Here is a 72,089-nt window from a genome sequence, read left to right as displayed (position 1 = left end):
TGGTGTGAATATGCATCCTTTGGCTCCTTTAAAAAAAAAAAAATCTAACTTTGTTTGATCAGGTCAGAACTGCAACCCACAAAATCTGTAATAAAGTTGTCTAACAGTTTATTCTCATGCATTTTCATAAAGTAATATACTTTTATCAAAGCTGTCATAAACCCCCGACACACACTTTTAGCATTTTGTTTTTTATATTTGTTCCATTTAATTTGTACTTTTCGCTTCGCTGCACCAGGTGTGGTGAAAATTCAGCTCCACAGCTCAGCCATGCCTTACAGGAATATTCAGCCCTACTCTCCAAACCGGAACCATGAAGCCGGGCTTTACCGGGCAAAACTGCTGTTTGGTACCTTCTACACTTTCTATGCAGCCACAGCTTCACCTTTATGAATAATTTGACATTTAAACCATGTTTAGCCTGCAGTGTTAGATTCTGACCTCATCAAGTATTCAGAAATATTTTGGTTTAAACTACTTACATGCCTGCAGTTTCTGTTCCACATCTAGAGTTTATGCATCAAAATGAGAACTTTCACTCAGTGTTTCCTCTGATACTAAAAGACTTACAATTTTCACTTCACCCAACATCTGTTTTAATCCTGAAATATATATATATATTCTTTTAAATTGAGCATCGTTTGCTTCTCAGCTCTCCACATAAAATACTGTGCAGCCATGATAACGTCCAGCTTCCAGGGGTTCAGATCACATTTTGAGTTGTTTCTGTCTCCCTGCCTTCCTCTGAGTATAAAACATAAATATTCTTCACAGTAAGAGGCTAGCTCAGATATGTTTAAGTCTTTAAAATTAAACACGTTCCTAATAATTGTGTTTAATCTCTGCCTTGCGGTAAAATCGCACATCCTGCAGTTCAGTATCACCATCAAATGTCTTCAAGAAGCTTTTCCTGATTAGAACTTTCTCTCCACCAAGTCCTGAAACGCAGAGACCATCTTAGCTTTTGGCTTCAACACCAGAACTGATTTTTTCCAACATTTGCAACATTTCTCCATCTTCAGCATCTTCTTCTCTCACACCAACTACCTTCATATCCATTTAACTCCATCCAAAAATCTTCTCTCTAGTCTTTCTCCAGACCAGAGGGGTCCAAACTTTTCGGTACATTGGGCCAAAATTGTCAAGCCAAAGGAACTCAAAGGCCAAAAAATCCCAATTTTCTTTAAACCAAAAAATGTGTGTTAATTTTTTTACCTGCTCTACAAAATATCATCATTTTAAATAAATAAATTAGTCAGATTTTTTTGTAGGAAATTAATCTGTAAATTATTGTAGCTCTAAAAGGGTTTCTCCCATTTGTTGTATTCATCCAGTTTGCAAATTATTTTGAATGATTTAATTTGACTTTTTAACAACAATAAACTGTTTTTGGTCCAACAGTATAAGAACAGTATTTGGGTCAGTTGGTCTTTGTAATCAGCCAATTTTAATAACTGAATTCAAAGCAGATTTAATGCACCAAAGTCTGCATTTGAGTACTGAAATATCACTGAGCAGATGTTACTATGAAATTAAAAAAATGTTTTTATTCATCAGCCACCTGTGCTGGTTGACCATGCCTCCTCTGAACTTGACCATGTCAGTCTGGCCTCTCTGGCTTTATCTCCATGTTGATGAACTCTTCCTCCTCATCACTCCTAGAGAGAACCTCCTCATCTTCATCTCTGCCACCTCCGCCTCCGCACCACCGTCTCCAAACCAGAGACATCATCTCTGGTCTCACCGTCAACGTATAAACATCTCCAAATGTTCCCCAAATATCTGAGGAAACACCCAAAAGGTGCTGAGAGCAAACGAATGAGCAACAGTTGTGCCTTTAGCCCACAGCTGATGCATTGTTTTAAAAATCTTCCCGTTCAGCTCAACCTGACAAAGCGCCGTGCCGTTAAAGTCTCGCCTCCCACGCAGCAGCTGAGAGGGGCTGGCAGGAGAACTCAGGGAAGCGGGTGGGTGGGGAAGTTAACCTCGCATAAAATATTCAACCTGCTGCACATGATCCTCGCCGTGAAACTCAGCATAATGTGGAAAACATCTGCGATAACACATAATTCTCCTAGTTTATGCCTGAAAATGGTAATTAATGTCACAAGCCCATGGCTAGACAACGTCTTAAAGGCTCGTTTAACCTTAATGAATTTGACTGTTGCTCTGCAGGCTGTGGTTTGCAAAGGTACTTTACTTCACACCGTTTCCATCCTTCACCACAGCCACAAGCGTACATGCATCTTATTAGAGTTTAACGTGACAGAGCAACACAAACTGGTGCAAACTGGTGCAAACTGGTGCAGGCGAAGGACACATGGTTTGTGCATTTTATAAATAAGCTCTATTAAAAGTCAGGTTTTCAGTCCCCATAAGTAAAAGCAGTCATTCTGACTTTGCTGCAGGTCATCTGAGGCTAAATGGGAAATTAACTGGATTTCTAAAGCATTTTTTCTAATCATAACAATTAGGCGCTTTACACTATAGCAGGGGTGTCCAACGTGTGGCCCTTGGATTGATTTTGTGCGGCCCCCCCAACTGTAACTAAAGATTGATTATTTATTACTTATAAATAGGGCCAAATTATTACAGACAAGTTCAAATTCTCACAATTGAAAATGTCACGTCCAACATAAAGTGTATGTCTTTTAATACCCATTCTCCAACTTTTACTCAAATGCAGACTTTGGTGCATTAAAACCTGCATTGAACTACAATTTATAAAAATTGGCTGAATACAGGAAGTGTTTTTTTTAAAGACTGACCAAAATTCTGTTTTTATTGCTGAAAATAGACTATTTTTGAAAAAAACAAACCGAATGACCATCTTTTTAAGTTTACAATAACTTACACAACCCCTTTCAACAGAAAACTTGACTAATTTGTTTAATTAAAATATTGCATGCCCATATTTTGTGGAGCGTGTTAAAAACAATTTTAAATCTCAACACACTGTTTGGGTAATTTTAGTTCGTTTTTGAAGCACAATTTTGGCCCTCCAGTATTTTTGACTTAACAATTTTGGCCCACGTGAAGAAAAGTTTGCACACCCCTGCACCAGAGCCACATTCACCCTGGCATTAAGTGCCAAGCCTCGGGGTACACCAGTAGGGAAGCTGGAATCGAACCCACAACCAATGACGACCCGCTGATCCACAGTCGCCTCATGTGGACGCTGCAGACGACTCGGACTCAAATGTTTCAGTCCTCCATGAAAACCACATCTGTTTGGTGAACAACTGGATTTACTGCATCTAAACAGAAATGCACACTTCCTTTAGTTTTCTTTGTCTCCTGTTGGTCTGTCACAAAAAAAAAGTTCTCTGTGTAGTTGTGACCTGACTAAATGTGATAAAGGTTTCAGCGGCATAAACACATATTTTAAGGAGATTTCAACCCGCTGTGTTTTTACTCCATATTTAGGCCTAAAGACGGAGAAGATAAAACACTTACACAGAGTAAATGTTCAAGGAGTTTAATCTAGAAAAGAAACACGACCCTGTGATTCTTTGTCCTTAAGGTGACGTAAATCACTTCACGGGGGGAATTTATAATACAGCACCAATATTCCAAAAAAAGGTAAAAAAAAAAAAAAAAAACAAAGCAACTGGACTTGTTTTCCGTAGTTGAAGACATTTCGCTTCCTCTCCAGGAAGCTTTCTATTTTGAGTAATGTGGAGTAACAAGCTTTATACAACTGGCAAACAAATTACTCCAGACTTTTTGAATTCAGAAAGCTTCCTGGAGAGGAAGCGAAACGTCTTCAACTACGGAAAACAAGTCCAGTTGCTTTGTTTTTTATTTTTTTTTGGAATGACCATGACCTGATGACTGAGAACCTTCACCAGCACAGCAACAATATGTTTGCACTCCTTACGCTAATACTGTCCTGGAAGCGCCTTCATTTAAAAAAAAAACACCAAAAGCAGGTTGGACGGACAGAAAGGGTGAACCTTTGCTCAGAAAAGTCATGTGATAAAGTGGCAGAGCACGGAGAGACATGGCGAGCTGCAGTTTCTCTCAGCTCAGCGTTAATTACACGGATTACTCTTCTCCTTATTGGCCCTCTGAGCTCCGTGGAGCCACACAGGAGCGCAGACAGTAAATCAGGCGGCTAACGCTGCGGCCGAGAGGGCTCAGGAAGTGTCTGGCTGAGGGAAACGTGTTCAGGTGGGGTCAGGTGGGGTCAGGTGGATTCCTGCAGCGGGGGGTCCCTGCGTGCACAAACAACATCTGCAAGGTCTGGTTACCAGCAAGTCAAACACCAAAGGTCTCTGTGTGACAGGTTCCTGCGTGGTTTTGGTTGAATTAGCCTCAAATAATTAAAAACGTCCCATCAGGGTGGAGGGAAGCTGATGGGGAATCCTGATATGAATAAATGCTTTTTTTTTAAACGCGACTCCAGATGTGAAACGGTCAACGTCTGACACAACGGACAGGAGCGATGTCGGTAGTTCCTCACTGTTGGAGAAAAATATAGATTTAACGTTTAATTGGTTTACTGGAGAGCCTGTAAACAGATTTATTTGTCTGCACAGCAAAAAAGACGAGTTTGTTAAACTAATCTTTGTTGTTTTGCATTGAATCACTCATAAGAAGAAATGTTGTTAACATCTAAAGTTCATTCTTTACTAAAATTATTCATTTTCTGCTGAAAGCATCAAAGCTTTTATGGCTTTTATGTGTGATGATTTTTTAAATGGTATTTTTTTTAAACTAGTAGAAAAAGTTTGATTTTTATACTGAATGCAAAATATAGTAATGCAATATTACTTGCAAAGTTTAGAGAAAATGAAAAAAACATGTTTTAATTATTTTGAAATAATGAAAATCTAACCTCAGGTGTATAAAAACTGACAAAATGATTATTAATTTCACACATGTAGAATTTTGTGTGGAATTAGTTATCTTTTTTTTAAATTTAATAGATAATGAAATGTGTCATTTTTGTGTGTTTTGCATACTTGAGGTTAGATTTTCAATATTTGTGAACTATTTTAAAAATGTTGGCCATTTCTTTAAACCCTGTAAGTGGTTGCATATTTTGCATTCAGTATAAAAATCAAAGTTAAGGTCATTTTGGGGGCTTTAGTTTCTTGTCAGAATGACTAAAGGTGACAAGGAAGTATGATGAATGTGTACACACCCCAAATAAAATAACTAAATCTTTGTGAAACATATATAAGAGCATTATAAATAATTTCAAGACTTTCTTTCACCTTTAATGTAACCAGTATCCTGTTCAGTTCAGCTGAAAAACAAAGAGAACTGATAGAGTAAAGAAAAGGTGCAATGGATGGTTTTAAGTTAAAACATGACATCGATTGTAGTAAAACCATAGTTTGCACAGAGGCTCCTTTGCACACATGTATCAGTCAGGAGAAAAGAACAAAAACATTGAGAAAAGTCGATGGACAATAGCAGTTGTTGCAGAAACTCCTAAATGTCTGAAAAGATGAGACAGAAACTGGTCGCAGAGGCAGACAGCAACGCTGGAGCAGCTGCAGGAGTTTGTGCCAAGCGCTGCTTCTCTTCTACATTTCCCAAAAATCTCCTGATTTCTCCTCATGTCAGGATAAAGGAGTAAGGATGTAGAACATGAGGATTTTTTTACAAAGAGAACGTCCTCAGCTGGAGAAGATCTGTGAAAACCTCGTAGGACAATGTGTGACGGTCTGATGAAAACAAAGTGGAGCTTTGGGACATAATCGCAAAAATGTCAATTTGACACAAAATCAACACTGAATGCTGATGATGGATGGATGGATGGACGGATGGACGGATGGATGGATGGATGGATGGATGGATGGATGGATGGATGGATGGATGGATGGATGGATGGATGGATGGATGGATGGATGGATGGATGGATGGATGGATGGATGGATGGATGGAGGGAGGGACGGACAGACGGACGGACGGACGGACGGACGGAGGGATGGATGGATGGATGGATGGATGGATGGATGGATGGATGGATGGATAAACGGATGGATGGATGGATGGATGGATGGATGGATGGATGGATGGATGGATGGATCAAAGGATGGATGGATGGATGGATGGAGGGAGGGACGGACAGACGGACGGACGGACGGACGGACGGATGGATGGATGGATGGATGGATAAACGGATGGATGGATGGATGGATGGATGGATGGATGGATGGATGGATGGATGGATGGATGGAAGGATGGATGGATGGATGGATGGATGGAAGGATGGATGGATGGATGAATGGATGGATGGATGGATGGATGGATGGATCAAAGGATGGATGGATGGATGGATGGATGGATGGATGGATGGATGGATGGATGGATGGATGGATGGAGGGAGGGACGGACAGACGGACGGACGGACGGACGGACGGACGGACGGACGGACGGACGGACGGACGGACGGACGGACGGACGGACGGAGGGATGGATGGATGGATGGATGGATGGATGGATGGATGGATGGATAAACGGATGGATGGATGGATGGATGGATGGATGGATGGATGGATGGATGGATCAAAGGATGGATGGATGGATGGATGGAGGGAGGGACGGACAGACGGACGGACGGACGGACGGACGGATGGATGGATGGATGGATGGATAAACGGATGGATGGATGGATGGATGGATGGATGGATGGATGGATGGATGGATGGATGGATAAACAGATGGATGAACTAATTGATGGATGGACTAATGGATGGATGGAAGGATAAACAGATGGATGATAGATGGATGGATGGATGGATGGATGGATGGATGGATGGATGGATGGATGGATGGATGGATGGATGGATGGATGGATGGATGGATGGATGAAAGGATGGATGGATGGATGGATGGATGGAGGGAGGGACAGACAGACAGACGGACGGAGGGATGGATGGATGGATGGATGGATGGATGGATGGATGGATGGATGGATGGATGGATGGATGGATGGATGGATGGATGGATGGATAAACAGATGGATGGACTAATGGATGGATGGAAGGATAAACAGATGGATGATAGATGGATGGATGGATGGATGGATGGATGGATTTTATTGTGTGAACACTTTAAATCTGGACTTCCTCCGTTTTTATCCTAACTCATCGTCACTCTGGACGTTTTGTTTCACACTAGTTGAAAACACACATTTTGGTCCACCCTGACATCTGGTGTTGCTTCACTTATATCATCAGGACTAATTTAAAACTTTTAGCTCATAAACCAATCAGAGAAGACAGTTTATCGTCATGGGACCCAACCTGTAGATTATTTTTTTAAAATAACACGTTTATTAAGGTCGTGGCCGTGTTTGCCCTGCGTGTCTCTGTTTCTCTGCGTCGTCTTTCATTGTGAGCGCGGCTCACTGTGTGCATGGCGTCTCTTTGCTGGCTGCTCTTCTGAGGCTCCACGCAGACAGACGGGCTCTTTGACTGCAGCAGCGATGCTATCGCCGCTCGCTGCACAGACTTGGCTTTGTCTTCTTCCCCGTCTCTCCTTCGCTTTGGCTGCCTTCACTCTCTAGGTTTCCCGTTGCTCGTGGAATTTCTGAGGCACGGCACGATGAGAGGTGTAAACCAAGACGGAGAAAATCAACAGTTTTCAGAAACTCTCTGGGGAAGTCTCAGAATATAGACCACGAGACAACGGCGCTCTTTTCAACTTGTTTGCTCTGAGTTAGACTTGGGAACTTCTGGAAAAGTCAAATAAGCTTCTAACAGTTCACGGCGGGACACCTTACAGGAACTTTGTTCTTCGGTTATGCCGTCACCGCGATGGAACTGGTTGCTCCTCTCAGGAGAAGGTTTTCGTTATATAAAGCCACTCTGCTCCAAATATCCATCTCACAGATCAAACTGCAAAAAGTGTCTCCAAATATGCGGCTTACGTGCTCGCAGACTTGGAGAACGGAGGAAAGAAGCAGGAGGGTGGGAAATTATTTAAGACATGAAACTCCTCTTTCCTGTACTGGACTTCCTTTTGTACTATCTGGCTTTCCATTTGGGCTTTTAGAAAACAATAAAAACAATAAATAAATGTTTTGTTGGCGCCTGGAAAAACGAGCCGTTTCAAACAGCAGCCGATTATTACATCACAGAATGAGAACCGCCCCTCATCTGGCAACCTAAGCTTCACACACGGCAGGATTTGCCAAAAGACTTTGACTTAATTAAAGTTATGACCCTGCTGTTTGCTGCAAAGCTGCAGAAGAAGGAGATGGCAGTACTTAAAGATGTCTCTTAGGTGTTTGTTGTTGCTGTTCAGCATGAACATGATTGGTCCTTTAGAACAAGCTAATGCTAACGCTAACTTATAGCCATGTGTCCATTTAGAAACATAAACTTACTGGTTGTGCAGGAGGCTCCACTTCACTACAGACTGTTTTACTTTTGTGCATCTTTTTGCAGCCATTTTTAAAGTGCAAGTGTAAACATTGAGTTGAGGGGCATGAACAGCTAAAGCTTATTAGCATAACGGTGGTAGAGTCTAAAACAGCTCAAAGAAGCTCAAAATAATAACTGGGGAGTTGGAATCTCATTATCTATTTTGTTTAAAACATGTATTTTGTGTAGCCCATAGACCTATCCTAGCTTGTTTAAAAGGAAGCATAATTTGTCCCCCTTAACATCACAAAGATGTTGCATAGATTGATTTAAAATAATACACACAAACTACTTGGTATCAAAAATGCAGTATTCATGGCTTTGTATAGAACTAATACAGCTATAAATATTAACTAATGTTGCTCCGTAACTGTTGGTTTGTTCTCCTCCGTCCACATAATGTTAGCTGCTCTTATCTGTGGCACATTATTTCCAGTAATTTAACATTTTGTGTCAACATCAGTGACTTCATCTATTGGTCTTCTTCCTGCCGTGGTGAGGTACCACACGGCTCCACTCTGGGATCTCTGGTCTTCACATTTAAATTCCTGCCTCTTAGATGCCTGGATTTTCCAGAAACATCCTGTTGAACGTTTTTTTGGGTGAAAATTTGTCTAAACAATGTTTAAACGGTTTATTGAGCAGAAAAACAAGGCTTACAGGCAGACAGGGAAACAGGAACCAGGAACACGGCCCAAAAGAAGACGGAGAACCTGACAATGTGTATATAGGAGGGGAACCAGGAGCAGTATTAGGAACGAATTACACAGTACGATCTAATTAACTGATGGAAAGGAGGGCAGAGAACTGGCAGGAGCAGAGGGAGAACTGAATCTAACAGGGAAGCATGAGAATGGCCAGATCTGAGGGGAAAAACTAACTAAACTAAGGAAGAGCAGAACTAACAGAACTACTACAGGTAACTAAAACAAGAACTGATTCTAACAATCACAAGAATGCATCATAAACATTAATACTGAACAGAAACTAAACTAAAGAGAGGCAAGCATAAAATAACAGAACTACTAAAATAATAAAGGACACAAGCTAACTGGACAGAAACTGAATCTAATTGATATCAGGATATATTATTAACATAAACACTGAACAGAAAATTAAACAGATGCCATAAATAATCAGACCCCTGAGGATCCTGGCAGAGAGTCCATGCCTGTTTGAAAATCGTGATTCTGTCAGTTTTCCCTTTATGAAAATCATCTGAATGTCGTCTCTGGTGACATTGAGGAAATAGAGCAAAGGCTGCACAGCTCCAAAGGCGAATAACACTTTAGATTGAAATGTGTGTTGTTTCCAGACACCATTGCAGTACAGATATTATTATACTTACCCTATTTTCTCCAATTCTTCTCTTAAATAACCAAAACTGGAGAATATTTTCCATACATTAATATTATCACCACAATAATTTAACAAAAGGAAGGGCAAAATTTGGTCTCAAAGAATCAAATGAGGCTTTCTTTACAGTTTTCATTTATGTTGTCTAGCATTTTTACATGATTTACAGACTTTTTTGTTCAACTTGTGAATTTTTAAACTCTGTCTTTGATCACTTTAAGTAGAGACATTTTTTTCAATTAAACATATAGTTGCAAACCTCAGCTGTGAATCCACATTTCTCTGACTGGTGTCTAAAAGACACATAACATTGAAATCAGATTTCTGCAACGTTTGTTTTCCTCTGCAGCACTTTAGCGAAAGTGTCCAGCTTCTGTCTGGCTTTTTGTTGACTGCATTGTTGCCATCAGGTAATGGATGATGCTAAAATGGTAGAATTTCCATGAGAAAAACAGGCCATTTTTGTTTAGACCCATCACTACCGGCTGCATTGATCGTTGCACCCTGGCCCCGTATCAGAAGACCATTATCACAGATTCAGATGTGAAAATGGATCCTGACCGACACGGTGCTCTAATCTTGCTTTTTCCAGCAAAATAAAGCCTTTTTTTCACCTGAAAGCACCCCTTGAGAAAGCAGTAAATGCTTTTATCCTCTTGTCTGCATTACTTTATGAAATTAGTCGGGCTTATTCGCCACGCCTGAGCCCTCACATATCTGTTTGAAAAGCGAAATGTTAACCGAGTTATGATGCCGAGCCGAGTTCAGAGACGTTTCCCCGTCCGTCATCCGTCTCCTTCGACTCTCTGGACCCGTGCCGTCCTCTAATTGGCCGATTCAAAAGCCGTTGCGGTTTTCCTGGAAGACGACTGAACTCCACATCTTTGGCCTCCAGGGTGTGGCGCTTTGGAGGAGTCAAAACAAACTCCATCATCTCTGGTATAAGATCAGTGGTTTCTCTCCAGATGACTCTCAGGGGAGCTGTTTAACATTTTATCTCTTAGTTCCAGCACAGATGAACTCCAGATCCTGTTTACCGTCCAGGATTCATGTTTTAAGGCCAGTTTCAGACTGAATTAATGGGACTGTAAGGCTGCGCACACACAGGAGGATTTTCTTTGGATTCTGAATTATTGGACTGACTAGTAAACACAAAAATCTGGATCGTATTAAACCAGTTTCTATGTTTTTAGATTCCTGATATTTTCTTAAAACTTTACCCGCCTTCCCACCCCCTCGTTGTCCTGCGAACAGTCCCGCTTTATTCTCTGATCCTCCAAACGTCTGTCGCCATGCCCGTAGATATCGCCGCTTCCCGCCTCCTCATCGTCACCCAATCACACGGATCAATGGAGATCATCCGCAGAAGGAGGTGGGCTGAAAACAAGGAGCTTTTGTTTGTGGACTTCCTGTTTTGTTTCTGCGCCACAATGGACCGAAGCCGCCACTGATGATTTCCCCTTTCAGCCAGCAGCTAATTCAGCCATTTATATTTATGTATGCTAAACCCGCTGTCACTCCGCCTCGAAAACAATGCAAATCACACCGACTTCCTTTGTGAAGATTTATGCTAATTTTCCAAGAGAAAAATTAACAGAGACAAAAACTTGGACTGGAAAGTACGGACTGCAGAAGTTTGTACCGTACAGATGTACCGCTGAACATCTGGAATCAAGGTGAGGAAATTGTTCCCTCAGCAGCGAACGGTTCTGTGGCGCCAAGATCCTGCCATGGTTCCGATGAAGCTGGGTTACAACTGTGGCTCCATAGTTCAAGGAAATGACGCTTTATTGTAAATTCAATCAGTGGGTCACCATGGAGGGTGGAGGGGAATGGTTGCTGCTGTGATGCAGGCTTTTATAGGTTATCAATGAGTTTGATTGATAGATATTGTAGACATGGCTGCAGTGCAGCTCAGTACTGATTGATTGATTGATTGATTGATTGATTGATTGATTGATTGATTGATTGATTGATTGATTGATTGATTGATTGATTGATTGATTGATTGATTGATTGATTGATTGATTGATAAAGTTGCAGCCTAGTCAAACCAATTCACACTTGATAAAGATGTTAAAAAAAATCCACCAGAGCTTTGAGGGACTTTGAAAACGTCTTTAGGTCTTCGGGCTCCTAAATGTGCTGCTAGCTTGATGAGAGCTCCACGGTTGCTCAGGAGTGGAGATGCTATCGATTCACATGTTAGGTTCTTATTGCTACCTTCCTGTCACAGCAAAACTAAATACCAAGTTCTTGGCTTCAAGTCTTTTCCCTTTCTGGGGGTCGCCACAGAGAGTCATCTGTCTCCATCTATAACTATCTTCTGCATCTTCATCTCTTACAACAGCTACCTTCATGTCCTTCTAACTACATCCATACTCCAACTCCAGCACTGAAAGAGCGTAGAGCCACAGTGGACAGTCGTCTGCATTGTTGATGGCTTTGCAGCAATCCCTCATACTGAGCATGCATGAAGCGACAGTGGAGAGGAAAACTCCCCTTTAACAGGGAGGAGAACCTCCAGCAGAACCAGAACCAGGCTCAGTGTGAACGCTCATCTGCCTCCACCCACTGGGGCTTAGAGAAGACAGAGCAGAGACACAGAAAGCTCAGAAGCTCACATTGACCCAGGAGTACTTTCTATGTTAGAGAAGACAGAGCAGAGACACAGAAAGCACAGAAGCTCACATTGACCCAGGAGTACTTTCTATGTTAGAGAAGACAGAGCAGAGACACAGAAAGCTCAGAAGCTCACATTGACCTAGGAGTACTTTCTATGTTAGATGGTAATAGCAGATGATCTGCCTCCCCTGATGATGTCACAGCTAACAGAACACCAGACCAGGTGGACCTTCTATGAAGAGAAAAATGACAGAGAACAAAAAGTTAAAAGCTGAAATAACAACAAATAATGCAGATTGGGGAGCAGTAGGAGAACTCAGCAGAGAGAGAGAAATAGACCCTGATGTCCTCCAGCAGCCTAAGCCTATAGCAGCATAACTATAGAGATAGCTCAGGGTAACATGAGCCACTCTGACTAGAAGCTTTGTCACAAAGGAAAGTTTAAGATTAGTCTCAAAAGTAGACGGGGTGTCTGCCTCACGGACCAAAACTGGGAGTTGGTTCCACAGGAGAGGAGCCTGATAGCTAACAAATTTCCTTTCATTTTCGCTGAAACTCTTTTATCACACAACTCACCTGACTCTTTACTCAGCCTCCTCCAACCTGCCCGGACACGTTTCTTCTTTTCCACCTTCACCGTTGCTCTGGACTCCCTGTAACCTCACGGCTCTACTGGGGTTCCTCTCATTCGCACACATGGATTCTGTCTTCACTCCTCTCCTTTCCAGGGCAAACCTCCGTCTCTCTAGATTTTCTCCACCTGTTTATTTTCTAGACACCATTTGATCATGTTTCAAAAATCTGAAATACTTTGTCAAATCTGACACGCAGACTGGAAAGCATGTTGGCAGTTTCATTTCTGGGTGTTGAAATCCAGACTAAATCTGTCAGATCTCTGCGGCCTTTACCTCCTTGGTGAAGGTAGCTGGAGGGTTTGAAATTAGAGCTGAAAGAGAAACAATTTGTCTGCAGGACCAACAGATCCAAATCCTGTGAAGATGCAAAGTTTAAACAAACAATATGATTTTCAGCTGCTAAGTTGAAATTTTTAAATCGGCTCTGGGCTGATTGAACCTCTGCGGCTTTGCGGACTGATTATTAATATTTGTGGGGTGGCTAAAGTCCCATAAAACTGATTCAAGAATAACAAAATGAAAAAATATTGTACTGACCGCGTTCACTGATTCACTGATTTTTTTTCATCAATTCATCTGATTTCTGATCTGAACGTCTGAACCTTTTAAAATAAACTGTAGCAGTCATGGCTTTGGTGTCTCGTATTGTTTTGGTTTCTTATTTTTTCTTATTTATTTCATTATTGGAGGTTTTAATTCTGGTTTGCGTTGTCACCATCACTTTATCGCTTCTTCCGGGGCCACACCTCCAAGGGACGTACATTTATACTGTATTATAGCATATTTCCCAGTTTTAACCCATACATACTCTCCTTTTAAAAATGTGCAAATAGATTTAAAGTAATTTGAAGCAACCCACCCAACTGAAACAAAGACGTCTTTAATGTGACGTGTAATATCCTAAAGGTCCATTTTAATAATGCATTGGATTTGTAATGCGCTTTATATTAATACAAATCCCAAAGTGCTACATAGTACAACAGGTAAGTGTTAAATAAAAACACATGGAGAGCAAAAGATCAAATAAACAAAGACCATAAGTTAACACACACACACCTAAGGGCAATTTATGGTGACCAGTTAACCGAATAGTCGTGAAATGTTTTTATTTTGTTATGCATCCACCTGTTGAAGACAAATCCCAGCTTTATCGCGGATTTAACGGCTATCTAAAGAAGGACGGACAGTACTTAATAATAGGGCTGGACCATATAGAAAAAAACATATCTTTAAAATAGAAATTATATTGATTGATGTCGATAATCATCAACTAATTCAAAACATATATTTTTAGATACAGAACACACTTAATTCAAACTGAACCTTTTTTTCAACCAACTTTTTACCAAAACTGCAAGTTTTAAAAAAAAAAAAAAAAAAATGTGTGCTCGCTGAACTCTTTGAAGGGGGCGGAGCTTAGTTCCTGGGTGTGCGTTGTGATTGGTTGGGAGGATGTAATGATTTAATAGGTTAGAATGCATAAAGAAGGAAAACTGTTATTCTATTGAACTTTTTATTGACCTTTTTTCTATCATTGATATATGTCTATCATCGACATATATTGTTATTGAATTATGGTCCAGCACTACTTAATAAAACATTAACCTGTAACCCAGAGTTATCGCCCTAACAAAAACAATCCCTTTAGTGTCTTGACTGTTTGCTCACTCTTAGTTACAGTAATGAGTGACACACCGAAAAATAAATGTCTTTGTTCTTTAATAATGGAAATTAAGCAGAATCACGGTAAAGCCGGTTGGATTAAATACTTTTGAAGCTGATACATTTGTTCCTTTTATTTTCCCTCTTCATCAAAGGAAAGGCGTGGAGATGCCTCCAGAGCGAAGAGGTGAATCGTCTCTCTGTGAGCAACACATCAGCAGCGTGTTTATGTGTTGTTGGGCCGCGGCGTAACGAGCCGAAGGTGTTGGCTGCCTTCACATTCCTCCGTAGGATGGCGACACCCAAACGTCCGCGTGTTAGAACGGATCTCAGCTTCAGGAGGCTCCGACTGAAACTGATTCATAAGCACGGATTAATGAGAGCCACCTGCTTGGCATCTGAACCTTCAGGTTTTTACCTCATATTTCTTCTTTTTTTTGACCATCAACAACAGATGAGTGTGTTGGTTTGGCTGGAGCTGATGAGGAATGTGTCACATTAATACACTAAAGCTAGTCGTAGAAAAATCTCAGGGAGAGAAATTAATTGCTTCAGAAATTTTACGGCTTTCTCAAAAGTTACCTTTTCTTGTTAATATAGTTACCTCTGTAAAATACAGACGTGATATAAAATATAAAATACTTGGGAAGTGAGTTAATTCATTCCTTCTATCAGACTGAATAGAGAGAAATAACCACGTTAAGAAGCTAACGTCTCCACGCTGAGGAGGTTATTGGTGTCTCTTTCCACCATTATGGACTTTTGGCTGCTCTGGATCAGTGAAATGGTCCTTCCATCCTGACTGTAGTCAGTACATTATATTCAGAACAAAAGAGGTTAAAAAATTAGATCTCTGTGAGAGCTTCAGGCCTGTAAAAACTCTGACCAATCCCTGCCGTTCGGTCCGAGTGGAAACAACCAATCAGAAGCCTTCATGTCTCGTCCTGCCGTGTTTCAAGCCAAGATTATTCCAGAAGCTTGTTGCCGGCAACTAAACGCGCGTCCAAGGTTCAATCTGCTGCTTGACATTTAACCAAATATTAGAGAGGTTTAATTTAGTGTTTATTTGAACCTGAATGTATAATTTATGTGGATTAGAGGAAATTCACTGCATTTTAAGATGCCTGCGCCTAATTCCTGCTTCAATAAATGACTGAAGTTGTTTGTTGTATAACCATGACAGCCAGGAAACAGAAACTTTGACATAGATCATTAAAATGAAAGAATTTGCTGATATTCCCGCCCAAGATGAGTGGATAGAAAAGTTTGGAGCTCTGTCACTCAAACAAGCCTCTCCCAAAGGACTGACGAAGCAGAGGCATCCGCCTGAATCACACATCTCAACAAAGCCTTTCAGTTTCTGTCTTTTATCTACTGATGACCAAACATAAAAAAAATGAGCAGGCTGCTTCAAATGACTCAAAGTCTCTACCTGGACTCCTCTTTAAGATAAATCTGAAAGATTAAAACGTGAAAAGCTGCACCATTCGTGGAAAGAGCTGAACCTGGGCTGATTTCTTCACAGACAGATGAAAACGTGATCGGTTGGTGAATCCCGTTCACAGCCAAACACACAGGTGGACATAGTTGGCCTTATAACACCTGAGACCATGACGAACGTCTGCCGTTAATTCACCTGCAGCTTGAGTCACGCCGCTGGAATCTGAGTGGGATTAGCTTCCTAAAGTGAAAAACATCCTGATGGCTCATCTTGTTTGCGCTCTGCATGCTTCGGTGACGTGAGGGGAATTTTAAAAAACTCCCATGTTGAGGCCGTCAGCGAGAAGTTTCTGCTCAGTTTGGTCCGAGCAGAAACTCTGTGAACGAGCACTGCAAAAACGGAACTAAAAATAAGTCACATTTTCTTGAACTTACTGTATTTGTCCTTGATTTGAGCAGGTAAATAAGATGATCTGCCAATGGAATGAGTATTTTGATCCCTAAAATAAGATAATTAGATTTCCTGCACTTGATATAAGATGACGAAGATGAGTTGTTCCCATTTTAAGTGCAAAAATCTTATTCCATTGGCAAATCATCTCATTTACCTGCTCAAATCAAGGACAAATACAGTCATTTTAAGAAAATTGGACTTATTTTTAGTTTTGTTTTTGCAGTGAGCAGTCTTCTTCTTGGATCAGAACGAAGGGTTTTCAACAGGGGCGGTTCTAGACAGGGGCCAACAGGGGCCCATGCCCCTGTAGAAATGGTCCTGGCCTCTGTTATGGCCCCTGTACTAAAGACATGATATTAAATACACTTCTCATAATTATTTGCAATGGCAAAAACACCATAACTGATTGGTCATATTGACCAATATTATTATTATTTTTTTACCTATACAGTTTTACTCTACTTAAAAAGAATTTAAAACTTAAGATGTTTCACGTTTAGCTTTAGCTGTACTGAGCTGGGGGCAAAGTATTCAACTGCTAGATCAGGGGTCTGAAAACTGCAGTTCCAGAGCCACAAGTGGCTCACTTAATATTATTCCACAGTTAAATATTGCCATTTTATTGTTGTTTTTTTTATTTTTTTTGTTCTGTGCCCCTGTGAAAAAACAATGGCCCTACCTTGCCCCCCCCTGGTAAATTTGGTCTAGAACCACCACTGGTTTTCAACCTTCTAAGGATGTAAAATGTTTTTTATTTCCCTTTTTTCATGCCTTAAAACACGTGTTTCTTCATCCAGAGCAGCTTCGGCATCAAAACGTCTGCAGACGGGGGTCCAGACTGGGCCTTCCGGTTCTGAACAATGGTAAACTACAGTCACTCCTCAGAATGAAAAACCCATTAAACCCCCGCAACGCTCGGTCGCCCCTCGCCAGCTCTCGGTGCTGCGTCGCTGTAAAGCCAGGCAGATAAAACAGAAACATTAAGAAGGGGAAAAACATCCTCGGCCCGCTCTGCTCCTCATCATCAAAGCTGCGTGTCTGCGTGAAGCCCGATGAGATGACGGACCGCCGTGAGAAAGCTCCGTTTTGTTTTCTGTCTCTGTTTCCGTCCCGGCCTCGCAGGCATCGCCGCTCCTCCTGATAAACAGTCTGCAGTCGATCTCCGGCATCATGAAGACGTTTTTATTTTTCCAGCACACGTCTCATAAGAAGGGCCGCTTTGATGAAGACAATGTGGTTAGAAATGATGAATATATTGCCCGTGGCTTTAATATCCTAAATATTGGGTGCTGCTGCGGCTGCTGTGGCGGATAATGATGAAAAACAAGGAGAGCACGGTGAGCACTTCTCAGCTTTCAGGTCTTTGTTGGAGTTTCTTTGCTTCACTGCAGGTTCTTCTGGGCCTGGACCACTGAACACTGGTAGGGACTCAGGGCGGGAAAAGAAAGACTTTAGATCTGACCTATATTATGAAGACTTGACTTGACTTATAAGCAATCTTTATTAGATGTAATTAGGGTTGAAATCCAGTCACTGAGTTTGGATCAAAGCTCCCTTTGAGTTTTTGTAGGACGTACAAATGACTGATGTTAAGCTAATTTTATGGGTTTCTTAATGGTAGGTGCTATTAAAGGAATTTAATAGGAGCTCCCAGGTTTGTCGGCATTTAATCATTACTATCTTTGAAGAGGAGGATCTACAGCAGCCCTGATGCTCGTTAGATGGTGCGTTTGATTTATTAACCAGGGATGTTCGCGTCTTCATCGGCAGTGACCACATTCATGTCTACCCAACCCAAACTCTGTGTCAAACGACTTAAAGTCAACAACATAAACTTATTTCCAACATCTTATCCTTTCACTTCTTTCAAATTAAAAGCACTTCCTGTGTGAATAGCTCTGAAATCTGACGTTAACCGGTCTTTGCCTATTTCAACAAAGTTTCTTTGAAATTAAATGAATGTTTATACTATCAGAGAGATGAACATTACCTTTTTTTTTTATTAAATAAATAACATTAACAGCAGTTTTTAACATGGAGCTAAAGCAGAAATTCAGACTGAAGAAACTCATTGCCTACCTCCATCAATCAGGGACTCATTCGCCTCCGATGCAAGCCAATCAGCTTTGAACTGCTCCTCCTCGAAGCCAATCAGTGTCCTGGATTCGTCTTAAAGGCCTACTATGCAACATTTTTCAGTTAATTAATGTGTTCCATACCGTTTTGGATGATTAAATGAGTCATTTCAGGTCGAACAAAGGTTTTCTCGGCCGCCCTGGTGGTCTGTGGGGGAAATACCGCACTTGCAATTGCAGGAGCCCTCGGCCCGCACACACAGAAGTCTCGCTTTACGGTGAGAACTCCATGTGTTTTTGCCCTGCCATTCACTATATGCACCGAACCGCGTGTTAACGTCAAATAAACATGCAAGCATATCGAGTTTTATTATTATTATTATTATTTTTTATTTTTTTTATGTTGGCGAGACGCTACCGCGGCGGCCGCAGCGAGGCGGCGGCTGCGACTGCGGCTTGGCGAGGCGGTGGCGGTAGCGTCCCGCCAACATAAAAAATAAAATAAATAATAATAATAATAATAAAACTGGCGCAGCGCTATCTTGGCATGATAGCGCTGCGGGAAGCCAGATGTTCATACCTTCACTGTGTTAGTCATTGTTTGTACTGCCGTTTTTTCCACTTTTCGTTGCGTTCGCCTGTCTGCTAAGCTCAAAACAACCGCGCCTGGCTTGATGGAGAAACCAGAACAGCTGAGCATCTTTACGACAGTGCACTTTTACTTTCGCCCTCTGGGGGGAGCCTCACTGGAAAATCAACCCCGGTTGCATAGTAAGAACTTCAAATCCAGCTCAGCTTCTACCCAGCAAGCAAGCAGTCGCTGTGCGATGTCTGATCTGGACTCTGATGACTGGATTCAACCCACCTCCATCCTCTTCTCCACCATCATAGCAGCTCCATCTGGCTTTCCTATGTGCTCCTTCAACCTCGTCCCTATCAGAGTGTAATTCCTCCTGGACTCTTATGGAATTCCCAGTCACTCCTTAAAACAGTCCGGCAGAAGACCGCCATGTTGAGCCTGGTTCTGCCAGAGGTTTCTTCCCAAAGGAGAGTTTTTCCTCTCCACAGTCGCTTCACGCTTGCTCATCATGGACAGTTCATGCAAACCTGTGTTTATCAAGTTGGACATCTAGCTCAAACAGATCATCATATGGACCTGGGGGATCATTCCTATTCTCATACGCCTGCTTATGCATATTGAAGTATAATTCAGCGTGAATTTTTCCTGCCGAGGTCTGAGCGCCAAAATCTTAAAATATTGTATCAATAAATTCTTCTAATTGTCTCTTCTTTCCGTGTGAGTTTTTCAGATTGAAATGATAATTTTAACGTACAACAATGTTAAATGCTCATTTCTCAAATTAGAAAAAAGATTTGATTTTCTAACCTACAGCGTTGTACGCATCTGATGTGAGAATATCAATTTTAGTCATTAGAGACGTTTTTTTGTGCCTGGGGCGGGAAGGGAGGGGGGACATGAACATTTTTTGCAGTTTGGAGGAAGAGTTGCACACTGAATTTATTCACCATCCACCTCCATTATATCGGACAGGACCGTGTTTTCTTCCAGAAAAGTCTCGACCCATTCCCCCACCGACTCGACCAGAACCTGCTGTGACGTCTGGCTCAAAGCAGCCGGCAACAGATTCTTTAAGTCCTGTAAATTGGGAGTGGGAGGGGGGGGGGGGGGGGGGTCCATGGATCGGCCTTGTTTGTCCAGAACATCCCACAGATGCTCATGTGAACAGATACAGAGTGACTAACCTAGTGCTGATGGGAGCATGAAGCCAAGAATCTGAACGTCCTAATCTAGCGGTTTTGGCTGAGCGGCCCGGCTGGCTGGCCGTTTGGCCGCCTCAGCGTTAATCTCGCTGCCTCTCTGGCTGAGCGGAGAGCTTTGGTGATGAACTGATCTGGTGGCTGGCTGGCTGGCTGGATGATGGCGGTCTGCAGAGGTGGAGGAGATGGCTGCCCGCTGGGTCCGTGTCTCTGCCCGGCTGTGTTCTGGCAGGACGCGCTCCTGACTCACTGGCAGCAGAGCTGGTTGCGCAGGCCGGCTGCCTGGAAGCACCGGCCAAGAAAACCAGAGTGACTCACTGGCTTAAGGCTAATTTGGCCCTGAGAACTGATAGGGAACATGATCCTGTAATCAGCCTGTCCATATTACACCAGACAGTGAGCTAACACAGAGGCAGCAGATCAAACTCCACTGTAAACACCGTAGTCTGTATTAGCCACTAGTGCTGCTGCTGCAACACAACACAAACATTATGACTCTGGCTTTAGCTCTGCTTTTACTTTAATATTAAATTCAAACACATCAAGAGGGACCTGGACTTTTTTGTCCTCTTTTGGGAGCGCATGTGCACACCTGTAGTTCACCTAAGACGCCCACCACTAGCATGGTCACCTGTTCAGGTGTTTAATATGTTCTGTTTGCCTCTGACTCTGAACATATAAGATCAGGTCAGCGCCTCAATAACTCTCATTTTAAAGGAGTTTATTACAAAAACAAAAATCATAAAATGTTTGCTTTGGATGTCAGTGACTGAAGGCTGAAGAACTAATGACCTACTAAATTATTTACTCATAAATATCTCCATTAAATGTTTGTGCATTAAATTTTTACACAGAAATTGGATTTTTTTTCTTACTCTACATTAGGATAAATCTACTGGAACACCCCCTGAGGTTCCTCACCCACCCTTACTTAAAACCCAGTATGGCTGCATTGCCTGAAGAAATCAAAGGGAGCTTCAGTAATTTACTGTTTATTTGTAGTTCAAATGGTTGATTTCTTATCAAAGCCATTAGGATAAGGAAACTGCCCAGTTGACAGCGTTTGAACACATAAAATGCTAAAAAAAAAAAAATTATCTGCTTGAATTAAGCTTGTTTCAGACAACAACCATTAGCAAATCCCGCTGGTTTTCAAACTTTTAAAACAAAACGCAGTTAGGTTTTGTTTTAGAAGGAAAACCGCAACTCTTCTAACTTCCTGCAGCAGCTAGCAGTGCTACTGCGCTAATGCTAGCTAGTTTACAAGCTAGCTTTAGCGCAGCTAGCAGTGCTGCTGCGCTAATGCTAGCTAGCTAGCAGAAGTTAAATTTCAGTGGATTTTTATATTTTCTGCCTCCTCTACAAATGTGCTACAGCTACAAACACAGTTAGTATTTTTTTTAATTCTGCCCCAAAGTACTAGAAAAGGGTTAATCCTGTTCCTCAGCAAAGTGGCTGAACAGTTTTATTTTTCCCAACACACCTGTGTAACACCATATCAATGAGACAGATGTATATTTTCAAAACCGTAAGTGTTTATACGCTGTGTGGGGCTATATCAAAGGTAATAATAAATTAAAACATGGATGAAATGATTTTACTGGCAGGATAAGGCTGAACTACGCTGAATATGGCATAAATAGACTGTTATAAGGCCGTAATAAGATAATAGGGTTAAACAAGGAAGTAAGCTGTAATGGACAATAAATTACTCAATTTTATCACCTAGAATAATTTTATAACACCCAAATTCCCAGTAATTGGCAACAACCTATAATAAACTGTATTTGGTGCAATAGAACTGCATTACCGGCATAATAAAGTGTATTTGCAGCTCAACTGTAATAAAGGAGTGGTGAATTGTGATAATGCAGTATTATGAGGTAAAAAGCAGTAAAACAGTAAAAAGTGGTGATAAATTGTTTCCCGTGGAGACATCGTAGACACAAAGCACTCCCAGACAGCGTGTCCATAGGAAAAACATTTTATTGTAAAACATTTTCAGTTTGTAACAGACTGGTGGAATGTGTGTCATTTATCCTCTTTGAAATTAATTTAAAATTCAGAATTTCAAAACGTTTTCTCTTTTTGTCTCTTCTTCTTCTTCTTCTTCCCAATCTGGGCCTTCTGACACTGCGAGGAACGAGGCAGCTGTAAACGTGACAATGACAAAACAGAACCGGGGCCGACGGTAAATGATGCAAATATAATACTGTCACTTACAAACTGGACTGAAATAAAACCATCAACGGAACATGAGAGACAGAGAGAGCGAGAGAGAGAGAGAGAAAAAAACTAATTTAATAAATATTTATGGTACACACTTATGGCACAAATATGCAGCAGTCGGTTTGGCAACTTTTCTCTTTTTTTTTTTAAACCAAATTACCATGAAAACAGTGCAAAACGGGAGGAAGTGGGGAGGACACGGGCTTTCCATAGAGCGCTAGCTAAAATACATAGCAAAAAATTCAAATTTTATACAAAACATCTTACTTTAAGAGTTTATAAAAAATGTTTGTTTGTTTTTTTTAATCGGGTTCTGGTCAATATTTACATAAGCTATTTACCAAAAAAGTAGTATGCTCTGTTTTACTGAAGTGTAGTTCACTTTTTTCTTTTTTTTTCTTTTACTTTCCTACAAAGGTGAATAAGGCTATTGTAACAACCCAGGATCCATATACAATACAAACATTAATGTATTTACAGGTTCTTACCTACAGAAGTACGGTGCAAATTTTACTGAGTCAAGTGACCAAGGGCTGACCATACGAGCAAGGCATTTTACAGTCGCCTGAGGTGCTTCTCTCAGCCCGCCGGCCCGAGACCCCGCAGCCGTTCAGCCGCCGCAGGGCTTCAGGCGCGCAGCAGCTAGGAAAAGGACGCCAGATTCAAAGAAACTAAGGAGATTGTCAGATTCTGCCGCAGACAGAAAGCAACTAAAAAAAAGCCATTTGTTTCTGTTTGTGTCCTTTTTGTTTGTTTGTTTGTTTCCATCTTAAATTACTGGTCCGGTTCTGTTACTGTTGCGTTTTTGTGTGTTTTTTTTTTTTTGTTTTTTCACAGTTTGCACTACGGCACGTAGTCGAAACAGAGAAAGAAAAATAAAACTAAAAAGTAAAACTGTGACATACTCTGCTAGTTTTGTTACGTTGGTTCGTCGTTACATCTCTCAGTGGTTAAGAACACTTTTTTTTTTCCTCTCCTTTCAGAATCGACTAAAAAAATAAATAAGAATTGCATATTTGCAGATTTTGTAGCCTCTCAGAGGCACAAACCTCAGATAATACAAGGCTTGGCTTTTTCGGTGAAATTTGATGCTCGTGAAGTGATGTGGATGGAGACGATGGGCTGATAGATGCTGGGGGGGGGGGGCTAAGTCGCTGCTGGGATCTAAGCCTGGCGTTGATGAGGTCACTGACGCGCACACACACGACCACACACGTGCACGGGGAACATGGAGGCATGAGGAGAGTCGGGCACACTGGGTGATTAAGGGAACTTTCCTTTGGGACAAACAGCTACTCTGCACGTTATTTTTTGGGGTTGGGATAACTCGCAGCTGGAGCCGGGACCAGAACCAGAACCAGAACCAGAACCAGAACCATCCCCCCCGCCCCCGGTTCTCCAGAGATATCAAATAATCAAAACCTAGATTGCATAATGTGCACTTATACCCCTTATATATTAAAATTAGTTTCTTCTTCTCCATTCCACCTGACAACACCTGTGCTCTGTGTCTATCATAAATAAATTTTATCTTATTTTTGTAATTTTTTAATGTCCTTTTATTTTTATTTTAACGTAGATCTATTTGAAGTTTCAAAAAAAAAAAAACTCACAGAAAGCAAATGCTAATGGAGACGGTGAAAGGTTAAGCCGATGTCCCTGTGCTTTACAGAAAAGAGGAGGAGAGCACCGTCAGGCTGAAGTTTGGGCCCTTGGGGTACCCTTAGTCATCATCGGACCCCCTGGGGGTTCCCGTTACAGTACCTAGAACCTTCTCGGTTAGCTACTCTAACCTCCGCCGGGTCTTACAGCAGTAAGGCGAGCTGGATTTCTTATTGCCCCCCCCAAAAAAAACGCCGTTCAGGACGGGACGCCGCTGCTGTGTGGGCGCCGCGGATCGCCGCTGAGGAGTGGAGGGACCAACGCAAAAAGGAGGTTAAAAGTGCTGCACTATGTAAGATAAAAGTCCTCCACCTCCTCCTGTTTTTAACTGAGCTGCTGCCACCACACAACCAGGGGGGGGGGGGGGGGCCTATCTGCACTCTGACTATACCAGAATATAAAGACCAGATATGAACAAAACCAGTAAATGTGGAACAACAAAAAAAACAGAAACAGTCGTTTTCTCTAAACCTTTGTGAGGAAAACGTGAAAGAAAAGTGACGTGAGGATGAGGATGGACGCCACGCTGCGCGGCGCGTCTGCTTCGCCGCACGCCGTCCTGCTTCCGCGTGAGTGAGGGCGTCTGTGGCCGCCCAGAGCGCCAGAGGTCCAAGCTCCGCCCACTTCCTGCTTTAGCTCCAATCATCAAACCCGTTCAGTCCCTTCTTCCCGCTGACCTGTCCTCCTCTCACGCCATCAGAAAGCTTCACGTCCAGAACGCCATCTGTCCCACTCACTTCATCCCAGAGCGCTGGCGGCGGCGGCGGCGGACGACAAAAACAGAACCCCCCCCCCCCCCCTCACTGCTGGGGACGAGGAGGCCGCTTCTCTGCTCGTCCCGTCTGCGACCGAACCGGAGCGAAGAGCAAAGAGGGGAAACGACTAGTGACGAAACATCAGAGGAAAGGAGGAGGAGGAGTGGACAGAGAGAGAAGGAGCGGGACAGTCCCAGCGCTCCGCTCCGTCCGTGGGTCCGTCCGCGTCCTGCGTGTCTTCCCCGGCTCGCCGCCTCAGACCTTGTAGTAGATGTTGGCGGGGCTCTGGGGCGGCATCTCCTGCACTATATAGACGGGGTGTCCGTAGTCCCCGCTGACCTTCTCGTAGTGCGGGCAGAAGACGCTGTCAGCAGTCCTGAGCGGGATGATGATGTCGCTGGGCTCCGAGCCGTTGTTGTTGCCGCCGCCGCCGCCGCCGCCGCGTTTGGGCGTGGCCAGCGTGCTGAGCGACAGCGTGGCCGTGTGCTGCGGCGAGTGCTTGCGGTGCCGCCGCCGGTACTTCAGCAGCAGCAGCACCAGCATGACGATGATGACGATGAAGATGACGCTGCCGGAGGCGATGCCCACGAAGATGGCCACCTCCGAGCCGATGGGGCTGGACGACTTGCCGTTGGTGCCGCCGCCGCCGCCGCCGCCGCCGCCGCCGCCTTCGTTCTTGGGTTTATCTGCAAAGACAGAGCAGAGGGTCAGAACCAATCAGAAGTTTGGGTTGATCAGCGCTCCGGTCGGCCTCCTCCTGCGTCTCCTTCATCAGCGCAGCAGCAACTCCTCACATCTGATCCTCGCCTATTCACATTCAGCGCGCAGACGCTCCAACCTTGAAACTAGGGCAATCAGGGGCTGATGGGAGATCCCGGCAAAACTGCACTCAGATAAATTGCGTTTTGAAAGACATAAAAAAAAAAAAAAAAAGTAACTTGATTTTCTGGCTGACAGCCCCCGGAGGGGAGAAAAATAGAAATATTTGATACGGTCGTGAAACATCAATTATGGAAGGCAAGCTGTGCTCTGACTCCCAGCGACGGACGCTCTGGTTCTGATCCAACACTGAAGGGTGGGAGCGTGGTGTTCTGCCCGGGACAGGCCGGATTACCGCAGCGCCCTGTCTGCCACCGCTCCCCCGCCGGCCCTGAAGGGCTTTCACCGTGCCGTGTGGGTGGGATGGAGGGATGGAGGGAGGGATGGAGGGAGGGAGGGCCAAAGAGAGGACCCTTCCTCTGGTGAAGAAGGGATTATGCTGCCTGCAGCTCTCTGAGGCCCATATGCTCTGCTGACGTCTGCAGGATTCAGCGGCTGGGATCTCAGGGATCCGTGTTAAAACATCAAGAACCTCTCACTGATTTGGGTTTAAATACTGAATAATATCAATTTATTCTCAACCAAAGTTCTCAATCTTCAGGATTCAGGTTCCTACGTTGTCATTTAGCGGCTGAAAGATCTCCTCATACACATGAGGATGAAGAACGTTATGAAAGGTTTGAATCCCGGTTGGGCTCCAGAAGCACTTCCTTCCTCTGCAGCAGCCATCTTTAACATTAAGCCTGCTGGAAATAAGCATAAACATTGAGTTTATGCTTATTTCCTGAAGAAAAGAGTCGATAAACACGGCCGGCATCAGTTTACATTCATTTTCGGGTTCACTCGCGTTAAGTGGCGGTTCTAGACCAAATTTACCAGGGGGGCCAAGGTGGGGCCAGTGTTTTTTCACAGGGGCACAGAACAAAAAAATTAAACAATAAAATGGCAATATTTAACTGTGTAATACTATTAACTGTGTAAGTAAGGCACTTGTGGCTCTGGAACTGCAGATTTCAGACCCCTGATCTAGCAGTTGAAAACTTTGGTCCCAGCTCAATACAGCTAAAGCTAAACGTGAAACATCTTAATTTTTATATCCTTCTTAGAGTAAAGCTAGGTAAAAAATAAAATTGGTCAAAGTGACCAACCAGTTATGGTTTCTTTGCCATTGCAAGTAATTATTAGAAGTGTATTTAATGTTATGTCTTTTGTACAGGGGCCATAACAGGGGCCAGGACCAGTTCTACAGGGGCATGGGCCCCTGTTGGCCCCTGTGTAGAACCGCCCCTGCTCGCGTTTGTTTCATAAACGTTGAAGGCGACTGAGCCTCTTTCTTCTGCCTTGTCTGGAATAAATTCAGATTTTTTTTTTTTTGGCGTATAAAGGCTCTAACGCCTGAATAGTTTTATTCCAGTTGTTGTCTTGCAGAGATCCAGGGGGACCGTTTATGTGGGTCAGCCTGAAATTCCTCCCCAGGCCCTTTCTGCTTCTTGCTGAGGAGATTACGGCTCCTGCTTTTCTCACAGAGACGCTGTTGAGCGGCAGACTGGTGGCAGAGGGAGGAGGCGTGCAAACGAAGCCGTTGGGCACCAAACTAACGGGTTTCTGTGTGTGGAGGATGGCAGCCCACCATCAGAGCGCTCCCCTGAAAATGTCACCTGAGCGACGGGTTAAATCTGAAACGTGAGCAGCCTGGAGACACCTGGGAAGTCCTCCAGGGGGCCAGAGATGCCGATCGGTTTTATAGGCGACATTAAATTAGCGGCGGATGATTCGCTGACCTTTCCTTCCTACACACACTCCACCGGAGCCGTCTGAGAAAAAGCATGCTCTAAAATCCTCCATCATCACTCATGGCTAGTTTAAAGGCCTCACCTAGTTTCTCCTGAACTTCGTTTTGATTCTTGTCAACACCCGGAGGCTGGTAGGGCGTCCTCGTCGGGCTGTCTTTGGGTGAAACTGGGTCCGAGGGATCTGAAAGAAGCAGAGAGGATGGAGGCGGGTTAGCTGGGGAGGCTCCACTTCCTTTAACTTCATATTAATCACTTCACATGGTCAGTTTTCTGGTTTTAATGCCTTCCCTGCACAGACGCTAACAGAACATCGACTGCAGGAAAACACTGCAAGCCTTAAATTGGTAAATAACTAGATTATCTCAATTAAAGGAGAAATAAAACGTACAAAGGAACAAAAGGAACGGATTTATGCGGATTTGTAACAGGAAGCCATGTTGCTTTCTGGTGAAATGCGTTTCTAAATCATAAAATTCAACAAATCTACAAAAGATTTCATCACAAAATCACAAAATGACACGAATTACATTTCATAAATAAAATGTAGAAGACTGTAATCAACGATAATCAGCTGTTTGTGTTTAGGGTTAAAGATTTAAACAGGATTATTAAAGCAAAGTGCTGAGGTTGAACTCTGCGTTCTCCTTCAGGAGAATTTAGTTTTTGGTGATTGTCTAAAGCTTAAAATGTTTCTCAGAGAACGTTTGAAAGAACCAGCTCTGCTCAGACGCATCATCTAAGTAATTCACAGAGAATTTCTAAGCGGTTGGGTCTGGATTCGTGTCATAATTCCACCTTTTCCAGAACCAACCTCTCAGATTTCTGCACAGAAACTGGTGGGACATCTGCACTGCGCTTAAAATCTGAAAAGACGTTTGCATGCAGACATTTAGACTTTCCTGCATCAAAGATATTTGACTAAAAGAAATCTATATATGGTGAAATCCATTTGACCGTCACAAACGCTGATTTATTTTACTTTACTGGGGTTTAGTGTCAGACCAACACAAAGCAGCAGCAGGAGTGTGATTATCTGAAAAGTGTGGCCTGCCTGTCTTTGTGTTCGGCCACCCTGAGCTGAATCTTTGTAGAACCGCCTCCTGCAGCAATTACAGCTGCCACACATCTGGAGTTGGTCTCCGCTAGCTCTGCACATCTGTAGGCTGAAACCTTTGCAGATTCTTCCTCGCCTGATAGCTCAGACAGCTTCAAAGTATCTGTGAGGACCGTTTTTAAGGTCTATGCATTGATCTAAACCATTTCATTGTAGCCACCCTGGTCCCGGGTCTTTCCTCTAACAGGCATCCGTCCTCGTTTGTCCTTGATTTAGTTCCAGCTATTGCTTCTTTAAATTCCAAATAAACATTCAAATGTGTGGTTGAAACGTAAGAAAAGATGTCAAATTACACAAGGCGTGAATACTTTTACAAGCCACAGTGAGGAGCTTTTCTAACCTTTAATCTAAGGAGGAATCGTTTCTCTGATTTAGGCCTGGACGATAATTCAATAACGATATTTATCGATCAATAGAAAAAAAGTTCAACAGAATAACAGTTTTCCTTCCTTTTACATTCTAGCCATGTAGGTTAATATTACATCATCACATCCTCCCAGCCAATCACAACGCAGACCCAGGAACCAAGCTCCGCCCCAGTCAGAGAGTTCAGAGAGCATGCATTCTTTTTTTTTTTTTTTAAGAAAAAAGACTCAATTCAGCGTTTGTGTCTGCATCTACAAATAGGTCATTAAGCAACAGCATAAAATGAGCTGCACTTAAAATATGTTTTAAATTTGTTGATGATTATCGATATCGATCGATATGATTTCTATTTTATCAATGTGCTTTATTTCTATATCGTCTGATTGTCCCATTTTATGCCGGTACTGCAGCGACAGCTCGTGACGGAGCGCCTTTGATTTAAATGAACGACGATCGATCCCCAGATCGCCGCCTAATTTCACAAAGACTGTATCACCTCTGCCACCCGGGTAAGAATCGGCATCAGGAGACTCAAACGTTGCATCTGCCGGCTCATGAATCACGGGAATCGTGCATCTCGACTAGATTGGCACATGTGGAGGGAATGCAGCTGAGAGCGTGTGAGAGCAGATGTGTGTGTGTGCATGAGGGTTTCTGTGGATTACAGCCTGCAGCCTCCAGCATCAGAGGAGACGGTGGAGCCGCACCGCCTCCTCTGACCTTATCCGGGGCTTTGCACGTCGCCCCTTTCTGCAGATACTCACTCTGGCCCACTTTCATGACTATCTTCATGGACTTGGTCTTGCACACTCCTCCCTCCTGGTTGTCGATGCCCTCCATGGTGCCGTTGGATGTAGCTGGAGGAGGAAAACGGAGAGAGAGACGCAGGGTCAGAAAGCAGAAGCACGCAGACACCGGTCCATCTGAGGAACAACAGCAAAGGATGTGACTCACTCCCCTTTAATAAAATCACTATTTGCCTGTTCATCACCTCGGCCGCTTCTCTCCGGTGGAACATTTCACATCCCTGAAGTCAATTAGCCTGAGTAATTGTGACTGTAATATGTCTAACGGCGCTGATGGGCCTTATGAAGGAGGCCGTTAGGGGAGCTGAGGGGGGGGGGGGCGGGAGGAGGCGGCGATGACAGCAGACATGTTGGCAGGCTGCGGCTGGATTCAGCGCTTTATTGTGCATTAGCGCTAACGACACCCAGGAGAGCGGTGGCCGCTTATTACAGAAGGCGTTTTTTATTTATTTTTATTTGAAAAGCCCTGAAACGCTCAGATGTGGAAACCAGACGCAGTCAGAGAAGACAGAGATGTGCCGACATGACAAAGGAAACCGCCGCAAAGGCAGAAACGATGAAACTGAGGATGTCGGCTACAACGACCCAAGTTCTTAAACTTCCTGACAAAAACATATTTTCTATGCTCTTCCTTTGTGTTACGGTGTCTCCTGGCTTACAGCATCTAAAGGTTTGAGGGTTGAAACGGCGGTGCAGCACGAAGCAGGCATGTCCGACGCCAATAATGTGCAAACAGAAGAGAGAAAGAGGCATTATGTTTGTTTTTTAAGGTGCAAACTCACTCTGTGGCGTTAAAGTCACAAGGGTTCAGGAAAAGTGTGCTGATTTCATTTAATCCACTTCTAAGCACGTTTAACTGAAAATCATGTTGATGTCAACAAATAATGTATACCAGAAGACTTATTACTAGGGCTGGGTGATATGGATTAAAAAATAAATCTCTGATTTTATCATACCAAATCCGATTAATCGATTTTTTTCCTCCTTTTTGTTTCATAAAAAGAAATTAAAGAAATTATTTTAAAACCTTGCTTTTATGTCAAACATTTCGTCAGGAAGTTGACCTGAATTCAAAGTGCAACTAAAAACAAGCTGTGAAACATGCTTGTAGAACAAGATGGCAGCCGTGCCATTATAAACAATGAAAATATAACAAAACATTTGCTGCTAGTGGTATTACACATTGAGCTAAGAACAGGCTTCACTGCACTTGTGAACTTCAAACTAAGTTAAAAAAAAAAAAGTAAATAAGTAAATGAAGTACCTCGTATTATGGTAAAAAAAAAGTTTCTACTTAACAATATTTTGACAATATATTTGCCTAAACATATATTCAGCATCACATGCTGTTCTCTTCATGGAAACCCAATGAGTGGATTGGCAAAATAAAATCCAGATTTTCCAAAAATGAAATCTTGAAGAATTGTAAATTCGAATTAATCGATTTATCGCCCAGCTCTACTTATTACACCATAAACAATATTAATAAATACAGTTGATATGCATAGAAATGTTCCATAATTAGTTGTTTAAACATTTTTAACAGAAACAGAAATGTTCTGTTCCTTTGGAGCGGTGCACTCACAGCTGAGACTGAAGTTTGTAGAGGAAAAACTGGGATTTTAGGTAATAGATTTATTTTTTTAAACGGTTATTAAATGCAGCCTTGAAGTTAATTTACAGGAAGCGAAGGAGGAAAAGAGGAAAAGAGGAAAAGAGGAATCGGGACGTTTGGTTTGTGACAGGAAGCAGCAAAGAGGCTAGAAGCCGTCACTCCTGCTGCCATCTTAACCCGCCTGGCTTCCTGCTCCTCTGCTGCCCCTAGAGGCGGCTTCCTGCAAGTGCATCCATATGAGATCATGAGTGAGTTGGGGGGAGGTGGGGGGGGGCAGGGCTTGTGGTCTATCAGGTCAGTAACACAGAGGCTAACGAGCTGCCAGAGCTTAGAGGCTTGGCTTCCCGCCAGCGCTCAGTGGCCCGCTTTCACATCAACCATCACAGCCCCCCCCCCCCCCTCCTCCACCCCCCGCACCCCCCCCCTAACTTCCCCCTGCTTCCTCTCCTACCTCACTTCCCCTCCTATCTGCCTATCACACCCTAACCCTGCACATCCCACCTTGCTCCTGCAGCTCCTCCGTCAGCGACAGCAGCATCACCGTCCTGACTGGACCCAGGATGCCCCCCCCCCCCCCGTCCCCCCCCGACCCCCCCGACCCCCCCGCCTGCTACCGATCAATTTGATCCGAATCCTCTCGCTTCAACACGACGGTGATGCTGGCGGACACAGAGTGCATGTCAACGAGGACTCGCCTCCTTCCCTCGCTGACCTGCAGCTCTCCAGCAGAGACCCAGAAGCACATTACAGAGAAAGCTGCTTACAGGCTCCTGCCCCCCCCCCCAACCCCCACCAATCCACCCCCCAACCCCCCCACCACCCAGCATCATGTTTGCATGTGCGCACATGTGTGTTTTTCCTCACAGATCCGTTAGCATAACACATGAAAGCCACAATCCTGCAGGGATGCCCCTAACATCCTAATGCAGAGAGGAGCGCTCACGTTCCACGCTGGGAACGGGGTCAGAGTTCACGCGCTGGGAAAGAAAACATTTCACATGAACTCCTTCGCTTTGGAGCGCCGAGACGCCCCAAAACAGAGGCCTGAGTTTCCATGGAAGAATCTTTAAATTCCTGTGTTCCCTTTAAACTCGGGGTAAAACACACGGAGCCGCGGTGCCAGGGCCTGACTTGGATTTAAACAAAATGGGATTGTTGAATCGGCTCAGGCTGAATGACTCCCCAACCCCCCCCCCGGTCCGCTCAGAGGGGGCCAAGCTGGAGCGGCCGACCGACGAGTTGGAAAGAGTTAACCGACTAATCCGAAGCACTCAGGGTGGGGGGGGGAGCAGGGACCCCAGGACGGCCACAAATGGAGGCACTTCCCTCTGAGGCCCCGAGATAAAACTCTGAGGACGGAGGAGGAGGAGGAGGAGGGTGCAGGAAAAATAATAATAAAATAATAATAATCAATGTCAGCAGATCTGTGATCCATTGCTCAGCCTGCCGTGGTTCTGGCTGGCTGCACACTGACCTGTCGCAGCGAACGACGCCGACAAACGTTCCCCAAACGGAGCTGAACAGGAATGACACCATCAGCTGTTCCTTTACATTTTATATTTAAGCTGCTTTTAGGCTGTTCTGACTGAATTATCTCAATGCATTATGATCTAAAAGGGTTTTATCCCAGTTTTGTGTTTAATTGCTGTTATAGTTAATAAAACATGAATAAATCAGTAAAAAGAGATTTTTTTAGCATTTAAATCCTAACCGGATCCACAGACTGGAGTCAATAACTTCAATTTACTCCACAGACATTTAAACCAAGTTTTATGATTAGAAAAATGAACGCCCACAACTAATGAAACACTGGAGCTACTTCCTGTGATGTCATATTTAACCCCAACATAAAACCCACAGTCATTTAGTTCTTTGTTTCTATAAGAAATCAGATTTAATCTGAAGCTCTCAAACTTTATAACAATATCTCATATATTTTTTACCCAGAATGGCCTCTTAATTAAATAATATTCATAAATCATAATAATATGAGCAGGAGCTCCAGCAGCAGCAGCCGTAGGAGACGAAGCTGTTTGGGAATTTAACAGCAGCTTCTTTTTGCATCATAAAAGCAGATGCAGGGTTTTTATCTGCTTTGCAGGAGAACCAGGCGGCTGAAACGTTTCTCTCTGCAGAAAAACACCCAGAATTCAGTGAGAGTGTCTGAATGAGCGCTGTGGCTCAGAATGAGGAGTTTGACTCCAGCCAAGTGTCCTTGAGCAAGACACTGAGCCCTACGCTGCCTAATGATCATGGATCTGAACTTGACTTCTAATCAGAAAAGCTAGAAAAGCTTTTCTGGTATCTGGTTGTATGACGATGTGATTCTGATGTTTCCTGCAACCAGGACTTTTTACCAGGCAGGTTACAGACACTAGGTTTTGAAAACTGAAGAAGAAAATTTAGTGCAACGCCACTTTGAGCACAAAAACACCGACACACAAAACATGAGCTCTTAGAGAGCGTTGTGAGGCCATGGTAACGGGTTTACAGCCGATGCTAACGCTAGCGTGCGCGTCGGAGCGTCAGCGCTCAACTAAAGAGCTTCTCCACAGCTTGTTTTAAAGGATTCTGGACTTTATTTGATTTAATGCTACATAAAAGTCTAAAATAATTAGACCTCACCAGAAAAAACTTGATTGTTTGCCGCTAAAGCACGGTTTGAGATGATATATTAACAGGTCAAACCTGCACTGGGTCATTTTACGCTGATCACAGATCCATAAATAAACTGAATTTACTATATTCATGAAAACAGAAACAGGGTAAGTCTCGGTTTTTATACAGATAACTGGTCACATCAGCAGGATTAAAAAGCCGTCTTATTCACCAGAACCATCAGAACCTGAACACGCACACGGCCATCTTGGCCAGGGCTTTGCTCTTTAGACACAGACGACATAATCTGGACTGGGAGACTTTCCTGCAGGTGGGACCTCAGGAGCAGTCTGAAGATAATCGCTGTGTTTGGTGGACTTAATATGTTACAGTTCAGGAGCATCTTCAAGCTACAGATGTCCTGCAGCTTTCAGACGCACACCTGGTCTGATGTACCTGGGACTAGAGGCTGATTTACCTGCTCAGGTGTGGTGAGGCAGAGGCACGTCTAAACGTTCCCAAAAAAACAGTTTCTGATTATCAGGAATCTCGCTGCTTGGATTCGTTTCCTCCAATCGGCCTGAGTGTCTCCTGGAGATTTGCAGTCTCTGATTTTAGTTTTTGAACAGCTGGAGAATAACTGGGTATTCCCGCCTGAACGCAGCGCCTGAACGCAGCGTGGGAAGGTCTCACCCGGAAGTAAAGACGTCTGCAGCTGTGCTAGCCGGAGTAAAGACGAAAAATCAGCATCCAGGCGCCGTCTCAAACAGACCGGAAGAGACAAACGTGTTTGAAAAGCCTTCCTCTGCCTTCAGTTTCATTTTCTCCCGTTTGTCAAATCAAGAGGGTGGAAAATCAGCCGGAGTTTAACGAGACAGTCAATTGTGTTCGGATGAAGACTTCCTAAACGCTCCGTCCTCAGAAAAGAGACGGAAAATGTTCAACATCTCTGCTTCTTCCTTCGGCTTCCACTGGTTTACAATCATTCTGCAGGAGAATTCAAATTCTTTCTCCGCATCCTAGATATTAGATTTATAGGTTTTCCTTAAAAGGAGATCCTGATTAAATTTCAATCCAGCTTTAATGGGCGTAATAAACTGAAGCGGCACGTTTTCTGTGTGCAGTCATTACACAACGCAGCGCTGGGTCAATAAATGCTGGCGGAGCGAGCGCCGCCTCTGGGACGTCCTGATGGACAGAATGAGGATGGATTCAGGAAAGACGGAGGCAGCTATGATCTAAACGCCGCGCGCTGCTGTGGAGCGTGAGGACATCCTGACTGAGCAGAGGTTACGGGCCGGTTAGCGCCCGTCAGCGCCGCGCCCAGTAATCGGCCGTGACAGCAGGCGCCTTCGGCCCCTTTCAGGACCCCTGTGACCCGCTGGGAGAGGCCGGGTCAGCGCCGATACCAGAGCTGCCTAACAACCATCCCTAATCAGCAGAAAAAAAAAAAAAACACTTAGCATCTATTGTTTGGATCCATTTGGGCTGGATTTAACGTCCAATTAGTGCAGCGCTGAAAGGAGTTTATCTAATTTAAGGTGCAAAAGGGATCCGGCAGAAATCCGCGTGGATGTTTCCCACACGGGGACAATTTTCCTCGCCGACTGCAGCTGATTAATCCAGACGAGCGTTTTTTTTTTTTTTTTCAGAACAACGCTGATAATGTCACTGATCTGATTCTGGGAATTAGTCAGACTCAAACCCAAAAAGCACATCCTGGCTCCTGTAGCTCGCACAGATCGGGTTGTGACTCCAGGAAAACCTGGAGTCACAACCAGGTCCTCCTCCTCCTCCTCCTCCTCCTCCTCCTCTTCCTCTCTTTAGCTCTCTTTCCTCACCCCCGGCCTCCCTCGTTAGCTCTATTTCCTCTCTCTCTCTCTCTCTGCTGGCCCCCTTTCCCTCCCCGTTCATCCCCCCTTCTCTCTCTCTCTCTCCCTTCTCTTAATCATCCAGCTCGCCCGGCCCTCGGCTCCAGGCCACGCTGCCGCAAAGAATCGCGTCAAGCTCGCCTGCGCTGGGCTGCGGCGCCATTGTGCACTTTAAAAACAGAGGCGTACCCAGGCAGGCATGGACGGCCGGTGACAAACCCGCCTGCAAACGGAGACGAGGCCCGAGGACGCCTGGCTTTCTGTGCACCGTCACCGCTGTGGGTCTGAAATGAGACAAAAAGCCCAGGAGCGCTGGCAGCCGACCCAACGGAGGCGACGTTAATCCAATCGGTCGAGCCTCAGATCGGCAGCAGCGACGTGAGGCCGGCGGTGAGGAGAAGCGGAGGATTAGACGGCGCTTAATTAATTACGTATTGAGAGCTCGCTCCGAGAGACTAATGAAACCCTGGCGGTGAACTTTTCTGAGACGCTGTCACAGTCTGATGGGTCCTGGATGGCTGCTGCTGAGCGGGGAAACGCACACGCAGATCGGCCGCCGCTCTATTCTGCCAGACAAATTGGAGCTTAATTATAGAGAAAGCTGCCATATTCTACAGTTAGACACGGCTGCTCTTCTGCACAGACTGAAGATGCAGGAACAGCGCCCCCTCAGGCCGGCAGGGAGACGGCTTCCTCACAACATTTTTGTTTGATTGACAGATTAAACGTTTCACACAGCTCTGCCTCCTCTAGACTCTCATTTCTGGAACAAACAATGAAACAGCAGATTTAATCGCCGTTATGTTTACATGGATGAGCGATGAAGAGTCGGTACATGTCATAAGGAAGGGACAGTCTCTGCTACCGTCTTTAATTAATCCTTTCATGAACTTTCTGCAAAACTTTGAACTTAATGATGTGTTTGGTTTTGTTTTCTTTACATGACGAACCTGAGCTAAGTCATTAAAAAACACTTTACTGGGTCCAAATTGTTGGGAGTCCAAATATAACCCCAAAGGTGAGAAGGTGGTGACTGCTGTGTTAGCACAGACATATATATTAACTAGTTTTTCTTTTATCACAAAATAATTATTATAGAATAATGCCTCTTAGAGCTGTTTATACTAAATAAAAAAGTAAACTTCCATGCCCTAAACATTAAAGCTACTAGATTATGCTGTTTGTCTGGCGGCAGGTGTGCATGAAGCCCACAGGTGAGAGGTTTGCAGGTAAAACCACGACGGTTAGATAAATAAACCTGCACCTCGATGCATTTTGTCCCTAAGCGTAGCTAAAATTACAATATAAATGTTCTCTTCTATCGATATGAGAGAAGACTTTACGTCTTTAAACAGAACCAGGTTTTTATTAAGCAATGAACCAATCACTGCCCTGCATTAAAGGTGACTGTAGTTGAAGAAGTTTTCCCTAATGGCAGATCAAAAAAAATAATTATTTACTTTGCTTTCTTGGGAATTCAGCCAAATTAGAACACAGTTTCTATGAGCAAGCAGAATAGTGTCATTAAACAGATGAGAATAAGCAGAAAATGCTACAGTATGGATTACAACAAAACACAATAAACCGTTATTTATTAAAAACGATGAATCACCGAGACGCAGCTGATGTTGGGAGAATGAACTTTGTTTCAAAATGTTCAAGTAGTGAACCAAGATTACAAATCAATTCACTGAAATTAGAAACTAGACGATATTGATGGTAAAGTCGGTCAGCTCAGAGCTGAAAGATCTGTTCAGACGCTTCAAAAAAAAAAGTAAAAAACAAAACTGGACTTAATTCAGACGCTGTGTTGAAGCTCTGAAAAGAAACCAGAAAAAGTTCTTTACGAGTTCTGCAGAAAATAAAAAAGCTGAAACTGGTAGGGCCTGTTAGGAAGTCCGATTCTTCCCCTCCTTCCTCCTGTTGCAACCCGTCAGACCGCATATTTCAGCTAATGAAGCGCTTCATAACAAATAAGTCAAAAAGCCACATGCACCCTGGGTAATCTGAATCCCTGGCTAAGTCACGGTTAAAGCTGTCCATGTGTATCTCAGTCAGCCAATAATAATATTATTATAGTATTATATGTTACTTTATTATGCATTCAACTTCAATTTATCATCAAACCAGTCATTATCTCAGATCTAGGACTCCATGAGCGCTTTCTGAATAAGGAGAACTTTATTTGTATTGTGCTGAGCTGATTTAGATGTTATGCTAATCATGCTAATCAATATCAGGGAGAGTTTTGAACTGCCAGATATCAATTACTGACGACTGATAATCAAAACCTCTGATCGCACTGCAAAAACGGGACTAAAAATAACTAAAATTTTCTTGAAACAAGTGCATTTATCCTTAATTTGAGCAGGTAAATAAGATTATCTGCCAATGGAATAAGAATTTTGCTCTTAAAATAGGAATAATTCATCTCCCTCATCTTATTTTAAGTCCAGGATGTCTAGTTATCTTGTTTTAGGGGTCAAAATGCTCATTCTATTGGCAGATAATCTTATTTACCTGCTCAAATCAAGGACAAACGTACTAATTTCAAGAAATGTTTACTTATTTTTAGTTCTGTTTTTGCAGTGCGGTGCAGCTCCAGTAAAATACAAGCTGCACCAGAGCACCGCATGTTGCTGTTTTTTCATAATCTCCAAACACAGTTTATGTTGGATCTTAAATAATGAGCAATAAAGCAGCGTTAATGAGAGAAATGCACTAAACTGCAGCTTATTAGAGGGCTGCGTGTGAAAGTTCTGCTCCACGGGGAGATCAGTTCCTCCTAAATGTCTCCGTCTTGTGTTTGAAATAGAAATAATTCACTGGCTGAATCTACCTGTCCTCTCCACCTGCCTGGTTCACCTGGCTGTCAGGCGTCTAGCACAGAAACCGCTCGCCACGTCCCATCTTAAGGATTCAGGAGGCGAAATAACCGCATCAAGGCATCAGAAGACGAGGATCTGCAGGAAAATTGGATTTCCCTAAATTATTTAAGGCCCGAATTGACGTTTCCCACCGCTCTCTTTGTTCCGACTTGTCAAATCAGCAGCTCTGTGCGGAGGATTTTGCTCTCAATAAGAAGCAGGGGGAAATTAAAGAAAGATTACGAATGAGCCGGGCTGCTGTGTGTCCACTCATCCGTTTCCCTCTCCAGAACCGGCGTAGAGCTGCAGGTTCTGGTCCAGCAGGGAGGCAATGAGCTAAACTCTGCCCATCCTTTGGGCGTGCATGAAGCCTGCTCTCTCTCTCTCTCTCTCTCTCTCTCTCTCTCTCTGTAAATCTAAGCAGCAGATCGGTTCTATTCGCTCACGCTTCTCCAGCTTGAGACGTGCCTCGCCATGCAAATAACCTGCCGCCTCGGCGCCCGGGAACAGAGCGGCCACTGTGGCGCTCTGAGGGAGCGGAGCCGACTGTGCAGGAGGCCGCCGCTGCCGCTGCCACCGCCGCCGCCGCTGCAGAGCTCGGTTTGCAGCAGCCTTCCTGCTCTTCTTTCATCCCCGCCTCGCTCTCCTTTCTTCTCTGTAAGAAATATGGCCTTCCCCACTGTGACAGCTCACAGATGGCGGTGGCAGAGCCTCGCAGATGGTCCGATCTGCAGCACAACTCCCCCCCCCCCACACACACACACACACACACCCCCGTTGGCGCCACACAGATGGTTCAGTCCGCCTCCCATGTTTCAAACCAGGGGGCCGTCGCAGAGACCCGTCAGAGCTTCCTCTCAGGAAGGTTTTAGTAAATCGCAGGAAATCAGCGAGGCGGAGTGGACACACCTGCTGATGGACACCTCCACCAGACACACAGCAGCTCATAGCAGCCCGGGGGGGGGGGGGGGGGGGGGACGTCCTGCGCCGCTCATACTCACAGATGATGTAGTAGTCCTTCCCCTTGAAGAACTCCAGCCCCCACAGGTTGGGGCTGAACTCCTGGAACTTCAGCGTGAACTTGACGTCCTGGTCGGGCTTGACGCAGTTCAGCAGCGGCGTGTCGGCCTTGGTGATGGTGCAGCTCTCCAGCTGCTCCTTGGGCACCATGTACACCTTGTAATACTCCACGCCGTCGCCCACCCCGCCGTCCACTCGGGGGCACACAATGTCCAGCTTGTCCCCGATCTGCGGGTACAAAACCACGCCTTGGCCCGGGACGAATCTGGAAGAGAAGACGGGAACGTGAGGCAGAGCCGCTGAGAGTCTGACGGCGGCGCATTCATTATGCATCAGGGAGCGGAGAGAGCGCTACCGAGTCGCTCAGTCCACACCAAAAACAGAGCAGCTGCTTTAATTATTAACGCGGTAATTACTAATGGTGTTCATTAATTTTAGAGGAAAGCGAACCACCACGTCTGAATCTCAAATCGGTTAAAATCAGCACCGATGGAGGGAGAGAAAAATGAGAACATTTTTTTTTACAATTTGTTGGAAAAGCAGCTGCTGCTTAATGATCTAACGACGACTTCCTCCTGTGAGCTGCCTTATGAAACCGGTGCAATTCTGAGATGGGCAGGGCTGGCAAAAGTATCAATACTCTCAAAGATATCAATACTCTCAAAATATCGATACTCTCAGAAATATCAATACTCTCAAAATATTGATACTCAAAAATATCAATATTCTCCAACATATCAATACTCTCAAAATATTGATACCCTCAAAAATACCGATACTTTCAAAATATGGACACTCTCAAAGATATCGATAGTCTAAAAATATCGATATTCTCCAAAATATCGATACTCTCAAAAATATCAATACTCTCCAACATATCAATACTCTCAAAATATAGATACTCTCAAAACATCGATACTCTCAAAAATATCAATACTCTCAAAGATATCGATAGTCTAAAAATATCGATATTCTCCAACATATCGATACTCTCAAAAATATTGATACTCTCAGAAATACCGATACTTTCAAAATACCGACACTCTCAAAGATATTGATAGTCTAAAAATATCGATATGCTCCAAAATAGATACTCTCAAAAATATCAATACTCTCCAACATATCAATACTCTCAAAATATAGATACTCTCAAAAATATCAATACTCTCAAAGATATCGATAGTCTAAAAATATCGATATTCTCCAACATATCGATACTCTCAAAACTATGGAAGCTCTCAAAAATATCGGGACACAATACTAACATGTCATGGTATCAATACTAAATATTTTAGCATACAAAGCGAACAAAGAAGGGAAACCCAGAGATCCTGTGAGCAAAAAACGCTTTAAAGTCTAGCAGCACAACAAACGTGGCCAAATATGCCAAACACCGACACCATCATGGTATATTCTGACAGGTTAGTAAGTTTTATTTGACAAATTAAACATATTACTGATGTTAGCGCGAGCGGTGGTCCGCATTAACGTTGTGAGATTAGCTGTGGCTAGCATGCTACCAGGCATGTTCTGTTCTGTTTGGCTTATTTGTTCAGCATTTATATGCACACTTATTTAAATAGAATCTGGGATTCTGTTGAGAAAGCACGTTCCACGTTGAGATGAAAAAATGAGTTTATTAATATTCATAAAATATTTTATTAGGCCTATTTATCCCCATAATATCCAAAATGGCATTGAGCATCGAATATGTTCCAGGGTATCGATACCGACTTAGAGATGGGTCAGAATAAGGAAGAAGAAGCTGCTGAGTAATAAGAACTAGAGAAAATGCTGAGTCACTGGTTTCTAAGTGAAGGTAGATAAAAATACCCACATTCTAATACATAAACTATATAGATTAGGGCTGCAATTAGTAATCAATTAATCTAGTGATTATTTTTCTGATTGATCCATCAATATGAATGAATGAATTAAACTTTATTGCATTTTTAAATGCATTGTAAACAGCAGAAACATATACAAAAACTCATTTTTAATTATTACGATCTTAATTAAGTTGTTATCATCTTAATAATTAAATTGCCATGTTTAATCGTTTTTTTTTTTTTTACAGAATTTGAACCAGCGAAGCTAAAACTGCCACTTCAGGAGTTCTGAATGGAAGATATTTACAGATAAAGGAGGTTTTTCTCACCTAAATGCAAAATGTATTTAGTTATTTGTACAGTTTTGGCTTATTATTGGGTGGTTAATGGTTACTGAGTGGGTTGCTCTTTCAGCAAATGGCATGTTTTAGAGTCTTATTATTCCAGTTAGCAAATATCGATTACTAAATTAGTTGACAATTATTTCAATAATCGATTAATGATGATTAATAATTGTTTCAGCTCTAACATAGAGATGATACTGTGGGCATTAAACTGGTTTACATCACACAAATTGATGAATCAAAGGGACAAACTCTAGAGCATATGATATCACACTTTAGGATGAAATTCCTGTGATATTATTTTATCAAAACATGCTAAAACAGAAACTGGAAGGTATAAAAATGATTTTTATGTGAGTAAATATTAGGTTTAATTTTCCAGCACCCGTTTAACCTCTGAATCGTGTCTCCAAAGTAAAGTTTGGCTGATTTATGTTACTCAGTCCTTCCCTTTAAAGTCTGCAGGAAGATGTTTGCAGCTTCCTTGCAATTGCATTAATGTGTGATTACTAAAAGTAGAATTATTTTGTGTGAGAGTTTTCCAGGGCTACCATCTACATGCATGGATGAACGGAAGGTAGCGAACCACCCATTATAATAAAATGCTGATTATTAATAAGCCTTCACCAGCACCCTTAATCAGAAACTCAGCAGCATTCATTCACACAAACAAACACACAGCTGTCAGTGAATTCCCACAAATTTCACCAAGAAGCAGAGAATATGTGAGAGGGTGAAACCTTGGAGCTATCTGCTGAATAAATGGCCGCCTGAACACAGATCCATGTGAAACGTTAACCCCTGACGCCCAGGAGGCCTTTCCTAAGCATGCTGGGAATTCTGACGTATGTGAACGGACACCAAAGCGTTTCAAATGAACGTGAGTGAATGAAAGACTCAGAGATGAAGGGCTGAACTGTTTCCTTTAAAACAGGGGTGTCAAACATACGGCCTGCAGGCCGGTTCCGGCCCGCCGAACAATTTAGTCCGGCCCGGTGGCTAAATGCATTATCATTATTCAACAAAAAAAAAATAAAGAATTTTTGTCTTAATGCCAAAAAGAGCTCATCAGATTTGACTTTCACAAGTGGAGCAGTACTGCTCTTGCCATAGTTCTCTGCTTGATTTATGAATGTGAATAGTTTTATTGTGATTCATGTGGGGAATATCTCAAATGATATGGACACTACAATGGGAAAGTAGGAGAGGGAAGGAAGAACAAGAAGAAAAAAAAGAAAAGGTGAAAGAAAGAGGAGATAAAAGGAAGAGAATGATAAAACAATTATTGAAAAAAACATGTACTTCGTTTAATTGAAACTGCAGTTCCTATATTGTCCACGAAGGGCGCTGTGTTTTAATCAGCAGATGGTAGCACTGAGCTTCAGATGTGGAAAATTGATTTTAAATCATTTCTTAATTTTTATCTGTTTGATGTATTTTGTCATGCAGAACACTGTTTTTAAGTTCCAAAAAATGTGAATAAATGTTTTTTTAACATTGTACAATCACTGTGATCAGTTCTTATGCATAATGCACAAGTAAATGTTTAACTGAGTGAAAGTATTGTTGAAATTGCACATACTTTTCTTAAAAACGCTGAGGTTATTCACAATATATTGTGTAAAAGTGAAATTAATTTAATATAAAAATCAACAACAAGTCCATTTTTATTAGTTCTATTTAATCTTGCAGTGAGTTTACTCGTGTGGCCCTCTTGAGATCAGATTAAGCTGAATGCGGCCCATAAACCAAAATGAGTTTGACACCCCTGGTTTAAAAGGAGGGCTCCTGATATCAGCGGCTCATTTAATTCAGTCCCAGAAACCGATGACCAACTACCAACAGTAATCTGCTTCCTACGTTGTCGTCTCTTCCTCACATAGAGTCACCCATGAGTAAGTTTGGGACAGAAGTCCTCCTATTTGCAAGAATGGCCCAAAACAGCGCCGCTAACTGGAGGAAAACCCAGAAAACATTTAGTTCAGGCCTCCGAGTCTGACTCTGCTGGCAGCTTTTTATCACCAGGAGGACCTGCCTCAGATTACTGGGTCGTAGCTCCCGTTTCTGCTGCTGCTGTGTTCACCGGACCAGAACACGCTTGGCCCGGTCCGCAGTTCGATAACAGCGGCCTGATGGCGGGAGGAAACCGGCCTGCAGGCTGCTGCTGCTGCGTGTAACATCTACACGCCGCGCAGCATGAGTCTGCCTTAATATGCGCTGAAAAAGCGTTTAATAAAGAGCACAGTTTGACATCTTAGATAATATGCAATAAAAAAAAAAAAAAAGCTGTGAACACAACCTCTACTTAACATCCTCCTGGAAACTTAAGATGTCAGGAAGTGGATGCAAGACGGAAAAATCCGTTTGACGGAACGAGTTTAAGTCACCAGAGAAGCAGAACCAAAGAATAACCATCCAGAACAGAGGGACCATAAACTTATGACAAATATAAAGATAAACGCTCAGAGGCCACAAAACGAAGAGGAGATATTTTATCACAATTAGCAGATACTAAACAGCAGGTGGCGCCCCCTGCCAGCGAGGAGACAGAATGCAGGCAGCTTCCTGCTCCGCTGCATCTAAAACACACACTGCAAAAACAGATCTAAAAACAAGTAAAATTTTCTCAAAGTTAGTCTATTTGTCCTTGAATTGAGCCAGTAAATAAGATTATCTGCCAATGAAATGAGTATCTTTACCCCTAAAATAAGATAATTAGACATCATGCACTTGAAATAAGATGATGGAGATGAATTGTTCCTATTTTAAGTGGAAAAATCTTATTCCATTGGCAAATAGTCTTATTTACCTGCTCAAATCAAGCACAAATACACCAATTTCATGAAAATGGTACTTATTTTTAGTTCTGTTTTTGCAGTGCACGACAGGCCGGATGTTTTCACAGGTTTTAGAAATAATTATCACTAAAACTTTTGACTAAAGCGCCAAAATGCTTTAATCTTCTGGAATCTGGTCGTTCTTTTGTTTTTCTCCGACTAAAGAACTTAATAATAAATACCTGACAATGTTAAGAGTGAGGAAAAACCCCCACTGTGAGGCTGTCTTGGCTGACATTCGGCATATGTTTGAGAGTAAAGAATCAAATCCTTTAGGTATGCAGAAATGAGGAGGTGGTGATGGGATGTGAAGCGTCTCGGCGTGAATAAACCTCCAGGCTGCGCTCGGATGTCTGTCGGATAAATATGAAGTAATTGCCGTCTGAAACAAAGAGGTTGGAGAGCCGAAACACGGAGGAGCGGCTGGTGGAAACGCCAGAAAATCTCCGTCTCAAAAAAACAAGTTGGAACTCGGAGAATGACGACACAAACAATAAGTTCAAGTTGGTGCGACTGAGCCGATGAAACTGAACAAAGTGACATTTAGTCTGACTGTCATGGCTGTGGCGCTCAGGAGGGTCAATGTTTCACACTTCCTGACCCTGGCAGGTTAGTTGGTGCTTAAACAGCACAAATCAAGAATATTCAACGGAAAGGCCAACAAATCTTCAAGTTAACATTTTTTTTTACCTGATGAGTGCCTAAAATCATTTTGAAAAAGGCTCAAAAAGCATCATAAAAATAACGATAACCCTTTAAAATCTTAATATTTGCTTGCATGGCTCCTTTAAGGTGCATCTTACCATCGAAGCAAACCTGCTTAACTCAAATGTTCACATGTTCTTTTAGTTCTAATGCACTAAATACAATAAAACCTCTGAAAATGATCGACAACATTTTCTACCCTCATCATTTAATCACTAAAAACTGATGATTCAGCGGTTTGAAGAACCAGTTCTTTTTTCTTTTTATATTTATCCAGATTTGGATCTTGGATCCTGTTAAAGGGTTCAGACTGATCCTGGAGTCACGTGTCCGTTACGTTTTTACTCCAGGATCCAGAAACCCAGAGAAACTTAGTTTGGTTGCATCGTGGAGTTTTTCTTTCAGCTCTCCACGGCTTCCTGCCTCCGACCTTTCTGGACTCTGGGAGCTCTGAGAGGAGCAGAAAAACCTGCTTCCTGCTTCGGTCAGATCAACGTGAACACAGCGACGCCATTTTAGCCTCGCTCTCTGGAAACGCTGCGGCCGATCCAAACAGGTGCTTCTGGGGGGGGGGGGGGGGGGGGGGATCATGTTCCCCGTCTCCTGCCATCTCCGCCACACTTTGCTGCACAGAAAGCCTTTAATGGACCACAGCTCCGTCTGCCTAAAACGGCTCATTGTTCGTGATCAGCGCTCGTGAAGTTTTATGTCAGACTGCCTGCCGGACTTTTCCAGCGCCGTTCCTGTAGAATCAGAACCAGAACCTCCTTAAACTGATAAGGCAGCACTTTGTGTCACATTTTCTATAAAGTCAGAGTTCATCTACGGGTGCTGCTGAAGTTTAAACTTCAGGAGGAGAACTCTGAGCTTCTCTTAAACGCAGAAACTTCTGCATCTCCTGATCTTTGTTCACAGAGCGACCGACTCGTCAATTAAATCTAAACTTAGAGCTTCTTGATTTAACTGGTCTTACATTCACATTTTACATTTATAACTTAACACTAGAAGCTGAACTAAGTCTGTTTTGAAGCTGTTTGTATGCGGTAATCATGTCTGCAGGAATGAAATACACGTCTTTAGGACATCAGGCTGAGAAATGTTCGCTGATTCTGGGTGAAGTTTATCTGCAGAATCTGAAAGAATAAGAAGCTAAAAAGATTTATGCAGCCAAAGACATTTTCCCTGAAAAGTGGGCAGCAGCCTCTCTGCGGTGAAATCCAAAGAATTTTTCTTTTGCTTTAATTCTTCTACTTCTGTTGTTTTTGGCTTTGTCGTCGATTTTTCCCCGTATTCTGTAAATCGCCTTATTTTGTGTCATTATCAGTCTGTTTAGTGTCTCTGCGCTACGGTTGGTTGAAACGTGTCAGAAACTAAACAGATCTGTTAAAACCATCAGCGTCAGACTTCCTGCACCAATCCCTGACCCACCGTGAACAAACCTCAGTCTGTCCCCGTCAGAAACACTGACACCGGCTGTGAGCCTTCAGCCCGTCTTTATTTTGTTTTTTTTTGTTTTTTTGTCTGCTTGGTCCCGCTCCTTCCTGAAACCCAAACTGGGACGTTTTGCTCCGGCCCGGAGCGAACGCCACACGGCCCGGCCTCTCCGTCCCGCCGCTGGGTCTCAGCCAGCTGATCCGGCACCAAAGTGCCGTATAATGAGAACGTCCAATAAATGCTGACAAACGAGGAGGAAAGCAGTGGTGGGAGGAGGCTTCCACCCTAAGAGGCCCGTCCTGTCCCGTCCTGTCCCCCCCAAAAAAACGGACGGAGACGGGAAGTCAGGAGGAGAGACGAGGACGACTGAAGACATGAGCAATAAAAGCGAAGGAAGCCAACCAAAGGTCACACATAACCGCCCGCAGTGAGGAGGCAGGGGAGGAAAACAAATTACAGCATTCCATCTGATGATTGTAAATGTGTTCCCCCCCCCCCCCCCCCCCACACACACACACCCACACACCCGACCCGCCCACCAACAGGCTCTGAGGCACACTTCACCCCCTCCCTAAATCTGTCTAAAATGGCTGTTTTTACCAAAGCCGCTCCTAAGTTGGGCCGTAAATATTCCTGAAGCAAAGAGTTTAACGCGGTCGGCCTTAAAGGTCGTCCTGCATCAACTTAATGAGAGTTAATTAACTTTCTGATACTTTCTGTTTGCCCTCCTGTCAGGGGCGGTTCTAGACCAAATTTACCAGGGGGGCCAAGGTGGGGCCAGTGTTTTTTCACAGAAAAAAAAATGTAAAAACAATAAAATGGCAATATTTAACTGTGTAATAATATTAAGTGAGCTACTTGTGGCTCTGGAACTGCAGGTTTCAGACCCCCTGATCTAGCAGTTGAAAACTTTGCCCCCTGCTCAATACGACTAAAGCTAAACGTGAAACATCTTAAGTTTTAAATTCTTTTTAGAGTAAAGCTGTATAGGTAAAAAAATATATATTGGTCAAAGTGACCAATCAGTTATGGTTTCTTTGCCATTGCAAATAATTATGAGAAGTTTATTTAACATCATGCTTTTAGGGGCCATAACAGGGGCCAAGGCCATTTCTACAGGGGCATGGGCCCCTTTTGGCCCCTGTCTAGAACCGCCCCTGCCTCTGTCCCTCCACAGCTCCTGTTTCTGGACCTTTCTGATATATTTTACAGTTTTCTCTCTCTGAAAACCTGACGGTCTATCTGTGGATATCTGAGGGGTTTTGTCCCCCCCCCCCCCTTAAAGGGCAGAACATGACGGTAAAATAACGATAAAATTCAGACCAGGGTGGAAAAAATGAACCTTTGCACTGAACAGGAACTCTAACCGGAGAAAAACACGACGACTAAAACAACAAAATGTGACATTGGTGACTCTGAAAGCACAAGCGGAGCGGAGAAGAACAAACAGAAAAGGTTTCAGCTGGAGGATCCGTAAAAAAAAGGTCGACTGAAACTTCAGCTCTAATCACAGGGAAGGAATTTTACTAAAAATAGAAAAAAAAAAAAACGAGTCCTGACACGTTCCGGGTAAAACGTCTTTAAAGCCAACGTTTTACTTTTTAAATATTTCGACACCAAACCACAGCCTGGGGGTCCATTAGATGTTCATCTGACCGCGCAGCCGCCTGAAAAAGAGCCTAAAACTGAAATGTTTGCACAAAACCATCAGAATCAAATTACTTTCAGTGAAATAATGAGAGAAACACATAAACTCCTTTAGTTTCACTTCCACAGGTGTATTCTTTTAAATACTCTCACCTACGATTAGCTGTCCTGGATGTGTGAAAATGGGATTATCTTTGTAGAAAACATTTTAAATTCTATTTTTTTTTTCATTATTTAACGATACATAAGTAATGTAAATACACCTCTCTAAGTTTTAAGTGTTTCTAAGACGTTCCTGTTCTGCTGGAATCAGGAAAATAACGTCCAGCTGGGTCACGTTTTATTTTCTGTCTTTTTACACTGCAAAAACGGAACTAAAAATAAGTAAAATTTTCTTAAAATGTGTGTATCTATCCTTGATTTGAGCAGGTAAATAAGATGATCTGCCAACAGAATAAGATTTTTGCACTTAAAATAGGAACAATTCATCTCTATCATCTTATTTCAAGTGCTAAATGTCTAACTATCTTAATTTAGGGGTCAAAATACTCATTCCATTGGCAGATGATCTTATTTACCTGCTCAATTCAAGGACAAAAATACTATGTTTAAGAACATTTTGCTTATTTTTAGATCCATTTTTGCAGTGTAACGCAGATCAGATCAGATCAGCCGTGTCACTCCTGGAGAACTAAAAGCACATTTTGGAGCTCCTTTCTGGTTCTGCTACATCAGGACCGGAGAAAAACTGCAGCGGGGCGAAGCAGGGTGAGGGCAGGGTGGACGGCGGCGGCGGCGGCGGCGGCGGCGGCGGCGGCGGCGGCGCCCCCCCCCCCCCGCAGCGTCAGAGCCGGGACCCGATGAGCAGCCAGACTGAAGGCGCTGAGCGGAGGGTTAATCCACGCAGCCGCAGGTCTGTGCAGAGAGGAACCGGGTCTTTACTCCCCTCTACCTTTCATCCTGTAATCCAGGCCCAGACATAATTACCCTCCTTACCCTGAGAGAGAGAGAGAGAGAGAGAGAACGAGAGAGAGAGAGAGAGAGAGAGAGAGAGAGAGAGAGAGAGAGAGAGAGAGAGAGAGAGAGAGAGAGAGAGAGAGAGAGAGACCTTCCTTCCCTGTTTTATGTCTTTTCTTTTAGTTTTAGAAGAAAGTTGGACCCAAAAAAAAAAACCAGAAGCTAAACGTCGTATTTTTTTCACCCTCTCTACTTTTAGCATCTTTTGCTCTGAAAAATTCCTGCCATCCTTCAGCCTCGTCACTCACCCCCTCCAATCCTTCCACGTTCACAAAAGGACCCGGAGAGGTGCCCCCGTCACTGCCCGGTCACAAAGGGCCTTTGGGGGCTTCTCTGTAATCTCTTAATGAACTGCAGCGGAGGAGAGGCAGCGCTCCTTTTCCATATCCCGTGTAAAGCAAGGCTCCCTTTTGTTTCTCCCTCCCAGCTACAAAATGGATTAGCGGTTGGAGGAGGCGCGGCGATGCGGGGGGGTTGGGGGGGTGTGGGGGGGGTGCCGCCGGGGTCACCCTCTTGTTTTTCTGAGGTGGCTCGTTTAAAAAAGGGCAGTAAAGCAGCAGCAACAATGAGGTTTAATGGACGGAGAAGCAGTTAGAGAGCCGACAACACACACACACACACACACACACACACACACACACACATACACACACACACACACATACACACACATACGCACATACACACACACACACACACACACACACGCATTAAAGCGTCCTCCAGCGTTCACGGTTCCAACATTCATCCGTTCCTCAATGACTCCTCAAAGAGATCAACACAAACTAAAAGAGAGAGCAACGCTTTCTACAGACGCACCGACCAGGACTTTCCTGGCCAATACCGACTGAGGTGCAGTTTTTATTATTATTATTATTATTATTCCTGAGAACTATTAACACAGGAAAGAAGAAAAAACGTCCCATGTGTTATATGACAGAAGAAAATGACAGAATCAAAGCCAGTGTCCCTGTTTCAGACAGAAACGCTGTGGGTCGGTGCGTTTACAGGCTAAAAATTATAAAAGGGGAATTTTTATTCTGTACGTTATTTTCTCTCATTATTTGGTCTTTGCTGCTGCTACGCCTGAATTTCCCTGATTGAAATTCAGGCGTAGCAGCAGCATTTTGCAGCAGCATTTTGGTTAAATGCTGATTGAGCATTTAACCAATCGAAGGAAAATCTGCCGGTTCCAATCAAACTGATCGGTGCATTTCCACGGCTGTGGAAGCTTTTTTTTTTTTTTTATATGAGCCTGAGATGGGAAATAAGTTTAGGATTGAGGGAAGCCTCCAGCTCCACTTCACCGACACTGAACCAGAACATCAGGATTCAGCTGAAGTTTTGTTGGTTTAAAACGGATCCAAAAAGATCCAGTTCCCTGCTCTGGTACGGTCACTGATGCCACTAACCGGACTCAGCTCACTCCCTGAGGCCTCCTCACACTCTCAGGACGGACATATTATTGCTTTTCTACTTGCTTTTTAAAAATGAAAGGTCATCTTTAGTTTCATGTAAGGCTTTTTTTTTTCTCTTTTATTATAAGTAGGGAAAACATTGCGATATTATTGCTGAGTATTGCAGATAACCCACATTTTCCTCACGCTCCTCTTTCTTTTCCATCATCACCATGTACCAAGCCTCTCATGCTGGTCCCTGAAATCTATATAACTGCCTGTGCGACTGTCCAAAATACATTATTGCCTAGCAGAGCGTCAAAGCCTGTTACCTAAAATATAATAGCCTGCCAAATATGACATCCAAGCTGTCCTCTGCGATTGCAGTGTAAAATATATATATATATATATATATATATATATATATATATATATAATGATATTGTTGTGCTTCTCTAATTTAAACCAAATCGGCTCAGATGTTGTTGCTTTTTTAAAGAAACGCAGTTAACTTTTAAAAGTAAGGTGAGACTCTTGGGTTCAGCCCTAAAACTATTTTTCTAATTTGAAAAGAGGCTTATATTGTACGTTATAAAAAAAAATAAACTGACTGGTTTACATTTTAATAATAAAAGACACAATTTGCTGAGTGACCTGATAGAGCATTAAAGCGTGCCATTTGTTTTTAGTTTAGTCACCAGAACCCGATAACCAAACGCGTCCTAATGGCACCATAGGCTCCAACTCCACGCTTTGATTGGGACACAGACTCTTTTTAAACCAAAACCTGCTTCTAAGGGGGAAAGCTGGAGTTTAAAACGCGCTTTTTGGTGCGTAACCTTACGCACAGAGTGGCCGCAGCGAGGCCGACAGCAGAGCTGAGAGCAAGCGCTGCTGCAGAGACCTGAGGGGGGGGGGGGGGGGGGGTGCATCGGGACAGGCTGCAGCGGGCCCCCTCGGAGGCGCAAGGAAGGTTACCTCCACATTTCTGCTCGCTGCAGGAGGCTGAGCAGCGGAGCGCCTCCACTCCAGTCAGAGAGGCGGATTGTGCGGCTGCGCTGGAGCCTGAAGCAGAATTGTTGAGGGGCACTTTGGAGTTTTAGCCGTGACGAAAGTGACACAAAGACGGGACCCCTCCACCCCCGCCGGGCAGAGAGCAGTGGCACACAGCAGCAGAAAGACACCTCCTTTGGCTTCACTAAAAGAGTTAAAGCGTTTATTTCTGGGCCAACCGCAGCAGCAGTCGCGGCTGAGCGGAAAAAAACACCCCATTTGTCCCTGATGTGACACTAATAGCTGAAGTTACCCGCTTCAGACCCGATAAAAGACTCCAAACTGAACTTTTACGCACAGAGACGGGCCTGGGGCTGCCTGCAGCGGCCCGTCTGTTATAAGTTTTATCTCAGCGGCCACATTTCCAGCAGAAACAAATCTGAAATCCGCCTCATTGTTCACAGGAACGTTTCAGCGCACACAGGGAGAGCGAGAGGCCCGCTGGAGCTCAGCAAAGTCTCACAAACATTCATTTCCTATTCACGCCACAACTGAGAGACAATTACAGTCGGAATACATTCAAATTCCTAACACTGAAATTAATTAGTATTTTTTTTACCTCTATTATGGGAAACATTTTCCCCAATAAACGTTTATTTAGCCCCGAGTGAGCAGCGCAAACCGCGCGACGTTTGTCCGCAGAATTTATCCGCATCGAGCCGCACACTCCGAGCTGGTTCCGATCGGCCCCTTTCCGTCCTCTGCGCGTAAATATCCCCACAGTTACACCCGTCAGCTCGGCAGCTCGGTGTGGGCGCACTTACTGTCGGACCGAGGATTTATTTGACCATAATTCACCATTTCAATACACCCAGTCTGTTTTAGTGGAGCGGGAGAAAATAAATCCACCATTAAATAAACGCAAAGAGAATCGATTTGGTTTTAAGTTTATTTTAAATAAATCATTGTTTCCGTTTGAGCTAAGCTCCTTTAATTCAAATGTTTCTCCGTGTGCGTCGCTTAATTTGATGCATTTTTTTTTTAAAGTGCCTCTCCGCGCAATCATGGCGCATTGATGAGTGCGCATTTCGCTCCACTTACTTGGTGTTGGTCGTGTTCCAGTAGATGGACTCCAGTATGAGCGGCCGACACAAGTCCAGTTCGAAGGCGAGGAAGAAAACTCCAAAATAATATCTCCACATCGAGTCCCCCATGGTGAGCCTGCGCGCCGCCCGGATTGATGGGTGCACACTCCCGTCTCAGAGAGGAGCAAACGTGTATGTCCACGCACAAAAACGGAGGAAAAAAAGAATCAGAGGGGGGGAAATCTTCCGATTATATCCCGATCCAGTGCATACGGACCCCAAAAGCCCCGATCAGAGCATCTCCAGCAGAGAGAGACCTGCTCCAAAAAAGCTAAGGCGCACGGCGGCTGTTCATTCAGGGCGCTGCGCGTTAGTATTCTCCCCCGCTCAGAGCGCAACACTTCAAGCCACTGAGATACATCCTTCAGAGAGGAGCAGAAATATAAATCCCTCTGCGTGCAACAGCCAACATGGAGCAGCAGCAGAGCCAGGGCCGGAGGAGACAGAGATATTCCGCTTTCAGCTGGAGCTGGAGCTGGAGGTGGAGGTGGAGGGCGACAAACTGTGGGTGACAGCAGCACAAAAATGGAACAATGAGGTCGGATGGTCAAAATGAACAAAATGAGCTGATGTGTGGATGAAAGAAATCAAAGGAGCTGGGATGGAGGTTCTCATACTAAACAGGTCCAAAAGAAACAAATAAGAACTCCAAGTGAGAAAGGAGAGCCGCGCAGGCGAAGAGAGGGCGGCTCGCTCCCGCAGATCCGTCCTCCCGCACACCAACGCACGCTGCAGGGAGGATGTCGCCCGAACGGCTGCTGCTCTCAGACCAGGCTGGGAAGTAACTGAGAGAGACGCAGGCTGGGGAATATCTGCCGGAGCTGCTCCCGACCTGGCTCCGCCCGCCGCCGCCGCTGATTGGCCGGCCGGCGGGGAACTTAAGAGGAGCGGAGCTGTCAATCACAGGGAGGCAACTGGTTCAGTGGGGTGAGAAATTACAGCCGAGCCCTGCTAATGTCAACTGGCGGCTGCTGGGTTACACTGTAAATCATTTTAATGACGCAAATAACGCAACACGTCACTGCAATAATTGTTACAAATAATAATCATAATAATAATAATAATAGTGACTATAATAATAAAACACGGAGAGAGCGAGAGGAAGCTCCAGCACACCTGCACAGGTGAACCCAGCAGAACACATTCAGGTTAAACTGGACCTCCGAACTCCGGAATGCTGCAGAGTTCCCGGAGAACAGAGATGCCCACCGGAGCGACTGCGCGCTGGAGCCGCGTGTCCGTGGAGCCGCGGGTCCGTGGAGCCAGCAGGCTGCTTCATTTGAAGGCCAAGAGCGCCCACTAGCGGGGAAAGAATGAGGAGAGGAGCTTCTAATGGAGGTAAAATCATAAAGTGATCAAAAACTTTAGAGAATAAAAGAATACCTGCAGGGTTAAAGTCTGAATTTACAGAAGATTGAAACATGTTTTACTAAAGTCTTTGCTGCTTTGTTTTTATTGTTTCTCCGTGAATCCAAGTCTGCAGCTTCCGCCCATGAAGCCAGTTGATCATAAGTAGAGAAATTATTTTAAACATTTGCATAAATCAGAGGAAGACAGAAGCAGAAATAATTTTATTTGCAGAAGAATGACAGTAATCCTGTTATTCTGTGGTTGGAGGAAGACAATTTAACCTTAAATCAAACGACCCACAACATCAGAGTTTCTGCAACTTTTTTTAGACTTTTCTTTTGTATAAAATTAAGGCGTTCATCTAAATTTTTGTTTGTTTGTTTGTTTGTTTTGCTTTGATCGTTTAGGAATTTATTTTTTTGTTAAAAAGTTTTAGAAATCCTGATAGAATTATAAAACTGGTTCAACATTTAGGTTCCATTTTAGTTTTGGTCAGTTTTAATCACTATTTTCAAATAGGAAGGAATTTAATTACTGAAATAAGTCTCAATGATATTCCAAGTTACTGAGATTAGCCTACTTTCCTTGTTTAGAGAATAAACTGAATAACATGAAAAACAAGAAAAAACAGCTATGAAAATACAAATTTTTCTGAGCTTGTTTCTTATTTTGTTTTTAACTTTGCTTCCTTTTAAATATATATATATATATATATATATATATATATATATATATATATATATATATATATACATTTCTCACAGAAATGTGACCATTTCATTTTCTTAAGTAGGAATTTTATTTTTAAAATGTCTTGAATGTTGAAATTTTAATCTTTTTAAAGTCTTGTGTGATTTATATCTATTGAAATCCTTAATGTATTTAATGATTAAAATATGTTCATTTAGATGATGTTGCCTATATAAATATTGCAAAACAACCAATTTTCAACAGAGATCTAAAGTTATATCCATGTCATGGTCTACAGTCGTAGCATCTAACAGTTCACAGAGTGCTGTAACCAAGCGTAGTAGTGGAAAGTTGAGTGGAAGGAAGAAGTCTGAAAGAAAAAGCTACACAGGAAACAGGGAAAGCCACAACCCTGAAATTAATGCGGTGCAGAGCAATTTTTCAGAGTTTGAGGAAGTTCACAAGACGTGGAAATCGTCTGGAATCAGAGTTTTAGGAGCCACCATACACAGATGGATCCAGGACACGATCCACAGACACCAGAAGCACCTTACCTGGGCTGAGGAGAAAAATAACTACTCGTTGGTCAAAAGTCAAATTAAAGTAAAATGTTCCATTTCATGTGAAAATCCAGGACCCAGAGTCTGAAGAGGCACCGAGGTTCTTGATGTCGAGAGGAAGGGTTTCATGAGAGCACGTCATTCCTCTGCTGAAAAGCTTTACGGAGATGTCGGTTCCGAGGCCCACACCCCTTAATTTACCAATAACTGCTTTAATGACTCTGGGACCAGAGTTTGCTGTTTAGGTCAGAATCATCGAAACTAAGAGCACTAAAGGTCTGAAATGTATCACTGCATGTCTGATGGATTTGTTTTAATATAAGAACTAGTGGAATAAGTTAACCGTCTGACAATTTTCTCATTTAATTAGACGCCTCAGTGAGAGCTGGTTTGTGATTAAGGCCTGAAATGTTGCTGAAATGGTGAGAAACCTTCTGAATGTCCTCTAAGAAGGTGAGAAGCAGAGTTACAGAACGGCTGGTGTTCAGAAGAACCGCTTGTTTTAATGGTAAGAGGCTGAAACTGTTAATAAAAGAATAAAAGTTTATGAAATGAGAATAAAAGTTTATGAAATGATTCATAAAAAAGCTGCCGTACTGCTCTCTGTGAGGAACAAGAATAACAGCTGACTGATTCAAGGTCTTAGGTTCAATTCCAGATAAGATATTGTCAGAATCAGGTTTGTGGACCTTTGACTCCCTATAAATGTTCTGCCACATAATAGGAGCACTCAAAATGCATTATAGGCTATGTAATAAAAAAATACTTTAAGTATTCACATGATATGAAGTTATAAGGCACAAATTAGTGCATAAGAAATAAAAAGTCAAGTTAAATATGCCAAGGTCTGTTAACAAAATAATCTATAGGTATAATCATTACTGAATATCATATTTAAAATATAAAATGGTAAACATTTAAATCTAGCATATTAAAGACGTATATCTAATCCCACCTAAACTCCGTTCTGTGATGTAATTGGCTGTAAAAACATTGTTTTAAACTCTTCTCACCTCCTGTAAGCAGCGTCGCTTCACCTCCAGCCGCTAATTGCGCACACTCTCCCCCTCCTGCTCACACTTCTCTGCGGCTGAGGCTGACGGGTCGAGCCGGGCGTCACCTCCCTGCAGCAGCAGCCTGGTGCGGGGACCCACCGGGGGCCACGGCCCGGGGCCCCTTCCCCGCTCATAGGATGTGGATTGCAGTTTGTCTTGCTTTAATTCAATTGGAAGGTTTGGAGAAATCAGACACCTAGAAGCTGCCAACGTCTGCAGGTTTATCTTAATTTGATTATTTGCGTAATTGTCTTCGGCTCAGTCCATTAGAATCGACCGGATCGCTAACTTGTAACTATTTAATAAGGGTTAATATAGTAACTATAGATTAAACATTCAGATTAAATCTATTTTTAAAAGTATAAAACCTGTTGCGCGCAGCTGTTGAACAGCAGCGGGGCACAGCGGAGCGCGCAAGCCGGGATGGAGCGCACCGATGCGCCCGGCGGGTCCACAGAACCTCCTGGAGGTCCGGTTCTGTTTTTTTTATTAAATTTTTTCACCGTTGCTTCCGGATTGCAACCAACTTCTAAACCCGGTCCAACTTTCCCCTAGATTTATAAAAACATCCCGCTTATGTTGGCCCATTAATCATTTAGCGCGCAAAATTATAAAAAAAAAAACAAATTTGGTGTGTAGTAAATGATCGACATTAATAAAAGTTGAATTACTTTGTAAATATGATCTTCACAGTCTTAAAATTCGTAAATGTGTTTTCAGTTTAACAAAATTAAGCACAAATTGTTGCATCAGTTTTATCGATTTCAATGTTTTATCAGCGTATCTGAGAAGTTATCGCCTTCATCAGAGAAATACTTTTACATTACCGGACATGTTTGTCAGAGATAATCATCAGATTTGTTTCACTTCTAAAGCCTTAAAGTTCTTGATAATTTTCAAAATTATACAATTTATATACAATCATAAACGGCTTGTCAAAGTATACAGTTAGAGATTTTCTTGTAAATATGCCAAAACAGCATTTTTTTCCTGATTTAATCCAAAACAAAATTATGTATTTGACCAGCATTCAAGTAAAAAAATCAACTAGGAAACAGTCACAGGGTACCATGAAATACGTTTTATCTGAGATTCATTTATTTTCAGTGTACAAGAAAGAAAAAAACATACATAAAACATCCATGTTAACATTTAACCAACATGTTAAATACAGAATGAGCTGGAGGTCAGCTCAGCCATCTATGAACATGTCCATCCTGGAAAAGCTTCTCCCGCTTCAGCCTCTGAAGGAACCAGCTGCCAAATTATTACCAACATCAGAACAGTGAGAAACTAGAACAACACTACAACATCAGCTTCTCCAGGATGTTCATTCATCCGTTTAATTCTGTGGGGAAACAAATGAAAAGAGGCGACGCCAAACTGAGGGCTGGACGTCACAGCGGCTGAAATAAAGCGGCTTCTTCTCTGGATTTCTGAAGCTCAGCTTGAATCTGTTGAGCTGGACAGGAAGGTGCCGGATGTTAACGAGTTCCTCCTCCATGGATGGAGTTCAGCCTATCGGACCATTATGGATCTGTCCTCGGAGCGACGCAGCCTCCAGCAGGACTGGATGGACGCCATAAAGGGGACATATCAGGCTTTTAACGCCGTCCTTTTCACGTGGAAATCCTCCAGCCGTGGTCCATAAAGAGTAAAAACAGCGATTTGGTCTGAATTTCTCGTTAATTTACCCCCACCTTCCCCTTTTTTATCCCCTGTTCTGAGTGTCTGAGATCAACTCGTTTTGGTGCCGTCTCTTTAAATCTAAATAAGGATCTTCAAGCCCCGCCCCCTTCAGGTCACAGGGCGTTCCACTCCACCCCGTTCGGCCATTTTTGTAGTCTGCTGGGCGACGGTGGACCGAACAAACGGTGACTTATCCGCTCGTAGCTTTGACGTCCTTCAGTTTGGACCGTAAGTCCATGACCTGTTTTTAAATCACAGCATCTGCTGCCAAGCTGCTAATCGCTCAAAAACTTAACTTGAAAAATATGACCAAAAAAAAAAAGAATATGTATAGATATATACCATATTTTTCAGAGTATAAGCCGCGCTTTTTTTCCAGTTTTTGCTCATGCTGCGACTTAGTGGAGTGCGTCTTATTTATCAATTTTAAATAATTCATATTGACCAACATGAACTAAGGAGTAAACATTACCGTCTATAGCCACAAGGGGCGCTCTACGCTCCTGAAAACGATCCTGCTGCTGTACCACTTATAAATTAGTTGAAACATTAACTTATAAATAAACAACAAAGACGGAACATGTTTGTATGTAGTTTGACAGTTTCAGTCTGAATTCACGCAGCGGAGCGTTGCATAGTGTCGCTCCAAGGACCCGGACCGCTAATAGCAGCTAGCGCTAGCTTACAGCTCTGATGTCCAGGTGGTTTACACCTTCACTGATGCACCTGAGCTTTATGTTGCTCTGAAACATCCGTGTCGTACTGTTAGCTTAGCACGTAGCACCGTTAAGCTCACGGTCTGATTTAGGTGCAATTATGACAATTTTCAGCATAACGGGCCGCTATGCTGAAACGCTGCTAGCTTGTTGTGCTAATTTACTCCTATCATCCTCCCAGGTATGTTCCATGTTATTTAGCCAATTGTGGATGCAGCTGTGTAATTTATTAAATTGGTTTACCAGATTAAATGTCAGATTTCAGTCTTGGATTATGTGAAATAAATGAGTTATGGTCTAGTGGGACTTATGTGATTTTTTTCCTCTTTATTACGCATTTTTTGACTGATGCGACTTATAGTCCGAAAAATACGGTATGCAGCAACTGGAACTAAAAAAACGTTTCCGTTTGGGTTCCACCTGGAAGCTAAAGCGGCTGAATGAGCATCCTGCTGCAGCTTTGCTGAATTAAAGCCGAGGCGGAGCAATGAGGAGACCTGCTGTTGGCATTCAATGGATTTATTGATCTGTTCAGTCCTTTGACAATTGATGGGGGGGGGGGGGGGGAGAGAGAAAAACTCACGACAAAATTAAGATTCCACAGAATAAAGTTATGATACCCACCGTAGGTCAGCCACACACACTCATCCTCTCTCACACACACACACACACACGCTCTGACCTCGTCTTACCTGAACTCGCGTTTCCTCTACGACTCAGACTTACCAACAGGCGGCTTCGCCAAGTTAATTTACTACAACACAAGTGGGGGGGGGGGACGCAGACGGGACGTCGGGAAACTTGTCGGAGAACAAACCGAGCATTTCCCACAATTTTCCACTCATCTCTAACCGACGGATCGCTTTTTTTTGTAAGACGGCTTAAACCGCGAGGAGGATTTAAAAACACGGCACAGGAAATGGCTTCTGTCCTCCGTTTCCCGTCGGAACCGATCGCCGGCAGGTCGGGGGGGTCCCGGCTCGCCTGCGGCAGCACGGGGGGGAGGGGGGGCAGCGTGATGGATGGGTGGAAGACACGGAGAGGTGGGCCGGATGTGAAGCCATGGCTGCCTTCGCGGCGGCCGGAGGAGGACGACCCCGAGCTGCCGGCGAGCGTCTGCTGCTGTCAGCGCTACGGCACATTTAAGACTTCCAGGTCCCTAAAAGTGAAAGTAAAAACAAGCAGGAGGAGTCATTGTGTCTGGTAGGGGGGGGGGGATGATGAAGGAGCATCCTCCTCCTCCTCCTCCTCCTCCTCAGGACCGGGAGGTTCAACAAGTCACGTTCCCAAGCTTTCCGTTAGCACTTCCAAAACGAAGCGAGCATTCCGCAGCGGACGACATGGAGCGGGGCTGGATCAGGAGGGGGGGGGGGGCATGGGGGGGGGGGGGTGCAGGGCGTGGCGGCAGGACGGAGCGGAGTCTCATTCGGTGGCCTTCAGAGAGAAGGACAGCTTGGGTCTGGACTTGCCCTTCCCCAGGATGATTTTCTGCTCCTCCTTCTGCTGCCGCTGCCGGTCCTGCTCCAGCTTCATGCGCTCCTCGTGGATCTTTCTCTGCTCCTCCACGATCCGTAGCTGCTCCTCGGCCTGCGGGGGGGCGCAAACACACGGGTCAGAGGAGGACCCACACCCCGACATCCTCCCAACCAATCACAACGCAGACCCAGGAACTAAGCTCCGCCCCCTTCAGAGAGTTCAGAGGGCACACGTTCTATATTATTTTTTAAAAACTTGCAGTTTTGGTAAAAAGTTTGTAGAATCAAGGGTTGAGTTTGACTTCTGTGATTAAGCAGCAGCATAAACCAGGGGGGTCAAACATACGGCCCGCTGAACAATTTAGTCCGGCCCTGTGGCTAAATGCATTATCATTATAAAAAAAAAATAAATAAATAAATAAATAATTCCCCCCACTGTGTCCTTTCTGGCAATGTGGCAATAAGAATTGTTGTCTTAATGCCAAAAAGAGCTCATCAGATTTGACTTTCACAAGTGGAGCAGTACTGCTTTGGCCATAGTGCTCCGCTTGATTTATGAATGTGAATAGTTTTATTATGATTCATGAGGGGAATATCTCCAATGATATGGACACTACAATGGGAAAGTAGGAGAGGAAAGGAGGAACAAGAAAAAAAAAAGGTGAAAGAAAGAGGAGATAAAAGGAAGAGAATGATAAAACAATTATTGAAAAAAAACATGTACTTTGTTTAATTGAAAATATGCAGTTCCTATATTGTCCACGAGGGGCGCTGTGTTTTAATTAGCAGATTAAGCTTCAGGTGTGGAAAAACTTAAATAATTTCTTAATTTTTATCTGTTTGATGTATTTTGTCATGCAGGACAGTATTTTTAAGTTCCAAAAAATGTGAATAAATGTTTTTCAACATTGTACAATCACTGTGATCAGTTCTTATGCATAATGCACAAGTAAATGTTTAACTGAGTAAAAGTATTGTTGAAATTGCACACGCTTTACTTAAAAACGCTGCGGTTATTCATAATATATTGTGTAAAAGTGAAATTAATTTAATATAAAAATCAACAACAAATCCACATTTATTAGTTCTATTTAATCTTGCAATGAGTTTACTCGTGTGGCCCTCTTAAGATCAGATTAAGCTGAATGCGGCCCCTAAACCAGAATCAGTTTGACACCCCTGACATAAACGGACAGGGCTGCTCTTAGAATCTACGTTTTTAATTAGCTGATAATTATCGATATCAATCAATATGGTTTGTATTTTAATCAATATGGTTTTCCTCTAAACCGTCCAGGCCTAAGCTGTCCCAGCTCTTCACCGAGCCGCGGACCGAGCCGGTGGTTCTACGCCGGCGCCACGCTCTGAGCGTCCTTTGGGTTCTGAGTAATTAATCGTTAACTCATCAGCAGCAGACGACTGACGCCTTATTTCCCTGATTATTCCACATTCCTCTCGTTTTCAGCTCTGACTGGGGAAAAAAAACTGGTTATTCTTTAATTAACGCACCAAATTGTGCCAGTCTGACCATTTCACACATCAGCAGAGCGGTTTGGTTGATGATGGTCTCCCTCTGCAGGATTTTAACAGCCAGGGTTTAGCAAACCTAATTAATTAAAGCGAAAATGAACCAAAACGAGTTCAGGAGGGGGGAATTATGTTCTAGAAAGGAACCAGAATCTGGTCAGATTTAACACCTGGTTAGTGTCTATTTCTAAAGACTTTATGTACATCAGACTGAAATCATCTTAAAAGGTCCAGAAATGGACTAAAACAGAGGAAAGAAATGTTCATCAAATCTAAAGACTAATGGATTAAATCGATTTAAAAAGAACAAAAAGGTTAAAGAAGGTCTGGGTGGTTATTAAGATGAATATAAGTGAGAACAGGCAGGTTTTAAACCTGTTGCCTCAGCGTGGTCTCATTGTCAGCGGCAGAATATTTCCATATTAACCGTATTAACCGATCAGATACGCCGAGTCATGCAAAACACGGCTGTCCACATGCAGACGTCCACAAACTCAAACGTATTTTATTTAACGCGATGGGGCAACGGAACGGAGCAGCTGGAGGTAAAGGAAGGAAATAAACTGACTAGTTGCTGCAGTTACGGCCAAATCTTTGCACACCCTGCTTTCTAAATACCAGAGCTGAGCCGGGTCTGGGCTTTGACTAGGCCGCTCTAGCTCCTCTCTGTGGCAGAACCCGGCCCAGAAGGAGCAGGAAAACCTTCTGCGGGTCGGGAACCCAGAACTTTTTAACTATTTCCTTTTAGCTTCTATTTTGTTTCCACATTTTAGTCCAACTTGCTTTTATGCTGTTATATTTTCAACACGTAAAGCCCTTTGCCCTGCCTGGCTAATTCCTCACACTGTTAAAGGGGAAGTCCGATCAACAAGGAAAAATCATTAGCTGAACCTAAAACTAATACGTTCGTAGTGATTTAATGAATTTAGCGTTAGCGAAGAAGGATTTGCCATCGAACTTCGAACCAACATTTTAAAGAAGAATGTCTTCAAGATGACATGAGAGAGAGACTTTTTGGTAAGTTTTTCTTTTTTATAATGTATAATTTGTCGGAACATTTGTTTACCCGACCAGAGCGGCGGAGGGATACGACACACTTAGAAACATTGCTCACTGTTATGAAGCCCACTTATTTTATGTGACTTTGGTTTTATTTTTTCTAAAGTCGCTTGTAAATTTCATGGGTTGTGGGTTGTAGTTTTTTTTGTGGGCTTGTTTCTGAAAGTGAAGTCGATTGTTTGGGCTCTAAACTAAGTGACATTAAAATATCCCTCCGCCTCATAACGCGCTGCAGCTCATCCTGACAGCAGAGAGTAAACTCAGAAAGAGCCGAATGACCGTATTTTCTGCAGTTTAGGGTTGCAATAACTGATGATAACTGCTGGAAGTAGATTAGGCGGTGCAGATCACCATTTTCAGCAGAGATTGGTTCTAAAGATGAGTTTTATACTCATCTTCTAACATTGCAGAACTCAACCCATAAACCGTACTTTAATGCTTATTTGTTGTCTTTTTATGTCTCTAAAATGTAAAATGAGTATTACTTTAAATTTAAATGCTTAATACCATGTCTATCTTTGTTTAAGAGGTTAAAAAAAATATTTTTTCTACAGCCGATACCGCCACAGACATATATACGTAGACGCGTCATAGGGCGCAGGTTCGCACGTCAACGTTACCGCCATATTGTATGTGGCAGAAAAAAGTTAAGTTCTGTTATTGTGAACGTGAATCAGAGAAGCTGCCTCATTCCAGGCTCTCTATATATATATATATATATATATATATATATATATATATATATATATATATATATATATATATATATATATATATATATATATATATATATGTGTGTATGTGTTATGAATATAAGGATCAATTTGTTAAATCTAAACATTGTGGTCTTCATTATTTCATAAAACCGTGTCACATGTGAACCTTTAGGAACACACTTTTTGGGTGAGTATTAGAGGTAAAATTAATAATATGAGAAAAAAAAGTCCTAGGTCAATAAAGTAAAAAACAAACAAACACAAAAGTGATAATGTTATGATAAAAACGTCATATTATGAGAATTAAGGGGGAATATTTCCAGAATAATCACAGTTTGCAGAATTATTTCACTCCTGGAGTAATAGGGCCAGGTTAGATTATTTTAAATACTTTTGTTCTTTAGGAGAATAAATTCAGGAGAATGAAGCTAAAGGGATACGAAAATAAACTTGTAATATTACAAAAACAAAAATACTACGAATACAAGGTATATTCAGAGATTAAAGTCCCTCTGATACTGTTTAAGTGACTGAGTAACTGCAGATTTGCCACATTTAAGATGGCGGACGCTCTGACGCATCGCAGCAGAGGCAGAACCCGCCCAATGACGCGTCTACGTATATGATGTCTATGGATACCGCTACCTGACGTCACAAACTGGGAGGAGGCAGGACTGTTCTTCACCAAGATGGCTGCCCCCATAAAAGGACCGTCAAATGAAAATTACTCTTAATTAAAAAAGCTTATCATTTATTGAACAGTATGTAATAATTTTATATTTAAAGTACTTTTAGCAGCATTTTGACCGGACTTCTCCTTTAATGCAGTTCTCCTTCCACTAATCGTGCCGTTCTTCTTGTGGCTCCATCAGAAAACGGCCAAAGAAACTTTTCAGTGACTCCAGCAGCACAGAGCAGCGTGGGTTTATCCCCCCCCCCCCCCCCCGAGCTATCTGGACCCAACAGAACCGATGCAGGGAGAGTTCGGGTCGTACCAGCTTGGCCTGAGCGTCGGCGATCTTGCGGTTATTCTCCTCCAGGATTTTTTCCAGCTCCTCCCGCTTGGATTTCTCTTCCTCCTGGATGGGTGACATGGAGCCATGTTAGTGCAGGAAAAGGCCACAAAGCTCACTCTCTCTCTCTCACTCTCTCTCTCTCTCTCTCTCTCTCGCCCATCGTCACAGACCCACTCACTCAGAGGTCGTAACACCACAGAAAGTCTCTTCAGCCAGTCGTGCATTCGCTGCAGTCAGCCTGAATCGTTTTCTACAAACCTAAAGAAGCTGCAGAGACATGAAGCCCGCCTCCCCCTCCCTCTCCCTCTCCCCCTCCCCCTCCCACTACTGCATAAATCACTTCCTGGAGAAACTTAAAGGCTAATTCCCCCCCTAGCCTGTGATACGGTAAGGAATCTGAAACACACTCATCACATTCAGAGGACTGACGCATAACAGAAAGACTAGAGGAGAAAAAAAAAAAAAACACATTTTGCTGCTTTCATCATATGCAAGAGAGAAGAAAGAAGAAGGAGGGAAGAGTTTTGGCTCACCGATGCACGTATACCTACGCACTTTCCTTGCCTGTGTACCTACACAACTGGTGAACGCATTCGGCAATAAACGGCCGAATATTTACTGTGTCGTCCGGCTGCAGCCCCTGCAGAGACAGAGAGGCGCTCCTGGGGGGAGGGGGGGGAGGGGGGGGCTACGTCTGTGCCTGCAGCGTGGCCTGGGTTAGGTTAGCCTGGTCTCTGTGGAGGTGTGTGTGTGTGCAGCAGGACCCGGACCACGGTCACAGGTGAGCTGAGAGGCTGCAGGCCAGAGCTAGTTAGAGGGGGGGTGGCGGGGGGCGTGTCCCCCTCCCCCCCCACAACAAGGAAAATCAAACACAGAATGACGGCGAGCAGCGGCGGCCCTGAGGGAGAAGCACGTTAGGGCACAAACAGAAACATCACAGATCAGCCGGGTCGTCTGGATCCGATCGGCTCGGTTCTGCTGGAGAGGGACAAACCGTCTGCGTGATGAGGAAGACTACGGTCCTGTGTGCGGGTCACAGCGAGGCAGAGAGGAAGGAGGAGCAGCGACTGGGCGGGGGTTTGTGTCTCTGAACGACTGGCCGCGCTCATTTACCACAAATTATTAAAAACATGACGGACTTTTAAAGGTGGTAAAAACCTGCAGCTGTTTAGTAAAGATCGGCTCGGCTGCTGGGATCACGGTGCTGCTCACTGCTGGTCAGCTGGCTGCACGGAAACACACTAAACTCCCAGAGTGTGAGTTTAGCTTCAATCTAAGGCATCAAAAGCATCAAACTTTGGTTCAGTTTAGGGCTGGGTGATATGGATTAAAAAATAAATCTCAGATTTTATCATACCAAATCCGATTAATTGATTTTTTCCTCCTTTTTGTTCATAAAAAGAAATTATTTTAAAACCTTGCTTTTTATGTCAAGCATTTCGTCAGGGAGTTGACCTGAATTCAAAGTGCAACTAAAAACAAGCTGTGAAACAAGATGGCCGCCGTGCCATTATAAACAATGAAAATATAACAAAACATTTGCTGCTAGTGGTATTACACATTGAGCTAAGAACAGGCTTCACTGCACTTGTGAACATCAAACTAAGTTAAAAAAAAAAGTAAATAAGTAAATGAAGTACCTCGTATTATGGTATAAAAAAGTTTCCACTTAACAATATTTTGACAATAATTTTGCCTAAACATATATTCAGCATCAAGCTGTTCTCTTCATGAAAACCCAATGAGTGGATTAGCAAAATAAAATCCAGATTTTCCAAAAATGAAATCTTAAAGAATTGTAAATTCGAATTAATCGATTAAATCGATTAATCGCCCAGCCCTAATAAACCCCACGGCGCTCTGTGGGATTTAGACCTGTGGCAGCTTTCAGCCAGACATCTGCGTGAGAAATATCACAACCTCAGGTGGGAGGACACCATCACTCTTTGCATGAAGACTGGACCCTTAACCGCCTGCAAAGCGAGAAAAACGACGTTTATAACGAGCTAAAATTAACTCCCAACACTCTCTGATGGCTTTTGTTGCTCTAGAATTCTCACAGCTGTCATTTACGTATTTGTCTTTATAAGAATCGTTCGGTTTGTCTTAATTAGAAATAAAACAAGCTGCTAAACGAGCCTGAAGCAAATAAAGGACGACATGATGAGAAACTGCGGGTGGCTCGTGCCTTTAGGAGTCAGCGACATTAAAAGATCCTAAATCAAAGAGTAAAAGCATCAGAAACTTTTTAGGAACCATCAGGAGAACCCAAAGCTTTTCTGTGACGGCGGGATCATACCAGGCGGTTCTGTACTAATTAACCTAAAACAATTAAATTAGCCGTTTTAGTTCCTATTCATGTGTTACAGCATTTCAACCGCAGACGGTTCAGATTATTTAACCAGGGTTCCCACACCTTGGTGAACATCAAATTCAAGGACCTTTCAAGGACTTTCCAGGACCAATTTCCTCAAATTCAAGGACCACACGTTGCGGCATTTACCTACTGTGACCGCTGAATAGGTTATCATATTTTAATACAATGCAAATTCAATAAAAGACTAAACGGCATAGAAGTTGTTGGGTCAGAAGCAATGCAAGAAAGTGGACTTAATTTATAGCCTACATTGATATTTGTGGAGGTTCCTCCATCTTTTCCTCAGTGTTAGTATTTATTTAAATGTCCTCACACAATATTGTTTGTTTTTGCATTAGGTTGTTTACTATTATGGGTGCACACATTTGGTAAACATCTTTTTGTTTATTGCAATCATTAATTTCTGTTTTGCTGAGTTTGAAGGACTGGCTGGGGGAGAGGACTGGTTGAAAGGCAAACCAGGAAATGGAACAAACCATCAGGCTGCTGGAAGCAGGGGACTTGATGTTAAAGAATCTACCTCTCTCTCTACTAACAACATAACTGCTAAAACCTCTGTGGTGTTAGGTTGTCATGTTTTGATAGTTGTGTTGTAGTCAAGATATATTGGTTTGAATTAGTTATTTACGTTGATGTATTGTTGTCTTTGTCTCATCTCCCACCCCTCCTCGTTTTGTGTAGGCTAGCCTTTGTGTATAAATTCCCCTGTGTGTTCATTGTTGGAGGTCAGTTTTTTTTCTTGAGATTTGATGTTAGAAGTCTTCTGTGAACAATTTTTGGAAAAATAAATAGAACATACTTTTTTATATATGCCTTTGTCCTTTTGCCTTTTGTCCATCACAATATTGATCATATTCATAGCCTACATTTATATCCACAGTACATGGCTATGCCATACTACATTACATATAAGATGTACATTAGCCTACCGTTTCATGGAATTTATGGAAAAAAGTGCAGCATTGAGATGTTCAGAATTATATCAATTTGTTTCACTTACTTTCATCTTTGATTAAGCTAGTTTTTGACTTTGACTCTGAAAAGTCGCTGAGTTGGCAACACTGCGTGAATGTAACCTATTGGACGCACGTAGGCCTAAACCGTAGCCTAGCAACTAACGAAGAAGAGTGAACGTACTTTTGCAATTTAAAAGTCTGCGGAATCAACATCATTTTAAAAGATCGTGTGATAGTAAAATAATGACACATGAGTCGTCATCCGTGTGAACTTTCAACCCCACAAAAAAATTCAAGAACTTTCAAGGGCCTTGACTTAATTTTTTCTGATTCACAAACTTTCAAGGATTTCAAGGACCCGTGGGAACCCTGTTTAACGGACAGCTTTTCTTATTAAAGGTGCGTCGTTACGGCCGCTGGATAAAGCCGGACTTATCAATGAGGCACTTTTCTGGATTCACAGCCGTTTTTATTCTGTTTTCTCGCGGCTAACGCTCGTTTGTACGCGCCGGGTCACGGCGAGGCGCCGCCGGCCGCCTTCCTCCCTCATCCTGCTGATGTCGGCAGACAGAAACAACAGAAACTCTGACGGTCAGAAAGGGAAAGCTGCACGCTGAAAACGGAGGCGGCTCCCTCCGCAGAGCAGAAAACATGGCGGCTCAGGGTTAAAGGAGGGGGGGGGGTGCGTTCCAAACGACCGAGCGTTACCTCTCTGGCCTTCTGCGCCGCCAGCTCGGCCTGCCGCTGCCGCTCCAGCTCCTCCAGCAGCTGCCGCTCCATGATGCGCTTGGCCTCCTCCACGCGCCGCAGCACCTCCCGCTCGATCTCGTCCTTCCGCTTCTCCAGCTCCTCCTCCACCCGCTTGGCCACCAGCTCCTCCACCCGCCGGGCCGTCTCCTCCTCGATCAGCTTCTCCTCAATCTCCTGCTGACGGCTGGAGACAGGAGGGAAGACGATGCTAGGAGAAGCAGACTGGTTTATAGTTACGCCGCTCTGGCTCCCGTCGTGGCATTCATCAGACGTCTGGAAGCGGCGCGGCGGGAGGAGACGGCGTCACGTAAAAACGCTCAGGACGCTAACCCCACCCACACCGCATCAACATTTCTGCTGGTTTAAGGTCAGGAAGCGACAGCCAGGCTAGAACATCCACCCTTTAGCAGCTTCACAGAATAAATTAACCCTTTATGGAGCGTTCACTGCACCCAGAAATGTTAAAGCTGTGACTGGCTGAATCTACCCAGCAGCAAATTCATCCCCACAGCATCTGATATTTGGGGGTAAATCTGGAAAGTCAAGGTAAAAAATTAAACTCTTATTAAGGTTTTCCACTCTATGAGGGTGAAGGTGTCGGCTGGGGCGGGGCCACAAATTGATTCAATAGAATTTACAATTATTTAAGGTTTAATTTCTGGAAAACCTGGATTTTATTTTGCCAATTAACTCACTGGGCTTCTATGAAGAGAACAGCGGCAATACTGAATATATTGAAAATACTTTATTAAAATATTGCAAAGAGGAAACTTTTACAAGACGAGGAACTTTAATTTACTCATTTATTTTAAGTTAGTTTGAAGTTACACAAGTGAAGCCTGTTCTCAGCTCATTGTGTAAAAAACTACTAGCAGCAAACATCTAGTTTTATTTTAATTGCATTTACAATAACAGGGCGGCCATCTTGTTTTACCAGCATGTTTCATTTGTTGGATTTAGTTACATTTTGACTTCAGGTTTAACTCCCAGATGAAATTCTTGACATAAAAGCAAGTTTTTAAAATAATGTCTCTAATTTCTTTTGGTGAAACGTAAAGGAAGAAAGAAAATTGATTGATCGGCTTTGGTATAATAAAACCGCAGCTTAGATCGTGCTGTGAGTCCGACTTTCTCAATTTTTAGTCCATCAATAACTCTCCAGGTTGGATTTAGACTACGGCTGTACGATTTTACCAAAAATCTACATTGTGATATATTTCAGCAATAACTGCGATTTCATTTTGACCCTTCTCTGCATTAACCACAAGCAACAAAAAAAGCCTGAAGATAAAGATGTTTCTAAACAAGAACTCTTTAAAACAAGAAATGTAACTGTTTTTATTTATCAGAATATTTTTATTCAAGAGAATAACTTGTTGAGTTGGACATCAATCCTTGTTGAACATAAAGAGCAACCAAGAATGCTACTTAATGCTGTGGTGACATTCCTGAAAGTTTCTAGTATAAAAATGTGATCAAATAAACTCTAAAACGAGTAATAAAACTACATTATCTCAGTGCTGCAGCTCTCTTCTCGTCCATGTGGAGCAGACCCACTTTAAACATAATTACTGACGCCTAAAGGACGTCTGATGCGTTAATTGTTACGTAGCCAAAAACTGCAGACCTCTGTAATTCGGAGATTGCGTTTTTTTTTTTTATTGTAATTATATTGCAATTGTTCAGCCCTACTGAAGATAAAGAGAAAAATATCTTAACTGCTATTCATAAGTTGGGATGTACTGAGAAACAGTTCATCCCTAAAATCAGACGTTTGGGCACATTTTTGGTTTCTATGATATACTTTACGTTCCTGTTAATATGTCAGTGTTCAATAAATTGAACAAATATAATTTTTGGCTGGTTTTGTTGATTGAATGACTTTGAGCATTAATTTGAAAGTAATAAATATGGATATTGGAGTCAAAGCAAATCAAGCTGAACTGTATTGAGAATCGTATCGGCTCATCCTAGATGATACCTCTTTCTGTTATCTGCGGGTCGCTTTGCGTCTTAAAACATTCAGCCAGAAAATGATGGCGGTTGCATTTATTAATAGTATGAACAGCCACCTAAAAAAAAAAAGCATCAGGACCTGCAGTGTGAACGTAGCCAGAGACGCATCCCTGGTCTGACACACCTGGATCAGAGGAATATCTCCTTCCTCAGGATCTGCAGACCCCAGGTGACCCGCTGGTGTCAGCAGCAGGGCTGCACGTAGAACTGGAGCTGCTCTGAAATCAGTTTCACTGCTTTCCAATTCTCCCTTTACATTATAAATCATATTTATCGCCCCTAAAAACTAATTATTTTAGAGTGAATAAAAATAATTCAGCCAGTCAACAGCCAAACAGTTCCCTATTTTAGTGCTAAGATCCAACTAACTGTTGTAGTTCAGCATTTCCAAGATATTTAGAAATATTTACACATAACATAAGCATAAAACATGTGCAAAACAACGACTTTCACAGTATTTCACAGTTAAAACAAACAATATCTTAAACTATTATATTAAACAAGTTTATGTTACAGAACAGTCATTCCTGGTCAAGGTTTTTCAGTTTTAAATAAATTAAAGGATGTTAAAATAGCTCAGAAGTTAGGATTCCTGAACAGTTTCTGTTTAAGCTTTAACCTTCATCCATGATCTTTGTATCATAGGAAACACATTTTAACACATTTAAATTAATTTATTTAACCACCAGGGTAAAGCTTTGTCTAGAATCTGCACGTTTACCCAAATAAAAGCTCTGAAGACTTTTAGTGGCTTTTAATATTTACTGACAGCTGCAGAACTGACTGGCAGCCGTTAGCATGGCTAGTTAGCATTTAGCTTCAGCCCTTTAAAATCAATGCAGCTAGCCTAGCTGTTAGCTTAGC

General features: G+C 43.1%; 2 protein-coding genes across 3 annotated transcripts in view; both read right to left on the bottom strand.

Moving 5' to 3' along the window:
* Positions 1–22,378: 22,378 nt before the first annotated feature.
* Positions 22,379–54,065, bottom strand: efnb2a (ephrin-B2a). The gene is made up of 5 exons (XM_012853634.3): positions 53,230–54,065; positions 39,907–40,190; positions 29,913–30,005; positions 27,751–27,849; positions 22,379–25,742 (listed from the first exon to the last, which is right to left on the bottom strand). Exons 1-5 carry the CDS (start codon positions 53,340–53,342, stop codon positions 25,312–25,314), a joined length of 1,020 nt encoding a protein of 339 aa, XP_012709088.2. The 5' UTR covers positions 53,343–54,065; the 3' UTR covers positions 22,379–25,311.
* Positions 54,066–58,004: 3,939 nt separating this feature from the next.
* LOC105918529 (arginine and glutamate-rich protein 1-B) overlaps positions 58,005–72,089 on the bottom strand; it is a 14,706-nt gene continuing 621 nt past the window's right edge. Inside the window, exons 2-4 of one of the 2 annotated variants that reach the window (XM_012853635.3) lie at positions 69,168–69,417; positions 65,106–65,189; positions 58,005–60,920 (exon numbers count right to left, since the gene is read on the bottom strand). In XM_012853635.3, the coding sequence (XP_012709089.1) occupies positions 60,756–60,920; positions 65,106–65,189; positions 69,168–69,417 (499 nt within the window). In that variant the 3' untranslated portion in view covers positions 58,005–60,755. The remainder of the gene's footprint in view (positions 60,921–65,105; positions 65,190–69,167; positions 69,418–72,089) is intronic. The other variant, XM_012853636.3, reaches the window with a different exon arrangement.

Source organism: Fundulus heteroclitus, unplaced genomic scaffold (assembly GCF_011125445.2).
Source record: "Fundulus heteroclitus isolate FHET01 unplaced genomic scaffold, MU-UCD_Fhet_4.1 scaffold_53, whole genome shotgun sequence".
Taxonomy (NCBI): Eukaryota; Metazoa; Chordata; class Actinopteri; order Cyprinodontiformes; family Fundulidae; genus Fundulus; species Fundulus heteroclitus.
The sequence above is the reverse complement of the archived record's forward strand: the minus strand, read 5'-3'. Positions and strand labels throughout refer to the sequence as shown.

What these genes read in the sequence shown, in the direction of transcription:
- efnb2a (XM_012853634.3), bottom strand. Translation starts at nt 53,342, where the DNA reads ATGGGGGACTCGATGTGGAGATATTATTTTGGAGTTTTCTTCCTCGCC. An exon ending in AGTCATGAAAGTGGGCCAGA is followed by an intron (nt 27,850 to 29,912) that starts GTGAGTATCTGC and finishes TGCTTCTTTCAG; the next exon opens with ATCCCTCGGACCCAGTTTCA. An exon ending in CGAAGTTCAGGAGAAACTAG is followed by an intron (nt 25,743 to 27,750) that starts GTGAGGCCTTTA and finishes CTGTCTTTGCAG; the next exon opens with ATAAACCCAAGAACGAAGGC.